This window comes from Tiliqua scincoides, chromosome 6, assembly GCF_035046505.1.
Source record: "Tiliqua scincoides isolate rTilSci1 chromosome 6, rTilSci1.hap2, whole genome shotgun sequence".
In the NCBI taxonomy this organism is placed as follows: domain Eukaryota; kingdom Metazoa; phylum Chordata; class Lepidosauria; order Squamata; family Scincidae; genus Tiliqua; species Tiliqua scincoides.
The window spans coordinates 52,765,393-52,837,481 of record NC_089826.1 but is presented as its reverse complement, the minus strand read 5'-3'; the positions used below and the strand labels follow the sequence as shown (position 1 = coordinate 52,837,481).

General features: G+C 43.6%; 1 protein-coding gene across 1 annotated transcript; it reads left to right on the top strand.

The window, feature by feature from the left end:
* Positions 1-38,958: 38,958 nt before the first annotated feature.
* LOC136655433 (kynurenine/alpha-aminoadipate aminotransferase, mitochondrial-like) lies at positions 38,959-71,415 on the top strand. Its single transcript, XM_066631878.1, has 14 exons — positions 38,959-39,039; positions 45,868-45,985; positions 47,589-47,757; positions 51,406-51,538; positions 55,451-55,525; positions 59,588-59,797; positions 61,655-61,720; positions 63,331-63,413; positions 64,017-64,113; positions 66,514-66,575; positions 68,092-68,156; positions 69,411-69,517; positions 69,609-69,710; positions 71,050-71,415. The coding sequence occupies exons 2-14, from the start codon at positions 45,919-45,921 to the stop codon at positions 71,104-71,106; spliced, it is 1,293 nt and encodes a 430-aa protein (XP_066487975.1). The 5' UTR covers positions 38,959-39,039; positions 45,868-45,918; the 3' UTR covers positions 71,107-71,415.
* The last annotated feature ends 674 nt before the right edge of the window (positions 71,416-72,089 follow it).

The window sequence follows — 72,089 nt, the reverse complement described above, 5'->3', positions numbered from 1 at the left end:
CGCAGGAGAGAGAAGGACTGATGGATTCTTAGCCTCCTGCCCCCCCTCTCTCTCTCATTAAGGAGGCTGTTGTTAAAGGACTGTTGAGTTTTTAAAACTGATTTTAAAGGGATGCATTTTCCCCCTTCTCCAGGGATCAGCACATTCTTTCTCATTTGCAGGGGCCATTCGTGTTGAGTCAAATCCGTGTATAAAAAATCCGTGTATAAATAGGCTGAACCTGTAGGTGATAATACTGTGAAAGTTTCATTTGCTGGCACCCAGGTTCAGTGCCACACCATTTTTCACCCTATGCAAGGCTAACCATTTACACTCCCCCAATTTTTTTTTTGTAAGATTTGATAATTATATTCCACAGCACTGTTGTGGTATCTATCTTAAAATAAAAAAATATGAATTTTCAGTTGCATTTCTACACGGGTTTAAAAAAACTAATCTGTAATAAACTGTGCTCCTCAAAAGTCTGTCCTGAAGCTTTCTGAGGTCTGCACTCTAGGCGGCTGCCTAGTTGGCCTCATGATAGCACTGGCCCTGCTAGCACCCGAACACCAAGATGCTGTTTATCCCAATCGCCCAATTACAGGGGTGATCGGAGTTTGTTTAGCCTGGCCTGGAACATAAGAGTCTCCTCCCTGTGGGGGGAGTGGAGGTGGGCTGGAACTGAGTGGAGGCAGAGACCTTTTAAGGGACAACACCCAGCCCTCCTCCTCCTTCGCATGTGGGCGCTGCAGCATAGGCAGGGCAGAACCCATTGCAGTCCTCAGGGGCTAGGCGGCATGAGGACATAGACGGGGCCCTGGCCGGGACCGCGGGGTCTGGCTCAGAGGCTCAGCGGCTTGAAGCGGCACAGCCTGCGATCCGGCTGCCTTCCCCTTAAGGGACAGACCTGGATGAGCTACGCCACCTGAGAATGGGGCATGGCTTGGAGTTGGGTGCATGCCCGCCTGGGGGCAGATGTGTTCTGGTACTGCCCAGTGGTCCCGCCCCCGCACCATGGGGGGCTTCGCTCCCTCTGCGGCTGCAGGTCTCAGCCTCCCCTTCGGTTGTAAATGCTAATAAAGTGGCCCTTTCTCCCATATCTGTTGTCTAGAGTGTTCATTGGACGGTGCGCAAACAAAAGAACAAAAGCAGACCAGGTCATTTCTGGCCCATTTCAGTTCTACACAGTGGTAACAAAAGTTGGCAGGTGGAAAATCTGGCATGCCCAAATTTGCTTCCTTTCACTTTCAGTCTTCTCAAGAAGATGGATACAGGTAACAAAATCTGACTGTACAAAACTGCCCAACTATTTCAGAGTGCATGACCTTTCACAGATCTACATTTTAGGCTGCAATCCTAACCACACTTTCCTGAGAGTAAGCCCCATTGAACAAAATAGGACTTACTTCTGAGTAGACCTGGTTAGGATTGTGCCCTTAATCATTTTGCATTAGGTTTAGGTTTGCTTATCAAAGGTATTTAAAAAAAAATATGCCTCTATTGCTCTCTCCCCTTTTTTACACTTTTAAACATTTTTCTCCTCTAATCCCCACATTCATGCAAGTGTTCAACATATAATTTATAACTGTATTTTATTGCATTTCTAGACATTGCTGAAAGCTGTCTTGAGCACTTCCCTGATGGGAAGGGCATGTGCAGGCTATACACTTTCAAAATAAATAAAATATTGACAATATGCATAGCTGTGCTTACTCACGTAACAGGCAGACGTGATCATTCTGTCATCATTACTGTCACCTTCTTCCCCCTTGCATTGACATGACAGAATTCTTCATTCTTGCTAAATCAACAGTACTGTACACAGGCCTTTTAATTGGGAGTGGGGGGCACTTATGCTCTATATAGCACGCTGCTAAGATGCACCACATTTTTAATTTGGGCACAGGGACATAAGCTCAAAATTCCCAATTAACTTTATGCAAAATCTGTGATACTCTGACATCTCAATGCTGCGCCGTGTAGGTGTGAAAAACGGAGGCTTATTTACAATTAAAAACATTGACTGTTTTGGAATCGCAAAGTAATGGAAAATTCTAATTACTATGTCTCAGCAAGTATAATTAAACATAATTTCTTTTATAACAACTTAGTTGTGCATGGAAACCAGAATATAGGAAGCATGAAACTACTAGATGCCACTGAAGGAAGCATTCATGTACATTTAGAAAAAAATAACACCAGACAAATGTACAGATCATTTTGTCTTGACCGGACTGTTCTTGTAATAGTTTTCAGCAATGATAATCTATAACCCAAATCAGCTGGATGAAGAAATCACCAAATGTTCGTAGAAATTATGTAACATTGGCTTACCCATTCCAATAGTATGGTCTGCAGATATTGGATCCCACCACCTTGCTGAAGTGTCGCTGGTAAGGTTCTGTTCAGTATCTGCCTGGACAGAGATTGTCTGGGAAACCAATACAGGTTTCCCCCCTCCCCCATATCCATGAATCCACTATCCATGGTTTCAGTTATCAGTGGTTCTCCACATCCCTTCTGCACCCATTACTTTCCATTTTCTTTATTAACAAGCAGGCATATTTCTTGCTTTTATAGATGCTACAAGAGGAAAGCCACAAGCAGGCAGGCAGCCTGCGTACTCCGGGGACACAGTCAGAATGTTAACAGGAAGCAGGACAGTTCCTGCTTCCCCTCTGGGGCTTCCCCAGGCCTTTAAATGCCCTATAAGGTATTTAAAACTTCACTTCTGGTTTTACGAAAATCTGGAAGTGATGTTTTGTTGCCTCTGAGACTCAGTCTGAGCCTGGCAGTGGCCACGAAAGGATGCCAGCAGCCTGTGCTGGGCTCAGAAGACCCTCTGGAGGCGTGAAGCTTCCCTCACCTCCAGAGGGTAGGGGTAGGTATCTGTGGATTCAAGGTATCAATGGGGGAGGGTTCTAGAGTCCCAAGAGGGGGCTTGCCTGTATTCATATTCAAAATGAAAACTAAGGAGGTCTTTTTCTTTCCAAGAAAAGACTCTAAGGTGAAATACACACTTCACCAAAGTTAAAGGGAACCATTGATTTCTGTGAAGTAAGGATTTTTCCTCAGGCATCTAAAAATGATGTGAACAGAAACTGAGTTACAGCTGAATAAAATAAAAATGGAGCTTACACTATGTTTTTATTCCAAGAGAATTCAGAAGTTTCAAACCATAAGCATTTGGGGTAAACTAAACATGGAGAGAATTGCCTTTAACTGAACTGGGGGCCTGGTAATTTTTTTTTTTTTTTTGTCTTTATAATGGAATGGGAGGAGTACATCACTGGGATTGAGGTACTAAAGCGTCCCTACCCCATCACCTGCTGTGGTTTTACCCTATTTTTAAGGGCCCCTCTTTTGAAAAACACACACATACAAATAACAAACAATGGGTGCAATCCTAAATGCACATTATGCTGGCCCAAGTCCCTTGGGCCGGCCTGGGAGAGTCACAAACGTGCCATAAGGCACATTTGTGCCTCCTTAGGAGGAAGCCAGGCCGGCACTCCCAGAAGCAACTGCCTTTGGAGGCTGACGGAAGCCTCCACACCAGCTCCCTCCCATCTCCTTGCATCGACTCAGATGCGTTGGCAGCTATGCTGGCTACCAACCCCTGTTCCCGGGGAGAACGGAGCAGCTTCAAGCCACTCCGCTCTCCTCGGACTTGTGCCACCTCCAGAAGTGGTGCAAGTCCAAGGAAACCCATTGGGGCCAGCAGCCCTTACCCAGGGGTAAGGGGAAAAGTTTGCCTCTGACTAAGCCGCGGGCGAAGGGGAGTAAGGGGGGAGTCTTGCGGGGGCAGGAGGAGGCAGCGACACGATCCCTGGATGTACTCACCAGTCCCTACAGCAGCCTTCCTGGAGTGCAGGGAGCCCTGAGCAAGGGTCTACAGGACTCCCCAGGTCTTGAAAAGTGAAAACGCAGCAATCTCTCTCTCTCTCTCTCTCTCTCTCTCTCTCACTCACTCACACACACACACACACACGGCTCTATAAGGAAAGTTCTCTAAATTTTATCACTACAACAGTCAGCCCAGAGATCAAATGTCATTTAGGATGAAGTTTAGTATACTGTGCGTGCGATCCTCATAATGTGGTCCTGACATGTGCCTGGCTTCACTTTACTTTCATTATCCAAGGAAAGTGTAGTCTTGATAATCTACTAGTAAATGATTTTTTTTTTCCTCTTTTACTAATGAGGACCTGGGGATAGGGAAGGAAAAAGTGAGACAAAATCAGGGGAATAATTGAACTGGTTCGTAATGCATTCCATTTTTACAAAAATAGCACCTGCTGAATTTCCTGCCAACTGCTTGGTCTAGAGGGAAAGACATAAACAAATTCCTTTGTGTAGTGTTAAGATATTATCACATCTACAAGAAGTAGCACAGCAGCTGCTACTGTCATTGAAGACAGTAGCAAAATTTAATGGTTCCTAATTTGTTCAATGATGAGTCCTGAATAAATTGCTAATTGTCCCACTCCGACTTGCTTTTATATTTTTAGTGCCATTTTTCATTCATTCCTTAATCATTCAGCAGACATACCACACACCAAAGAGTTCAGGTAATTGGTACTCCAGGAAATGGGCATATAGGGCTGAGTAAATTCAGGCTGTTTTATTTTTAGGTTTTATGAAAGCAACCTCTCTAAAGTATCGTTTTGGCTCCCTAATGCATTTAGTGTTTCCAATCTTATATAGCAGTTCTTGTTTATAAGATATTTTTTCTCTTTGCAAGGTCTGTATTTTGCTTTCTAATGTGGTTTGGATGAGAGGGACAGCTGAGTTCTTAGTTCCACTGCATGTATTTATCAGGAAAATCTACAGGCTTGCTTATTTAAAATATAAGGCATTTGATCGGCTATTGTTTCTTTAAAAAAAAAAAGATGAGTAAATTTAATCATATGCAAGAAGGGTCAGCAGTCTCATCTAGCACTTCCAGAGACTGATCCAACTTGCTGCACCAGCAACTATGTGCTAGGAATGGTATATGATGATGTACAATAAATGCTATGTCACTCCAGCTTCATAAGCCATTATGATGGTATTCATTGACATGGCAGGGATGTTACTCCAGCATTGCAGACAGGACACAAACATTTAGGATCAAGGTGCCAGCTGGAGGCAAAATGCATTACAGTCTTCATCTCATTCATTGCCACAGTAACCCTTTGAAGTAGAGCACTGTCCCGTCCCCCGTCCCCCATTTAACAGATGGAGAACTCAGAAGTAGCTGACCTGCCAGAAACTATCAAGCTGAGCAGATTGGGATATGAATCCAAGTCTTTGAAATGCATCCCTCTGTCCAATGGATTGCCATTCCACTCCTGGTGTGGACTCTATAGGGAGCAAACTTCAACAAACTGCTACTATAAAGAACCATTGGATAGGGTAAAGCAGTGGTTCTTACACATTTAGCATCAGGACCCACTTTTTAGAATGAGCATCTCTCAGGACCCACTGGAAGTGATGTCATGACCAGAAGTGACGTCATCAAGCAGGAACATTTTGAACAATCCTAGGCTGCAATCCTACTCACACTTACCCATGAGTAAGTCCCATTTACTATCATTGTGAAAAGAATATACATAGTAGCTTGTTCAAAGTGCAGGTCTGTAACATTTCCCCAAACGCAGTCACATACCATGGGAGCATCAAGTCTAATATATTAAAAATAAAATATTGAAATGAATGGGGACCCATCTGAAATTGGCTTGCAACCCACAGTTTGAGAAACACTAGGGTAAAGGATTTGTTCTGGACCCAGAAAATCTTGATTCCAGTCCCAGCTCCACTGAAAGCGAACTGGGGGCCCAATCCTACCCAACTTTCCAGCACTGATGCAACTGTGCCAATGGGGCATGTGCTGCATCCTGCAGTGTGGGGGAGGGCAGTCACAGAACATTTGTTCCCTTACCTTGAGGCTGCACTGAAGCTGCGTCAGTGTTGGAAAGCTGGATATGATTGGGCCCTGGGTGGCCTTGAGCAAACTACTATGGTCCCAGTTCAAGGATCTGGAGAAACAGAGATTCATGTGGCATTTCCTCCATTCCCACCAAGCAACTGGTGGTCAAATAAAATGTCTGCTCTTTCCCAACTGGTCCCAACACAGTGGATGGGAGGGTGCGCTCTGTGAATGAGTGCACAAACATGAATCTATCACTGCACTGAGGCCAGAACCAAGCACACAACTCCAAGCTTCTGGATGTGTGGGCCTCTCCTCTAGTATGCAGCAGCTCCTTGTGCATATGGGAGCTGAGGGCAGGAGCAGCTACAGTACCAATGGGACTGGGTTGATCCCTGAACTTTCAGTATATGTGGCAGTAGTAGTGCCCAATGCACCATCAGGGTGGGGGTGACTTGGGGTATTGTGTGTAAGCATTTTCCCTGGGGCCCCCCAGCACTCTGGCACCAGCACTATTTACACACTTTCCTGGGTATTAATCCCCATTAAACACAATGAGCCCTACTTCTGAATAATTATGTCTAGAACTGCCATGCAAACAAGGACTAAGTAAAAAATAGGAATTTGCCTTACCTGGGGTAAGTCTTGTTCCTGGTGGAAGTAGGGGGCATTCCACACCAATGAGATTGTCCCTCACTGCTGCAGGAGGCAGGGCCAACAAAAAGGCAGGTGGAGCTCCACGAGTTCAGGGATCCAGTTCCCAGACACTACTTGCCAAGCTGTGGCAGGATCCTCATACACACTACTGTGACTGGTTGCATTTGCATTGGTTGGCAACCTTCAGTCTCGAAAGACTATGGTATAAGCCTACAGTACCCGGTATTCCCAGGCGGTCTCCCATCCAAGTACTAACCAGGTCTGACCCTGCTTAGCTTCCAACATCAGACAAGATTGGGCATGTGCAGGGTAACAGTTGCTTGCATCACAACTGTACACTGTCTGGAAAACTGTTTTGCACGTAAATTGGTATAATACCCCAGAAACAGAAGGGTTTGAACAAGGGAAATAGGTCATAGAAACCCTACCACCTTGCACCTAAGTTTTTTCAGCAGAGGGAGTGATCCCCTGAAGTTTGGTGGGCAGAATGCCCCATCTCTACCAGGAATAAGACTTACACCAGGTAAGGCTTACACATAGGTAAGGTAACCTATTTTCCCTGGTGGACGCGGGGGCATTCCTCACCAATGGGATCTATCAGAGCCGTTTGGGGACTGGATATCTGTGCTCGTGGAACTCTGCCTGCCTTTTTGTTGGCCCTGCCTCCAGCAGCAGCAAGGGACTTGGTGAAGAATGCCTCCAGCTCCACCAGGGAACATGAACAAAGGAAAGAAAGATTGATCTGGTTTTCAGTATATTTTCTTTCTGCAACAAAGAAAAAGGGGGTGATGAGGCATGTCTGTTTGCAACGCTCTCAGGTGCAGCCTTGCATAAATGATGCCGCATATTGTTAGGATGTGTAACAGTTAATGGCTTGTAATATACTTAAGGAAGCCATGTGGCACCTGCAAGCTGTCTGTGCCATCTTAATGAATGAAGAACAAAACCTCTCGCTTTGGGAAGAGGGAAGGAGTCTTTTGGGGTTGGTGGTAAAGGCAACCACTGTGTAAATAATAGTTTAAGCTTATAAAGAAAATGTATTCTCTCTTTAAAAAGAAAAACAAGTCAACAATGAAATTGTTCCCTCTGCATCCATTAAACCAGTGTTTCTCAACCAGTGGTACTCAAGGTGGTATCCGAAGGTACAGGTGGGACCCCCCCAGACCCCTGCTGGTAGTGCAGTGATTTTCAACCCTTTTCATCTCACGGCACACCAACAAGGTACTAAAATTGTCACGCACTCCATCAGTTTTTTGACAACTGATAAGGCACATCGTGCTGTTGGTGTTGTGCTCACATCCCCATTGGCCCTATTTACAAGTGACCCTCCCCCAGACTCTCAACACACATCTGCAGACCATTCATGGCACACTGGTTGAAAATGGCTGTGGTAGTGAGACCAGCAGTGCAACACAACAAGCAACAGTAAGAGGCTTGGTGAGCAGAACTCTAGCATGCGCTTTTCGCATGCTCAAAAAAAGCCCTCCTGTCTGCCTTGAGCCACTTACCAGTGTTTGTCACATTGCATCTGGTCTCCCAGTTCAGAAGTAAGTGGCAATGACATAATCACCAGTTACTTCCATGCAAAGTGGTACGGCATGGGATAAATATTGAGAAATTAAACCATATCAGCAATAGTATCATTGTACCATTTGCAAACTTGAATGGCCCAACTAGCTGGTCCAACACCATTTTCAAAGACAGAAAACCATACAACTCAGTGTCCCAAACCAGAGCAAAAGAGTCATTCTTAAGTTCCATTGAAATGAGTGTCATTGAATGCAGTCAGAATTTGCTAGCCACAGTGATCCTAGAGGACATAAATTCACCTAGTCTTTAAATGGTTATTTATATCTGTCACTCAGGCCATGCCCTACTGACACGGGTCTACTTGGGAGCAGGGTTCTTCTCAGGAGCAGGGAAGCGGAAAGAGTACTACTCAGATCCGGCACCTGGGCAGGGGGTCTCCCTGGGGGTAGGACCTGGACCAGTCACATGGCTGGAAGGGGTGGGGCAGGCTGGGCCAGCTGCTGGGCTCACAAGGAGCCTGGCAGCCATAGGAAGAGGTCACTCCTCCCTGGGCTCCTTCCTGGGGCTGGGGGAAGGTTTGCTAACTCTGCACCCTCACCAAGGCCTGTCCCTGGCCTAGAAGAGGCTTCCAGAGCCCCTTGGGAGGATGGAGGGTCCTACTGATCAGGGACAACACACCCCAGACAGGGCATAATGGCTGCTTCCCCCCAGCCACTGGAGGTTCCTCAGTCCCTGGACTTGGGAGGACCGGGAGCCAGCCCTTGGGAAACACCAGAGTGACAGCTGCTTCCCAGCCAACCACCAAGCAATTGCCATCAGCACTACCTAGCCCCAGCATCAGCTAGGGGCTTTTCCCAGACTAGTGGGGACCCTGGAGACAACCTACTGCCAGCAGGACCTGAAAGATAGCAAACCCCAGTGCCTGTGAGGTGGAACAGGCACGGATCTTGGTGAAAGGACATTACACTGGCTCCTGTGACATAACAGGGGCCAGGTGAAATGTAAAGAACCTAATGAGAATAAACCGTTGGTGCAGACCACTTCCTAAGCCTCCACGACTTCTGGAACACCCCCAATTCTCCCTGGCAGTAACTCCTCCCCCTGAGCCCTCCAAGCGGGGGTCTGCCATGGACGCAATAATGGTGGAGAATGAGGGCAGTGGCCCCACAGACCCCACTGCGTCTGGGGGAGCTGCGCCCCCAGAGTGGATGCACTGGTTGCTTACCCAGCAGCAGACAAAAGTGGAACGCCAGCAAAGACTCTTGGCTGCACTGGCAGATCAACAGACTGCACTGCTTCAGAGAATGGCTGCCCTGGTCACCATCCCAGCTCCACAGATCCTGGCTCTGCCTACCCCAGCTGAGCAGGCACCAGTAGCACCCACAGCTATGCTCCCTAGCAGAGACCAAGGTCCTCCCATATAGATGACTAAGATGGGTCCGGAGGATGATCCAGAAGCATATTTAAATACATTTGAGTGGATCACAGTAGCCACAGCTTGGCCCCCAGCTCAATGGGCAGCCATACTGACCCCATGTCTCAAGGGGATTGCCCAGGAGACCGTGAACACTCTGACCCATGCAGAAGCTCCTTCCTACAACACTGTTAAGTCCACAATTCTGGGAACCCTTATTGTATCAGAAGAGACATATCACCAGCAACTGCGGGAAATTGACCTGCCCAAGGGGACTAGTGTCTGGCTGGTGGGAAACTGGATCAGGTGCAATAGGCTGAGATGGCTGAAGCCAGCCACCCAATCTGCCTCTGAGGTAGCTGAGTTGGTGATGCTGGAGCACTTCATCTCCATCCTGTCCCAGGTGGCATGCAACTGGGTCCTGTGCAACAAGCCAGCCACCCTGGAGGCTGCAGTGACCCTCATGGAAACTTAGAAGGCTTCCACCAGCCCACATTTTGCCACTGATGTCCAGGCCTTCGGAAGATGTCCAGAAGCACATCCACCAGCCTCTCACTCCTAGGGCCCGGGTGGTGGCCCCCCTGGGCATCCCCTAACCATGAAGCAGTTTTCCTAGACAATGTGCACCACTCCCAATCCTCCCGACCCCACGCCCAATGGGTCTCAGCAGCCAAGGTGAGTGGAACAACCCAAGAAGAACCCAAATGCCACCATCAACCCGACCGAGTTCTCTCATGTGCTTCACCTTTGGGCAGCCCAGGCACATTCACCATGACTGCCCCGTGATGGACTGCTCACATGCTGACACCTAGACATCAGCACAGGTCATACTGTCTCTTTTGGTATATGGAGGTGCTGAGGGGACTGGCAACAAGTCTTCTACCCTCTGAAGCAGATGCACAGCAGGTCCATCCAGTGCTCCAGGGGGATGGGTTAGGACCTGAGCAAACCCCTTAGATAAGGGCATACCCGATGCCAGGAGTCCCATTATCTGTCCAAGTTAGATTTAAAGAAGGGATACTGACAGATCCCCCTCACACCCACCTGCCTGGAAAAGACAGCATTTGCCACCACCCCCCAAGACCTGTTCCAGTTCCGGGGCATGCCATTCGGATAGGTGGGGGCTGCTGCCACCGTCCAGAGACTAATGGACAGAGTCCTTCAATCCCACCAGAACCTGGGATCATTAAAAAAGGTATTGAGAATAAGAAGGCTAATATTATAATGCCATTGTACAAATCGATGGTCACACCTGGAGTATTGCGTCCGGTTGTGGTCGCCACATCTCAAAAAGGATATAGTGGAAATGGAAAAAGTGTAGAAGAGAGCAACCAAAATGATTATTGGGCTGGGACACCTCCCTTATGAGGAAAGGCTACAGCGTTTGGGGCTCTTCAGTCTAGAAAAGAAGCGCCTGAGGGGGGACATAATAGAGACATACAAAATTATGCAGGGGATGGATAGAGAGACACTCTTTTCCCTCTCACATAACACCACAACTGGGGACATCCAAAAACTGAGTGTTGGGAGAGTTAAGACAGACAAAAGAAAATATTTCTTTACCCAGTATGTTCGTCTGTGGAACTCCTTGCCACAGGAAGTAGTGATGGCATCTTGCCTAGATGCCTTTAAGAGGGGATTGGACAAATTTCTGGAGGAAAAGTTCATCACAGGCTACAAGTCATGGTAGGTATGTGCAAGCTCCTGGTTATAGAGGTAGGCTATCTCAGATTGCCAGATGCAAAGGAAGGCAACAGGATGCAGGTTGTGTCTTATTGTCATGTCTCGAATCATTTGGCGGGCCACTGTGAGATACAGGAAGCTGGACTAGACGGGCCTTTTGCCTGATCCAGCAGGGCTCTTCTTATGTTCTTATGCTGCCGCATACATCGATGATATCATCATCTATAGTCCAACCTGTGAGCAACACCTGAAAGACCTGGCAGCCGTCCTGGAGGTCTTCCACCAGGCCGGATTGACTGCCAGCCCGGCCAACTATGCCATAGAACTCACGCAGACCCAATACTTGGGGCATATAGTGGGGGTGAGAGTGTGTGGCCAGTAATGAACAAAGTGTGGGTGTTGCACACCCAGGTGTGCCCACGCACCCGTCAAAAAGTCCAAAGGTTCTTGGGCCTGTCCAGGTACTACCGGCAATTCATTCAGGGTTATGCCACCCTGGCAGCCCCACTCACAGAACTCACTAGAAAGGGGCAGGGCAACCCCCATAATCTGGTTAGATGCCTGCGAAAGCGCTCACCCGCATATAGTGGGTGTCTTTTTCAAGGATTCGTTGTCTTGTTACAACACCAGGCCTTGCCTTATGACAGCACCAGCCTCCCTGTCTCAACAGCTGTAGGCCCAGACTGTGTCAATGAATACTGATGGGCAAAAACCATGACAAAATCCGTCTTGTGGCCTCTTTGTTCTCTTCTTGTCTAATATTAATCACATGACAGCCAGGATGGTACAGTGGTTCGCAGGTTGGACTTAGACCTGGAAAATTCAGGTTTAAACCCCTGCTCAGCCATGAACCGTCCTGGGTGACCTTAGGCCAGTCACTATCTCTCAACCTCAACCTCATCCTCATCCACCTGACAGGGTTGTTGTGAAAACAAAAGGAGGGAACTAGGTACACCACCCTGAGCTCCTTAGAGGAAGAATGGTATAAAAAAAAGTGAAAACAGAGGGATAAAACTCATAATTGTAATCATGTTATGAACCATTTAGAACAGACTAGTGCTGTAATGTTATCATACCAACTTGGTATGGTCTGGTCTTGGGCAGGAGGTCTGGTCTAGAGGGTAGAGCCTCCGTCTGCCTGAAGATAACATCCACAAGGTCGCCAGTTCGAGGCCACCGGCACCGTGCGACCTTGGAGCAGCTGACAAGCTGAAGCCGAGCAATTCCATCTGCTCTGAGCGTGGGAGGATGGAGGCCAGAATGTGAAGCCAGATCAGAATGAAACACCTTGAATGTAGTCGTTCTTGAAAGAAAGAACCTTCTTTGAAATTGTAAAAATCCCTATTTAAATAGGGATTTAGATAAAGCCTGCCTATGTAAACCGCCTTGAATAAAGTCTTGAATAAAGACCAAGAAAGGCGGTATATAAATACCTGTTATTATTATTATTATTATTATTATTATTATTATTATTATTATTATTATTATTATTAACTTGAAGGAACTCTTTTTGAAGTCAGTGGCCTAAACAAAGATGAATATGATCAGTCTTCACCAGTGCCATGCCAGGGGATGTTGCGCAGCGAATCAGGGCTCAAGAACAAACTCAGCAGACTGAAGTTGTGGTGGTTTCCAAGCTTTTATTCATTGCCAGCAATGGGCTTCTCTTGATGTTCAAAATGGGAGACACAGAGTGCTGTGGTAACTCTCAGTGCCTCCAGAGAATAGCAGCCTCCCATAGGTGTCCATTGTTTAAATACCCCTAAGGTCCTTTGTTTGAAAATATCACACTCTCATTGGCTATAAATTATGACATGAGAGTTAGCTCATTTTACAGACATCTGGTTGGCTAGGTTTAATTGACCAATAAGAAAAATAGAAATTTGCATTAAAACATGTCCAGAGGCGGCACTGTTCACCCAATTATTACTGTCTTTGCCTATCTCTGCTTATTCTTCTATTGGCCTGACCTTGACTTCATCTCTTTAACATTCTTAGTACCAGGCTTCATAGGGCTGTATGCCAGCATTGTTTAGACTAAGTTTTCTCTTATATGTGTACTTTAGGAGATGTTAGTAAGGTATAGTAGTAAACATATATTTATTATGTACAGGGAAACTAACTTTTAAATAAAGATTTCCTTTTTAGAACTCTTTTCCTATTTATTTTAATTAAACTTAACTTTTTCTGTCAGCTTTTAGAGGCTTCTTTAATGTTTTGCTGACCAGTGGACTTTCAAGAATGTTGGCCAATTAGACAACTTCACAGACAATTTATTACCTCATTATTTTGTTCTTATGCTGGTGTTTCTTTTATCTTAGAGACACAATGTTAGTTAGCTGGACTTGATTTACAAGTGTCCTCATTAGAGAGCCTATGTCCAGTCTTGTTAGACAAGATTAATGGCTGCTTAGCTCAGACTTTCTTAAAATGATTTAAGTTATGTCTCTTTATTTTATGCATCGTGGTGCTAAGAGATAAGTTCTTTAATTATCTCATTTCCTGGCCAGGTGCATCTTTGACTTCTCATTATTTTCAAATCTCCTTATGAGTTATGTTTCAGTTAAAACATCAAACAAGACTTTGAATCTTACAGAATTGGAAAGTATTCCAACTAACTTTTATTCTTACAATTAACCTATTAAGTTTCACTTAAACTACCATACTTGTATCAACTATACTTTAAAGAATAGCTTCAATAATTATTAAAGCTATTTTCCTGGTTTAATTATGTCCTTTTGTCCAGCATGAATTTCAAGCTTTTGGGGGTGTAATTTCTGTTCAGCCTGGCTCCATTTATCAATCCAATTAACTTCCTGACAGCTAGATATTCTGAACTCATCATTCTGGCAGGCTGCCAAGAGCAACACCCTTCAGGACTGCCTGACCAGCTTCCACTCTCTGAAGTTTTCTGAGCTTCCCCCTAAATTTGCCTTTGTTTATTTGTGAAATGCTTAAACACTCAGGCTTCTAGCATTTGAAATGTTCTAAGCACGACTGTATACTTTATTTGTTTATCTGGCTAAAAAGGGAAAACTTGTTGAATCACATTCTAACATTCAACTTAGCTTTTCCTATTGCATCCTTTTAAAACTGTACAAAATACAACTTTTGCTAATTAGCTACTCATCTTGACATATCAGTTCATTTGGCAGTTTGCCTGGACATTCCTTAAAACTGGACATTCCTTAGGCAGTGCCTGCTTGAAGCTGGGACCTAGCATTTGATTTTTTCCCTATCATATTACCAATAATTAATCCATTGGTGTATTTAATCCTAGAGAAGCCTAAATGAATTTTATTTCAAACCTTTTCTTCTCCCTGGGTAACTTATTTAAAAGTGGAATTTTCCTGCATTTTAGCTGGGGTCCTCTCTAATTCCTTCAAAAGAACATTTGCTAGCTGTCAAATAACACTTTAATTGGGCTTAATTATGCCTATCTGTATCTTTGGCCTACTTCAAACTGTCTCAAACTGAGAGAGGGCAGAAATGAATCCTTGCAAGTTTGTCTTACGGGAACATATATATAAGCCTAACTAATTTACTCATAACATTGCATGAACAAGCATTTGCATAAATGATTAGTTTCAGCATGAGTAAACATGAGTAAACACTTAGCGTTAAGTTGCTTACAGTTGCACAAACAGACCCTCTCAGAAAGAAAGAGAGAGCAAAGTTGCTTTTCTGGGCCTGCTTGAGCAACCAAACAGAAGGCTGCTTCTGAGCAAACATACATTTTGGCTTACTTTGGGTATGCTGGTCTCTTTTAACATACATCTTCTCCTTACATAACATAACATTTGGTTCATAAGCACTATTCAGCATTGATACATCTTGGCATCATACATACATTTGAACAAAACATCATGACATTTTACTGTATTTCCTTCTGGCCTTGCCTTAGGGAGGCAGGGCCTCACCAGACCCTACAAGGAAAAACAAATCAAAACACAAACACTCAACAAGTTAAAAAAAAATTCCTTGTCTTTCCACACTGCTCCTTTCTTCTCAAGCATAGTCAGTGAGATTCAGCAGCACACACACCCATTACAATACCCAGTGAAGTAGCCAACAGCTGATTCACTGTAATTGTAGCTGGCTTCCAATGGGGGGGGGAACAGCAGGGTGCCTGTGTCAGCAGTCTCTGGGGAGGCAGCAGGAAGACTTGCCTCCAGCAGGTTAGGCTGTAATCATGGGTGTATTCCAATTTAAAAATATCAGGACCCCCTTATTAGCAAACTCTGAGGAGACACCGGGAAGAGTTGCCTCAGCTCTATTTCTATAAGAAAACAATGAAAAAGCAGGGAGGGTGAGCAAGTGACCACTTGGTATAGCACCAGGAAAGGCAGCTTTTTGGTTGCTGATCTCCCACTAGCTCCAAGTGGGAGAAAATGAGGTGTGTTTTTTTAAAAAATTTATTTCTGGAGTGGGCAAAGAGTGAGTGTGTTTCAGTGACTCAGCTTTATTTATTCACAGGGAGGGAGGGAAAGTGTGTATTTCAGAGATGAAGCTTTATTTATTTATTTCCGGTGGGGGGGGGGAGGATAAAGTTTGTTTCAGAGACTGAGCTTAAGGGAGGGGGGAGAGTGAGTGTGTATTCCCTCACAGAACCTGAACCTGACCACATGTCACTGGTCTTCACATACTGATATGACAGCTACATCCAGTAACTTAACTTCTATATCACTCAGAAACTACCTCTTCCAAGTACAGGGATGGTCATTTGTTTCTAAACCTGCACTTCTTTTCTTCAGCATGGTGTCAAAATATCTCCAGACAAGAACCTGCTTGATTTTTTTTCCCCTTCCATGTGTTATTCAGAAAGCTAATAAGGCATTTTAGGTAAGAACTGTTGCCTTCCTGTGCTGCAAGTTTCCTTGAGGGATCAGTTATTAGGATGCTAAAAAGAATGACTCTACCTTGACTGTTATCAAAACCCCTGGAGGTGAGAGAGAAAATTCTGTTAGCTGTTGGCTTATACCTTCAGAGACTTCAAAAGCCACTCTTTGATGTTCAGGCAAGGTCTTTGAAGTGACCAAACACACAAAAATGAGATAAACGACTAAGGAGCATGGGATACTGAATCCCATTAAGTATTTCCCAAGTTACAGAGCTACTGTACTGATTTAGTGTCTGAAAATGACATACAATTTGCAAAAGAGGAGTTTCCCCTTGTCACAGAGGCCACATAATTACTATCGAGCGGTTCAGGGTTTACAAGGCTGGAGAGACACTGGGCCTTCCAGAAATGCAAACCATCTGATCTAAATAGTTTTTCCCATGTCTCTAAACACTGTATCTGGATCAGTTCACATCCATGTTTCCAAAAGTGATATGCATGCAAAAATAACTTCTTGGTGGCATAAAAGTGGCAGAAATAGCAGTGAATTCAAGTTGATCTAAACATAAGACTGATCTCATTAAGCAATGCTTGACAACTGTCAATGACATGTAAACCACACATCCTGCTCTTAATTATCACTCAAAGAAAAGCAGCCAATTTCTCTTTAAAGTCCTGACACCACACAGCATGCGAAGATCAGTTAACACAAAATGTCATTACCCAAACAATCTAAAGAACGGAGGAGAGAGAAATAAAAATGAATAACAGTTTCAAGCCAGGGTTGGCAGAAACATTCTCTTTGGACAATAAATTTCCATATTTGTGGTAATCTCCAAAACAGAACATTCTTTGGGACCAAGTTGCTACATATTTGTATGACAAGCCAGCAGTTGGTATTATCTCCTTTATATGCCCTTCTGGGCTTGGGTGAGGGTAATAAGCTGAAATCCCATCAATAAATCTAGCATTTAATGCTTGCAGCCGGAATAGTTACAGCAGCATAATGGCAACACCCAGATTTACTGTTGCTGAACAGATTGATTACAAAAGGCTAGATGCTCTTGCAATGGAAAAAGCTAATGAATTCCAGAAGCGACTCATATGGCAGCCATTTAGCCACCTGGTTACTTTTCATTAATTCCTTAGACCAGCAACCAAAAGTGACTATTAAAAAAATAGAAAATAAAGAAAGCTCTTCACACTATTGATCTTTGAGAACAAAGCATTTTGTAAAGCGGTGGCATAGGGTTTCATCCAAAATTCAGTACAATGCAATAGTGGGTGTTTTGTCTCTGTTTGTTTGGGGGTTCTTTAATCAAAATGTCTCGCATATTTTCTTGTCCTTTGCTTAAGTTCCAAATCCTGTCTCTTTTTTGAGATATACTTTTAGATTTTTAGATACTTGAGATATACTTTGAGATACTTTATATTTTTGGGGAACTCATAATGCTTTCTTGATCAGATTATGCTCTACCTGCAATAGTTTCCTTCAAGGATTCAGAGGTCAGCAAAGTTGGCTGTGCCCAAGGGTTCATATCTGTCAGAGGGCCCAGTCAACCAGGACAACCCTCACCCAGACAATCAGTGGTAGTGGCAGCACCCAAGGACCCATCAAGGGGCAAGCAGGCACACCATGAAGGGGGGTCCACTGCAACAAGGTTTTGCCCGGGGCCACCAGGTGACAGCATTGTTCAGGACGCATCTTCTGCATGGAATTATCTACCAAGAAATCCCAGAGCATGTGTCATGAATTTGCATACTGCAAAAGATTCTGAAGGCAAAATGAGGGGGCAGAGTTCTGCATAGAGAGAGTGTGGACTGAGCCTTGGCAGGTGATTCAAAAATCACCATTTTCGATTCTTCCTTTTGTAAAAATGTCTTTGCAAGTCAAAAACTAGCACCAAAGAGCAGAGGCGTAGCTAGGTCATTTGACACCTGCGGCCCATAAACTTTTGTCACCCCACATGACATAATTAATTAATTATTTAATTATGTATTAATTATTTATTATAATATTATTATGAATTATATTATTAATTAATTGATTGATTCACATTTTTATACCACCCTTCCTCTAAGCAGCTCAGGGTGGTGTACATGGTTCCTCCCCTTATTTTTTCCTCACAACAACCCTGTGAGGTAGGTGAGACTGAGCGATAGTAACAGTCATGACATGAAATGAATAATAATAATGGCCAGAAAATGAATGCAGTGAATATTTCCCCACAAGCAATGGATGAAATTCTGCATCAAATGGTATATAACATGATGGTATTATTCCTAAAAGCCAAATGGTATATAACATGATGGTATTATTCCTAAAAGCCATGAAGGGAATGTTTGTTCCCTTACCTCAGAGCTGCACTGCCCTTATGTCAGTGCTGGGAAGCACTGACATAAGGGGTTAAGATTGCGCCCATACTTAGATAACAAAATATGTGGATTCTTAAAGCATGTATGTTAGTGTACATCGGTATGTGGGAGATGTATATATATACAGCTTGTGCTGCCCCAGTTGTTTCCTCCCCCCACCTATCCTGTCTAATTGCAGTGGACGGGGGGAGGGGTGATTAATGAATCAAGGCGTCCTGGTTTATATGATATGATATCAGTGGAATAGGGGGACATGTTAAGGTGGCTGCCTGTCACTGCAAGAGGATAAACAGAGCTGCTTGTACATGCTCATTGGAGGAAGGCCGCCTCTTGACTTTTGCAGGGCAAAACAAATCAGAATCAGAAAAAACTTAGTATGAATGTTGCAAAAGTCCTATCAGTTCCCCTCTGTATATTATTTCTGACTTGTCATTTATGGGGAGAGCCCTGCCCGAGAATAAAAATTAGGATATATTTTGAATCTTGAAACCAGAAAGCCTGAAGGGCAGTGGATATGGGTTTGGACTGGATCTCGAAGATCTGGGTTCAGCCCCGTGCTTAGCCATGACACTTTCTGAGTGGTTTTGGCCACTCATTATCCTCAGGCTAACCTAACTCATACTGTTGTTGTAGGGACAAGGGAGAGAAAGAATCATGGACACTACCCAGTTCCTTGGAGGACGGGTGGTATAGCATCTGCTAAATAAATGTGGTCCCTTGGCATGGCACTGATTGATTGGAGAGTGACTTGTCTGTCACTCCTTTGACCCAGAATAGTAATCAGTACCATCATATGCAGTACAGGTGGATAGGATTATAGCCTATGCCTTTATAAAATACTCTACAATGCCATTTAAACTCAGTCAAAACATTCCTAGCTCAGAACTCTCATCGGAAGCTGTGCAGGTTACTCCTTAACTACACAGGCCTACAAAATTGAGGGTCAGAAAAGTTTTTCCCAAACTTTATAGTGGTTGGATATGAATTTGGGGTGCCGATTCCAAAAATGGCATCCATTTTGCCCTATCACGTCTAGTTTTGGAGATATAGTATAGCCTCATTAGTAAATGGTTCAAGCAGCTTCCTCATGAGGAAGCCTACACCATGGCTTCCTCATGAGGAAGCCTACACCATGGCTTCCTCATGAGGAAGCTGCTTGAACCATTCACTAAAGAGGCTATGCTGTGTCTCCAAAACTACAGCCAGGAATCCTCTGACAACACTTGTCCGGGTTTGTGAGGCTGGCTGGCAAGCTCCCTAGCTGGTTAAGCAAGGGTCAACTCTCAGCTTAGTCTGTGCGGGTCAGTGCTGGCCAGCTGCCTTGATCCCTTGGGCTTGGCAAGGATAGGCTAACCCGGTCTCTGACAGGGTGCCGCCTGGAGTCAGGATGGCATGTCCATGGGGTCTTGGAAAAGGTAAATGGCTAGTACCATTTTCTCCCAAGCTCTTAGTGGCCAGCATGCTTTGGGGTTTTTACTAGCTTAATTTTTCTCTGCTGCAGGTTACTGTTATTAATTCAATAAATTATAATCATCCCAAGCCTCTATCTCTTGTCCTTCTTGGGGGGTGCCTGGGTAAATGCAGAAGACACCCCTGCATCAGCCACCAAACAAGACTCCAGGCTGGGGTGGACAGTTGCTATCCTCTCGCTAAATATAAGGGGACACCACTTTAAAATATGCCTCTTTGCCCAGTCACCACGCAAAGCAAGGGATAAAATGCTGTATTTAACATGTAGTTAAAAGAATTTGCATTTGCAAATAGCTGTTTCTTTCTGAGGGAAATTGTCACTTCAGCAGAGCTCAGAAAGATCTTTGACTTCCTGTTGCTTGCTGAGTGAAATGGTCAGGAAAATGTTAGCTGAGTGATTTTCAAGCTTCCTCCCTTCAAGGTGATGCTTTCAGGTCACTGAAAACATTTCTGGGTCACCCCCATTCAGGTATCTATCACAGTTATTGCATAGTAATTATGTACATTAAAACAGTATCGTAAATATGGATTATCATTGAGTTGTTAGCTCTCGAATCAATAGCACACATGAAATCACAATTAAGTCTTTGATGCACAATGAACAACAGTAAGCAACATCTGTTAATTTAACATGTAGACCTGTACCTATCTATAGGCTTAGGTTTATTGTCCAACATATAATTACACATTGTCATAATTCTCTTTCTTCTCTGTCCAATTAGAGAAGGCAATGTGGTCTTTTCACATGATGTACAATTAATGCAGGCACTTTTGTCCCACATTTTGCAACTAATGTCTGGATCTGCATAAGGACAGATAATGCTCCCGTTGAAAAGGAAGAGATGGATGAATAACAGTCCTTGAACTAAACCATGATCATCAAATATTTTAACATGTCTTTTCCAAATTATTTAGAGGACGCAGCTAGGGAGACCTTTTAGTGCTTTGTAAAAATCTGTGTATTCGTGTTCAAGATCAGAAGGAATGACACCTTGGCTTAGCAGGCAAGGTGTGTTTATTCCAAAGCAACATCAGCAAGTTCTAATTGTGGGTGATGTAACTGGTCAATAGTTTTTCCTAGGAACAAAGACATAACCAAATCAGCCATTCTTTTCAGAGATAGAGAAATGCTGCACCTGCATTCAATGTAAGTTTCCTTACATTGAAGAGAACAGAAGCAGCTTCTGCAGGCACTGAGCAACCGGTGCACCTCAGTACCCTTGTGTGCACTGCAAAACCAAAAGATAAGAGTGATTGTTGGCCAAACGACACATTGCATAAGTACATGCTCGGCCCTGGCATGTTTGTTTTTTAATTCCCTAAACATTCGCTGCAAGAAGGGAAAAGTCAGAATGCGACCACAATGGAAGGCTCTAACCCAGAGGTTCTCAAAAAAGTGAGCTGTGACCCTGTTTTTAGTGGGTTGCAGGACCAGTGCTACCTGGATGCTGCAGGGCATTCTGGGCCATGTTGCCCTCCAGAACGCCTCGCAGCCTCTAAGTAGCACCGGCATGCAACCCACTTTGTTGGCTGTGTCACACCCCAGAATGCTTTGTGGCCTTGCATTCTGGGGTGTGATCTGGAAGCCACAAGGCATTCTGGGAGGCAACACAACTGCTGTGGTCAACGAAGTGGGTCACAGCAGTTAAAGTTGGAAAAACTCTGCTCTAGCTCTTTGTTCATGCTATGGGCCCAATCTGGATCACAGACCTGTCCACAGCTGCTGTTGGCCCCATGACAAGAGCTATGCCCATATTATGTTCTTTAAGAGAGCCTCCTCGCTTTCTGTCATTTTGTAAGACAGCTTCATCTCCCTTCCAACTGACTCTGGGATGATTCCATGATTGCCGTGCACTTAGTATTTTACCAGCCAGGATGCTCATCTGTTTTCTCTCCTGCTTTGTCTGGATGAGATTCAAAATCCTCAGTCAAATGCACAGCCTTGGCCAAGTTCATTTTTATGACGCTGCTTTATGAAGCACCCTCGCATTCTGTATTTTATATATATATATACACATCAGTAAATTTGAAACATGATAAATAGTCCTCAAGCTGCAATAACCTATGGGCTTGTGCCAGTCTGTCAACATAGTCAAAGAAAGCAATTGCTCCAGCCTTAAGAATGATGAAACCAACTGCATCCCACAGCTTATGAGCAGCATTGTATGGGGAGATTAGCATTCATCAAAACCTCCACATAACACACTTGCTTTTCTTCCACCTTCTTTCTTTGAATCCAGATTGCAAAAAGCAATGCATTTCAAACAAGGGAAGAAAGAACCCATTTTAAAGGCTGTATGGTCCATCACCCCTTGGTACTTTGTTAGTAGGACAGTGGACCAGGGAAATGCAGTGTGGGTGTGGTAGGTGAGACAGAACCACCCATCTTAGTCTATGGAAAAGCACCACAGCTGCCCTGCCTACTTACACCTGAGGAGGCTGTCCTTACACCTGAGAAAGCTGGTGTAAGGAGAGCCTCCTCAGATGTATGGAGAGCCTCCTCGGGTGTAAGCAGGCAGGGCAGCTGTGGTGCTTTTCCATGGACTATGATGGGGTGATTCTGCCTCACCTGCACTGCATGTCCCTGTAATGGACCTTCCTTATTCACAGATTTCACTATCCATGGCATCTACAGATATTGGAGTCCCCCTTTTAAAATGTTTTAAAAAGTAAAAATCAGTAAGAAAATGGGCTGCCCTAAAATCACATCATATGCAGGGCTCAAGACACCTCAAGACATGAGGGATGCAAACATCATCACGCTGTACAAGAACAAAGGCGACAGGGGTGACTGCAACAACTACTGTGGCATCTCTCTCTAGAGAAAACAGATCACACTTTAGAGGCTAAATCATTACCACTGAAGTCAAGGAAAGTGTAGGAAAGTTGTTTGCCCGAGTTGCACTAAAGAGGCTCCAGGTACTTGCAGAGAGCATTTATCCAGAATCACAGTGCGGATTCCGAGCCAACAGGTCCATCACTGATATGGTATTCTCCCTTAGACAACTGCAGGAGAAATGCAGGGAACAGAACCATCTTTCAGAGCGCGATACCATAGTCTTTCGAGACTGAAGGTTGTCAACATGCAGGGCCGCAGGGCAGTTTTCTGCACTCCCAGAAGCCACTTCCAGGTTGCACAACCCCCTCTCTTGGCCCTAGCTCACCCCAGAATGGCTTCCAGGAGCACAGAAGACTGCGCTGCAGTCCTGTAAACTGTGCAATTTTGAGGTGTAAAGATAAGGAAGGTTATTTTCTAACTGATTTTTACTGCTTTAAATGTTTTTGAAATGGAATTCCAATATCCATGGATATCAGCATCTCCAGCAGGGCTGGAACAAAACCCCTGTGGATGCTGAGGGGCTACTGTATACTATTAAGGAACATACACTAGTGAGGGAAAAGGGTAATGATATTTGTTGTGATCCAGCCACATAAAAATGCTACTACTGTATACTGTTGAATATTATTGACCAGCAATGAGCCAGTCACATGGAAGGCTGTGTGTTGCCTGTATGAGGGTACACTCTTATTACACATGGCATATAGATAATCACAAAATTCATTGACGTATCTTGATGGCAGTCCACTGGAAGTTAAGAAGGAAAGGGTAAATTATTTTAAAACATTTATAGCCAACTTTTCCTACCCAGTGGACAGCCCTAGGCAGGAACACAGGGGATGAAAACCTAATAAGCAATCACAATATAAAAAGAATTTATAACATGCCACATAATGAAATAAATACAACTGTTTCAGTCAAGCAAAAAATTAAAGACCAGCAAATCAACAAACACTGCCTTATACCAAGTTAGACCCTTGGACTATCTAGCTCATTATTGACAATGACAGGCAGGGGCTCTTGAGGGCTTCCAGGCAAGCATGTTTACCAGCCTTATCTGGAGATGCCAGTAATTCACTTCTCCTTACATACCACTGACAAGGGACCTTACACCTTCACCCCTCCTATCAGGTAGATCCTATTTGCGGCTCTTGCAAGCAGGAGTGAAGCTGTCCATTCAGGAGGAAATCCTGGCCCGTTAGGGAGTTCTTTGTAATTGACAAATTCCCAGCCACTTCGGGCCAAGCACTCCATTAGGGCAAGGGTTCCCAAACTGTGCATCGCAACATTCTGGGGCATTGTGAGGCACTCCCTAGGCCTAGGGTGTCACAGGCTGCCAGCTGGCTGGCAGCAAGACCACTACAGTTGGTGGTAGGAGACTCAACCCAGTGGGCTAAGCTCCTGTTTGCAGTTTCTGCATGCTGAGAAAAACCCTCCCACTCACCCTGAGCCTCTTACCTCTGTTTGTAGCATCCTGTGCAGTCTCTGAACCTGGAAGTAACTAACCATGTTGTCTTCGCCAGTCACTTCTGGGAGCTGCACACTGCATTTGCAGCACATCGGGGTATTGTGAGACACCAAAGATTGGGAAGCACTACCTTAGGGCAACCTTTTACAATGTTGGATCTCAAGTCCAGTTCAATATATATGATCTCTTTTGGATGTATAGTAAAGTAGACCTTCTTTTAAAAAATTGGAATCCAGGAAAAAATCTGTACCACCAAGATCAAAAGTTTGGGACACACTGTTCAAAGTGTCCCAGTGGGAGAAACACTATGGATTTATTTAAAACTCAAAGTCAATGGAAGAGCAAGCTGCCTGGTTTTAATTTGCTGTTGAAAACCACAGAGCATACAACATTTTGTTCATTAAAGAACAAATGCAATCCAGAATGGGTTATTGGCTAGACAAATGAATACCATCTTTTCCACTGGTTGTCATTTTTCCAGGGTAACAGCAACACATCAGATCAAAATCGCTTTGCAATGCATTTGCTATGCTACAGAGGAGATAGTATTGCAAATCAGTTACCATAGCCAAGCTGATTAGTAATTCCAACTCCCCTAAGTTTACAACTCCCCAGTTTTCATTTTTACTCTTTGGGGCCTGCCCCATTTAAGTTAATGAGAATCATTAATGGGCTCTGCCTCTGGCTTGGTCAGGTTCACTATCATCAGTTCTTTATGTTGGTTCCAAAAGAATTTCATTTGTATGGCTTGGTGATGCTCTCTGCTTGAATATAACTTTTTTTTCTTCTTAATAGCTGCAGCAGCGGTAATGATTTTGCTCTTCGCAATAGCCTTTGGCTTTGAAAACAGATCCCCTGACATTTCTCAGGTACTCTTATACACTTTCTTATTTACTTACTGAAACATTTCCCACTTGTTTCATAGGTGCCAAGAATAGGATGCAATATTTTAAAGCAGGGGTGGGCAAACTTTCAGCTTTAGGGATCCTGGACCTTTTACAATTGTGTAGGAGAGAGAATTTCCGGCGATGCAGCTCCCGGGTAAGAGTAGATAGGATATTTGATTTTGTCGTATGGAAGGATTAAAAATTTTCCTGCTTGGTGATGTCACTTCTGGCCATGACATCACTTCCAGGTTAATTACATCACTTCCAGTGGGTCCCAACATTGTCATTCCACAAGTGGGTCTAGGTGCCAAAAAGTTTTAGAACCACTGCTATAAACAGTCACAAAGCTTCTTAGATGGTCTTACAGGGTGACCAGATACAATGGAGGATAGAGTGCCTATACCTTCAACCAGTGTATGGAAGCAAGGATTTTGGCAGGCTCAGCTTTTTAAACCCTTGCATGCTGAGCTGCACCTGCCAAAATTCCCTCTTCTAAGCTCTGGTTAAAGGTACAGGCACTGTGTCCCCCACTATATCTGATCACCCTGTGGTCTGAGGGTGGGTGTGCGGCAGAAAGAAAAAAAACAGCCCTTGGACCAAATAATAAAGCAAGGACCCTACTTCCAGAGTTCTCTTCTTGAAGCCTGCCTGCCTTGATAATAACTGCCCAGTAATGAATAATAGTTGACCCTAGTGCAGGTGAACACAGCACCTGATGGTGTACACTGTGTAGCAGCAGGGAAAGGAAAGCCTGCCTTGGCCTCAACTTAATAAACGAATGAATGACCCCAATCTCAGCATCCTGAAACCTGCCCTGAGAGAAATTCCTCCTTTGTTCACCTCCTTTCAGAGATATGAGCTAAAGCAACTCAGAAATTCATGGCCTTAGTGGGGGAGGGAGGAACCATTATGAATTGTGCAAGCATTTAAAGCAGCACACAAACTCTTACAGATGCAAATGATAACAGGTAACCCCCTCCTCCATTGTATACATTCCATTACCAGTGATTTATCTAAATTCGTGCTTGCTTGCCCCCCTGGCCTGAAAGCAAGGAACACACAGGAGAGAAGAGGCAATAGGAACCCGTGTTGCTCCTTCTCCTCCAAAATGCAAAGTGCGCCAGAACAGCTGAAGACGTTCCTCCTATATTTCAAAGAACAGCCTCCCTACTCATTTACCCGCCTCCAGTCACCCTTCCCTTGTGCAGAGAAAAAACTAAAGCTGTTTGTTTGTTCCTGTATCGCAAAGAACCCCCTCCTCCATCCTTTGCTCGCTCCTTCTCGTCCATCCCTCCCTCAAGCAAAAAAAAAATTTTAGTTCTTTCTTTAAGATGAATCCCCCTGCACCCAACTTCTGGTCCCTCCTACAGCCTCATGCATTAAAACATCCCCTGAAACATTCCTCCTCCACTCATCATGCAACCCCCCTGCCTGTCCCTACCTCCTGGAACTTACCCACCCACCATGTCTGCTGCCGTCCTTCTAGATCAGGGGTGCCCAAACCCCGGCCCGGGGGCCACTTGTGGCCCTCGGGGGCTCTCAATCAGGACCTCTGGGAGCCTCTAATGAGCCTCTGGCCCTCCAGAGACTTGTTGGAGCCCGTGCTGGCCCGATGAAACTGCTGTCAGCAAGAGTGTCATGCGGGTGTAAACCCCGAGGGGAATAACGCACCCGTGAAGACCCGGCAAGGCAGGAGGAGCTCACCTGACAAGGAAGATTGGGCAGCCTCTTCCGGAGCGATGGGCGGCTGGGGCGGACGCCCAGGGCCCGCAGCCCAGTGGACAACGGCAGCGACGGGGATCGCCACCTCCACCACGACGCGACCCCGATTGGGAACATTGCCGCTGCCGGGAAGGCAGGACACCCCTCCCGACCGCTCAGGTGACGGCGGGAGTTGGGGGTGGCTGGCGACAGAGGCACCTGGCGGTCCGGCATATGGGCACGCCGCGGAGGGGTGGAGATTCCCCGCCGGCTTGAGAGTAGGCGGGGCGGAAACGGAAGGAGAGAGAGGGAAGACCCGGGCTGACCCGACGGAAGGTGGAGGCAAGACCTGGGGAGGAAGGATAAAAGGAGAAGGGAGAGTGGAGGAAGGGAGGAGGGCCCGTGAGAGGAACGAGGCCACCCCCCTCCGCTTCCGAGAGGGGGAAGATAACAAGAAGAGAGCAGGAGAGCCTGGGGGAGAAAGCGACCTGTGGAGCGCACTGGCTCCAGTCCATCTGGCTGGGCGAGGAGGAGGGAGTGGAAAGGGGAGGCCTTATCACCCCGGAGGAAGCTTAGACGGGCCGGGAAAAGACCCGAACACCAGAAGATGGTACCTGGAGTCATCCCGACCTAACTATCCCTTACGTCCAGCCTGGGAAAGACCTGTGAGTAAACAGGGGCAGGCAATGAGGAGAAATTCATGTTAAGGCAAGGGAAAGACACGGACTCATGAATGTCAAAATACTTACCAAATTAAACCGCATAAAAAGAACTTGGACTGCTGCCTCTACTTCATCTCGAATGGCAGGTAAGCGGCGAGGTACCCTGGGGAGGGAGTCAACCCCAGGAATGGATATCACAAAAAGGACGACTGTTTTACTTCTCACTGGAGCTGTGGGACAAGGGCTTCCTCCACTACCTGCTGTTTCACATCTGTGATGTGCTGTTTCATGTCTGTGATGCAGCAGTGGCAGTGAAGGAAAGACTGGCCTTGCTTTGGGCAAGGCCTTTTATAGGCCTTGAGCTATTGCAAGACCTTCATTCATTCATATAAGTTCCATCTCTAATATATTCATTTATGTAAATTTATTCAAATTGTAAATTGTAAATTAATTCTTTTTTTCCCGGCCCCTGACACAGTGTCAGAGAGATGATGTGGCCCTCCTGCCAAAATGTTTGGACACCCCTGTTCTAGATGCCTGCTTCCAGATCACCCACAAGGTCTTCAATGTGACTTAGAAGTGGCAAAGAAAAAAGCAAGCAAGAACACATACACTGTAAAAATAACAACTTGAATGGGCCCAAGTTCCAAGTCAAGTCCTGAGTCCCTAGCTGCAACTCACAAGTGTCTTTGACGGACACAACTTAAGTGCAACTTATGGATGAGTTGCATGAGTCAAGTGCCCATCCCTGCTAATTCGTACTGATCCACACTCATGACCACTACCAAACAGATGTTCTCAGCTGCCTGCAAAGCTCCCATAAAATTCTCTGGGCTTCTGTTTTGCTTCGTTTTTCAGCAACTCCATTTGTTACCTTTACAAGTCATTTTTTCCCTTCCTTACTTTACATGCATCAATCATCCACTAAGGCACTTGCCTTAAAACCATGCTTTATCCAGCCATCTCCCTCATCTCAGTTTGGGTTCACAGTACAGACCAGTAAATCTAAGAAGCAATTGTTACCAGTAACCTAAGATGTTGCCTTCTCATTTTTCAGCCTAGCTGGATTCTTATTCTCATTTTAGTTTCACAGCAGTTTAGATTTCTTAAGTCACCATTGTCTTGACTTCAGTGGTAATGATTTAGCCTCTAAAGTGTGATCTATTTTCTCTAGACTCAGAGGGCTCAACAATAAACAAAAAATACAAAGTCAGTACAGCAAATATATCTTCTCTTTAGTGCTGATTCTCAAGCCCCAAAGCTCTGAAAATTCAAAGGTGTTTTGCTTCCTGCAGAAGTTTTCTGGTGCTACTTATAACATCAGGTTCCCTGAGGGGACAATGGATTCATCACTAATTATCCTCTCCTATGGTGTTGCTAAACAGAATATAAAAGACTAAAGATTTGCATATAATGTTTTTCCTTCATAGTGGTCTGTAAAATACATTTGAATTTGCAGGAGAAGGTGAGGCAAGTGGTCTCTCTCCCAACTGATCTTTTCCCGCAATAAATAGGACCAATACTACCATGCAGAAGAACAGCAAGGTGCTTCAAGCAGCAAATTCCAGAGCAGTCACTATTTTTCTGCCTTTAATTTTGGCTTCTGCAGATCAAATTTAAAATGATCCATAATGCAGAGATGGAGAAAGTTGTTTACTTTCCGCCAGCGCCAGGCAGATGGAAATCTCGGATCAGATGGATAGCTCTCCACCCTGCTCTGCTCCAAGGTGGACTCTCAGTCCTTTTGAGACCATGTGTTAGTCATCCCCACACAACATTTCAGGTACAAATGGGTCTACACATAAAATCCTATGTATATTTTTCTAGGGACTCACTGAAAATTATTTCCAAGAAAACATAGCTGTGATTGAATGGGCACTTCCAAGGTTGGCTGTTTCTGGTCATACTATTTGTGTTTGCACGTATGTGAGATTCAGGCAACATCTTACTCAGTTTCACATGAAAATTCTTAGGCTGATCCTATACATCAGTGGTTCCCAACCCATGGTCTGCAAACCACAGGTGATCCATGAGACCCTTAGAAGTGGTCCACAAGGTGTCAGAGGAAAAAAATGTGATCACCTTCAATCACTTCCAGCATCTTGCCAACGGAGTGTTTCCCCACAGACCACCAGAGAAGGCAGAGAATGGATCATCTGCAGCCACAGTCAATATTTTCAGCATCTTGCCAAGTGACCACTCTCTCACGGACCACCAGAGAGGGTAGAGAATGGACCGCCCACAACAGAGGGCACTTCCTGCATTTCACCGAGCACTACCCCACGGACTAAGAAATTTAATTTTTTATGTGCACCTAAAATGGCCACCACTATTGTGTTCTGCTGTCGGAAAGCCCTCCACGCACTGGCCCAATCCATCATAGGATTTGGCAGATAGTATCATGTGAGGACTATACCACTTCACAAACATACATACATTTTGTAATGCTAAGCAGGCTGTGGGTCCTCAAGAATAAAGGAAATAAACGTATTAAAGACTACTGCTTTCTTGTGGGCTTAGAACACCTCTCATGTAAACTTTCAACAGGAGAAGCCCATAGTCTTAAATGTGACTTGTCTATTGCTGATCAGTATTAACAGATACATTCTCACATATGGGAATCTGTTTAATGTGCCTGAAACCATCTCCGCTATGTTCTACTATCCTTGTTTTCCTGCTATGCATCCCCTGATCTTTCTTGGCTTGAAGCCATTATCTGAACCCAAATACCACATCCCCTTGTATTTTTTTCCCAGACCAAACTACGAGGTTTGGTACGTAGTACTACGTGGTACTACGTAGGCACTATGTGCCTACTACGTGCCTAGTACTATGTGGTACTACGTAGGCAACATTTAGGGTGACAATGTACTGTTGCTACTGCTGACTATATCTTCAGTATTTCTTTGTGCTCTCCCGCACAACTTTGGTAGTTTTGAAATACTCCTCCCTCTCTCCCCCTCCTGCCACCAGACTTTTTTGTTTCATTCTTATATAGTGGCTGTTATGTAGGGGATCAACAGTGATATGGATGATTACAAAATAATTAAAAATACTCATGATTAATAAATGTAGCTAGGTGCATTTTTATGTCCTACAATTACATCTGGTTCAGTAAATACAAATGCTGCCTTTCTTCCTTTGGCTCTGCATGGCCTCATGCTGCAGGACCTACAGCATGAGGTCATGCAGAGCCAAAGGAGGAAAGGCAGCATTTTTATTTACTGAACCAGATGTAATTGTGAAATGCTACCTTTTAAAATTAACTTACTGATGACAATGTAGGCTGCTGTCCTGACACTGCATTATTTCAAAGAAAACGAGGGCCAAATCTTATCCAATTTTCCAGTGCTGGTGCAGCCGTGCCCATGGGGCATGCACTACATCCTGTGATGGGGAGGTAGTCACAGACGCCTCCTTAAGGTATGGGAACATTTGTTCCCTTTCCTTGGAGTTGCATTATGGCTGCACCGGTGCTGGAAAATTGGATAGGATCGGACAATGAGTTACTCTAGTGCTGAAACATCATGGCCTTCTGTGATGGTTTACATAGTATTTCTGGATTCCTAACAAAATAAATCCAAATTGACAGAGTGGTGGGTTTGTGGGACAGTATTTATCTCTTAAGTTGTCAAGAAAAGTAATTTCATTTCTTATGATTCATTTCATTTATATTTTAGTGTATTCGATTGATCTTTGCTCCATCCAATTTTGGATTCACCATAAAAACAAAAATGTGATCTGAAAAAATGCCTGTTCTGGCTTATTCTTTAATAGAAATGCTGATAATAGCTAGAGTTTATGGAGACTCAAATAAAAGTAATTATAGTAAACCAAAAATGCAGGCAAGAAAAGCTCCTTACATAGGAAGCTGCTTTATACAGAGTTCGACCATTGGTCAGTCTAGCTCAGTGTTCTCAATGTTGGCTTTCCAAGTTTCAGACAGGGATTTTTCTCTGCCTTCCTGGAGATACCTGGGATTGAACCAAGGATCTTCTGCATTTAAAACATCAACTGGATTAAAGACCTGCCCTTGAAAATATTTTGAAGAAAACTGAAACTAAGAAATGACTTGAGCTGCACTCCTATACACACTTATCTAGGAAAAAATCTCAGTGAACTCAATGGAACTTAGTTCTGAGTAGACAAGGCTAGGATTGCACAGTTAAAGGCCAGACCTACGGCTTCTGCACAACGTTTTATTATTCAATAGATTTCTGTTGCCAGACACAGCCAAAGTTACCTAAGTTTTATGCAAAACATCAAACATTATTGAATCAAGCACACTAGAAATGCTCATCATCGTTGAAGTATGCAATATAGTTTTCATCTTCACCAGCACCACGAGGATTTAGAAAAACAGAAATGGCAAGCAGAAGCAGTGGTGGGCCTGAAGAAGCAGGGGGCAAAAGCCCCAGGTGTCCTGCTTGTGGGCCTTGTGTGTGCCCATTACACCACCTTTGCCCATCCTCTGGAGCCATTCCAGGGGCAAGCAAAGCCCCATGCGGCATTCAGGACTGCTCCAAAAGCCTTCTGAGGCTTCCGATGTGGTCTTAAGCAGTACTTCCAGGAAACCAAAAGTACTGTTTACTTTTGGTTAGTAAGTAAAGTACTAGAAGCCTCAGAATGCTTTCAGAGCAATCCTGAACACCGGGCAAGGCTCTGTGCAGCAAGGTAAGTATCCCGGGGGGAGCGTGATGTGGGGGAGTTGCACCGTGGATCTGCACCCTGGGGTGCCACAGGGGTCAGGTCTGTAACTGAACAGAAGCAATTCCCTTTGCAGTTTGGACATGGGTTCTCAAAAAAAAAAATCCCATAGCCTTTGCTACCACATCCCCACATGCAGCCACAACCCAGGGAATTATGCAATGTGTGCCCAAAAAGACATTCACCTCTGCTTTTTCAAAACAGTAGTCCACACATAAATCAAGGAATTTCAGCAACATTTTGTGATATTACATAAGAAAGACAACAGTTACGGACCTGGCCCCTGGAGCACAGGTCCGCAATGCTGCCCCCTTGCATCATGCCACCCCCCAGGACACTTACCTAGCCATGTGGAACCTCATGCAGTGTTCAAGACTGCTCCAAAAGCCTTCTGAAGCTTCCAACATGGTCTTAAACCATACTTATGATTTCCCAGAAGTTTCCCAGAAGTACTGCTTAAGACCATGTTGGAAGCTTAAGAAAGCATTTGGAGTAGTCCTGAACACCTCACGGGGCTTCGCCTGCCCCTGGAAGGCTCTGTTTTCTTTCTTTAAGAAAAAAGGCAGCGATCTCACTGAGCACATGGAAGTCCTTGTGTGCTTAACCCTCACCCATATGAGCCTAAAGTCTTGCAGCTCCAGGCCCTGTTTACTGTCCTAAGGCATCCCTGACAAGTGACTTTCCAGCCTCTGCTTGAACAACGACAATGAGGAAGAACCCAGACTGTTGCAGTGCCAGGCAATGCTCAACATGTAGAGGCATGGCACCACAACAGATATTGCATATTTCCAGCAGCTACCAGCAGAAGAACATAGGTGTACCCCCTTCAGATACCCTGCGCTCAAGCCAAGTAAGGCTTAGTTTATGGCAGGGGTGTCCAAAGTTTTTGGCAGGAGGGCCACATAATCTCTCTGACACTGTGTCTGGGGCGGGGGGGGGAGAATTAATTTACATTTACAATTTGAATAAATTTACAAAAGTTTACATAAATGAATATATTAAAGATGGACTTATATGAATGAATGAAGGTCTTGAAATAGCTCAAGGCCTTGCACAAAGCAAGGCTGGCCTTTCCTTTGCTGCACCTACTGCATCACAGACATGAAACAGCAAGAAGCGGAGGAAGCCCTCATCCCACAGCTCACATGAGAGGTTAAATAGTTGCCCTCACGCTGAGAGCATTTGTATTGGGCCAGTGTGGGCTCCAACAAATCTCTGGAGGGCCAGCGGCTCATTGGAGACTGGGGGCTCCCTGAGGGCCACATTGAGAGGCCTCGAGGGCTGCAAGTGGCCCCAGGGCCAGGGTTTGGGCACCCCTGGTTTATGGGATCAAAACCTATTCTTCGAATTGCACTTGGGAAAAAGCTAGAAGCCAATGTAGATATATTCACAGTAACCTCCCTCCTTCACATTCAATGATTACATTGCAGATGAAGTGAAGAGTATAAAAACCATGAGGTAATACAGTATAGAAGTTTGTACTTGCCACCCCCCTCCCCCCCAGCAGCTGCAATTTCTGCTGAACAACCATGATTTTCTGTTACAATCCCCAGGTAAATTCCTGTTCAGTGAAACTCCTCACAGCACATATCACTCTCCATGGCTAAGAAGCCAAGGGAGAAAGACCTACTGCAGTCCACATGTCATTTACTGATTTAAGCCATTCTAGCAGAATTCACTGTTACAGTGTCAGTGTGCTTGGGTTGTAAATGGTTAGACTAGTCTCACTCTGGACTTAACAGCTCCTTGTGCTAAGAAGTCAGGAAGAGAGAGCTGCACCATGAGGAGCAGGCAGTGTGCAGGCAGCACAGGGGAGAACTGCTATATCCAACAATGATGTACAGAATAGACTAAAAAATCAATTTGTCCCATAAGGTTGCACTGAAAGAGAAGGAAAAGCAGACACACATAGTTCTAAGTTAGTGACTAAACATTCCTGTTTTCCTAGTAACCTCTCTGAGGTTTCACAAAGCTGGAATAGTAACTTGGAATGAAATTAAAGTACAAAGTATCCACTGAGGAGAAAAAAAAGCCTTCCATTCAACAAAGCTGAGATGTCAGCCTTGACATGGATGATTATAACTGGATTTATTTCACAGAGATTTTCAGAGGCTACTTGTCTTAGAAGAAAAATATTTGTATAACACAGAAAGTTAGATAATCTACAGACATATACTGTATAAATAAATCCAAAACATAAAGTGACACTGGAAGAACAACTAGTTTATAGCAGCAAACACAGTAGAGTCTTCTGGCATTATCCGTTTGATAGCTTTCAAGGTGCCGCAAGGCTATGAACAGTTATAGAAATTCAAAATATATATGTAAAATTATTTATGGTATTTATATACCTCCTTTCTGGTCATTGGATTGCTACTTTGACTTTATTCAAGGTAGGTTACAGGGGGAGGCTTTCTCTAAACCCCTGAGGGGGTTTTAACAATAAACAAAGAAGTTCTGTCTTTCAGGAACACACTACATTCCAAATGGATCTTTTTCTGCCTGGTCATCACTCTGGTCGTGTCACCTGCCATGTGGACAAACAGCTTCATCTTGTCTCCCACTCAAGAGAGCTCAGCTAAGCTCATCAGCATTAAGGTCTCGCCTCACACAGAAACTTCTGGTGATCTTGAACTGGCAACCTTCAGATGTTGGAAGCTCTCAGTTACTATGCAGTGCTGCAGAACTAAACATGGGGATCCAATGATGAGTAACGGCTGGCAGTACAGGTGCTATCCCATTGAAGGCAAACATCAGCTGGGTGCTGATCAGTGCTAATACTGAATAAATGTTTAGCAGCAGCAGCAGCAGCAGCAGCAACATAATTTCTAGCACAAACTTGACTTTACAGTATGCAAAGTTTTCCTTTTACCATGTTAGTTTCCTTAGATGTCAAAGTGAACCCTACATATGCATGCATTTGTAGTGCCAATCTAATGATATCACTTCCTGCTTTCTCTGTTTAGTTATTTCACTAACCACTAATGGGTCCTGACTGGAATTAACCCTTACAATGAAATTCTGGCTGGTAATAGCTCAGGTGGGACTCATTCCTTCCAGTTTCAGAAACTGCCTGCGGTGAAGCAATTACTATCAAATGGAATAAGCTGACACCATTCTGCTTGAAACTGCCATTTCTGTTCACAGCTCTGAAGTGAAGTGCAGAGGTGACATCTAGTGGTGAAAAACAATTAGTGATTAGGTTACGCATTCCCAGTCCAGAGGTAAGGGAACATTCCTATTTTTTGGAAGGACTGCATCTAAAAAGTTTCCCACAGAATAGCAACAGTTTAGCAAACCATCCAGTGACCTCAATCAGTCCACTTGACACCCTTTGCTGCAGATCATAATAAGTGAAACTTTAAAAAGAGCAAAAATGAAATCTGTTCCTATCACAAGGCTTGACTGAAACTGGGCATACCACTTAAATTATAAAAACTGCCATTGGTAAAATTTTGGTACAGAATATCTTAGAATATTGGCAATTTCCTTTTTGAAATCACTAGAACAAAATTGAGGTGAGCATTCTTAATTTATTGGAATACAGATGCCTATGCACACTAAGGACCCAATCCTATCCAACTTTCCAGCGCCAATGCAGCCTCAATGCAGCCCCAAGGTAAGTGAAACAAATGTTTCCTTACCATGAGGAGCCCTCCATGACTGTCCCCCCATAGCAGGATGCAGCGCACACCCCATTGGTGTAGTTACATCAGGTCTGGAAATTTGGATAGGACATGGCCCTAAGGCTGTAATCCTATACACACTTAACTGAGAGTAAATCAAACACAGCAAGACTTACTTGTGAGTAAACATGCATAGGATTGCACTGTAGGAGTACAGAGGTCTAACTTCATATTCCACTCAAGAGGTCAACTTTGTGAAATATGAGTTGGGTCATGTAATTAAGTCAAACTATTTTGGGCAATGGTGTAGCGGGGTGTTGTGGGGGGGCCACCCTGGGTACCACCCTTGGAGGGGGGTGACACCAATAGTGACCAAAATTGCAGAAACTGTGGTTGTTAGGAATAATACCATCATGCTATATATCATCAAATGCATAATTTAGAGCAGAAAGCAATGTAACAAACTGCATTGAAATATCCATATTCTATCCAAATAACCAGAGAAAGAAAACAACACTGACTTATGTAACAAAGTGGATTTACTTAACTCAAAACTGACCAATGAGTCTGAGTGTTCTGAGAGCTAACGAGGTGTTATTATGACAGCTTGGAACCAATAAGATGTTATTATGAGTCAGCTCCCTTTTTCAGATATCAGAGCTAATGCTTGATCTCCTGTTCAGCTGTGTGAGCATCATCAAGTTAGCCACTGGTGGTTTTTTAAAATTTTTATTTATTTATTTGAGAGGGGTACTGATTGGTTGAGTGCCCTGTATTGTTTGATAGTAAAATAAATAAAGTTAATGGAGATGACTCCGTGCCCCATCCTATGCATGTCTGCTCAGAAGTAAGTCCCATGAGAGTCTATGGGGCTTACTCCCTGGTAAGTGTGGATAGGATTGGGCTGACAATGAGTTGGCAGATTATTATTATTATTATTATTATTATTATTATACTTTATTTTTTTCCCGCCTTTCTCCCCGAAGGGGCTCAAGGCAGCTTACAAAACAAGGTTAAAACAAATTAAAAACATAATTTAAAACAGATAAAAAAACATAAGATATCATAAAAACAGTAGTCAGATAAAAACTAGTCAGACAAGAGCATAGCGCAGCAAATTAGAAAAGGATCAGGCCTGTAAACAGATGGTAAAAAAATATTAAGAGATGTTAAAAAGATGTTAAAAAGGCCAGGAACTCAGAAGTCTTGTCTAAACAGAAGGGTCTAAACCCCCAGACCACCAGATCGAGTGACACCAACCCTAGTGATGCCACTGGTGGGAAGGTTGGGTGTTGCTAGTCACTGGTTTAGATGACTTTTAAAGTACATTCTAAATATTCCTAGTGAACTACAGTTTATCAATGGTTATTAAGCATAATGGCTACATTGAAACTTCAGATACAGAGGCAGTATGTCACTGAATACTATGTGCAGGGGAGCAATAACAGGGGAGGACACTGACATTTATCCACTGCTTATGGGGAAATATTCATTGCATTTATTTTCTGGTCATTATTATTATTATTATTATTATTATTATTAATTCCATGTCATGACTATAACTATCTCTCAGCCTCACCTATTTCACAGGGTTGTTGTGCGGACAAAATAAGGGGAGGAATCATGTACGCCACCCTGAGCTGCGACCCACCAGTTTGAGAACCACTGCCTTAGAGGAAGGCTGATATTAAAATGTGAAAAATATTAATTAATTATTTAATTAACTTGGGCCACTAGTGTCAAATGACTTAGGGCCCAAGCCTATCCAACTTTCCAGCACCGGTGCAGCCGCAACGCAGCCTCAACGTAAGGCAAATGCTCTCATGCCTTGAAGAGGCCTCTGTGACTGCCTCCCCACCACAGGATGCAGTGCATGCCCCATTGGCACAGCTGCACTGGCACTGGAAAATTGGATAGGATTGAACCCTTACCTATGCCACTGATTTGGGGGCTTCATGGGTGATCAGTAAAAGTTATTTTAAAGAGTACAGATATTAACTGTTGAAATTGTATTTGCACAGATAATTTATCTACACCAGTGGTTCTCACACATTTTGCACCGGAACCCACTTTTTAGAAGGAGAATCTGTCAGGACCCACTGAAAGGGAAGTCATGACTGGAAGTGACATAATCAAATAGGAAAATTTTTGACAATCCTAGGCTGAAATCCTACTCACACTTACCCAGGAGTAAGTTCCATTTACTGTCATTGGTAGAAGAATATACATAGTAGCCTGTTAAAATTACAGGTCTGTAACATTTCCCCAAATGCAGTTACATACCATGGTCACATCAAGTCTAATATATTAAAAATGAAATATTGAAATGAATGGGGACCCACCTGAAATTGGCTTGCGACCCATCTAGTGGGTCCCAACCCATAGTTTGAGAAACACTGATCTACACGATCTCATAATAAAAGGATCTGGAATATGTTTGATGAGGTGCTTATTACAAATGGAAGAAACACCAGTTCCCTGCTGGAAACTCTGAATCCAAGCTGTTTTGGAGTATGATAAAAAGTGATGAAAGAAAGGCCACACTCTGCATACGTTCAGAAGCACACCTTCATTTTCATGTCATATGCTTTAGGCTGTCCTTTCTCATTGAAAACATGGGTTTGTAACAGCCCCAATAAACACAGCTTCAGATTAAACCCTGCTTTTCCTGGGCCAAGTGCAGTGTGAAAAGACTATTTCCCGCATGTATTGCACAACATTCCCTGTACCAGGGCCTCCACAGAGCACGTGGGTTGTGGGTGCTTGGGCGCCTCACACAGTGGCAGCGCTTTTCAAAGGATTCCGGTGGGGAGACTCTGAGATGTGGATGCTTGGGCGCCTCACAGGGCGGCAGCGCTTTTCGAAGGACTCCGGTGGGGAGGCACAGCCTCACCTGCTTCCCCACCCTCCGCACGTGCCTGATATTCCCATATCTAGCTGCTGACGGTGTGCAGCTGGGTAGACCTGTGCTCCAAAGACTACTTGGCTCTCCCCTCTCCCCCTCTCGGAAGGAGTCCCCAAGAAACTCTGCGCCCCCCCCCCTCCGCTCCAATTCCTCTCAGAAGCCCTGCCCTGTGCGCCCGTCCCCTGGAATTGCAATGCGAGCACCTTCGCGCGCACATGCTCAGAAGGGAGCCAGAAAGAGCAGGCAGGGAGGCGAGGTGCAGGGGGGAAAGTCTCCGCCCGCCGGGTGCGGAGGGGGGAGCAAGGGAGGGAAGAGAGGCGGCGACAGCGCGGCTGCAGGCTCTGGAGCCTCCTTGCCTGGGTGGCAGCGGCCAAGAGGAGGAAGGTGAGTGCGGAGCTGGGCCCGGGAAGCGCAGTGAGGCTGCGCTGGTGTTGTGTGAGCTCCTTTCGGAGGCCTCTTCCCACGCTAGACAGGAATGAGGACGCGAGAGCGCAACGCTCGCAAGCAGCTGCCTTCCCTACTTCTTCATCCATGCAAGGGGGGCGCTGGAACCCTTTGTCGCATCCAAACGCGCCCCTCCGCCGTGCCTGGAAAGAGCATGACTCTGCGCGTGCTCAAAGGCCCCTTTCTGGGTTGTTTACCAAACAACCCAGAGTTTCTCAAACTGTGGGTCGGGACCCACCAGGTGGGTCCCCATTCATTTCAATATTTTATTTTTAATATATTAGACTTGATGCTATCATGATATGTGACTACATGTGGGGAACTAACCACTTAAATGTTACATTGAAATGTTGAACGATAGAAAACTGGAGCTGAGGTTAGAATGGAGTCCGACAGTCTCTAGATGGGGTGCAAAGCACTAAGGGCCCAATCTGATCCAATTTTCCAGTGCTGGTGCAGTTGTGCCAGTGGGACATGCACTGCATCTTGTGGTGGAGGGGCAGTCACTGGGGCCTTCTCAAGATATGGGAACATGTGGCCCCTTAACACAGGACTGCATTGTGGCTGCACTGGAACTGGAAAATTGGAAAGGATTGGGCCCTAAGAACCCAAACCTATTCATGTCTGCTCAGTGGGGCTTACTTCCAGGAAAACGTGGATAGGATTGCAACCTTAGAGCCCAATCCTATGTATGTCTAATCAGAAGTACGTCCCATTAGAGCAGTCATTTTCAACCACTGTGCCCTGGCACACTGGTGTGCCGCAAATGGTCTGCAGGTGTGCAGCGGGAGTTTGGGGGAGGGCCATTTATTAGTAGGGCCATTGGGGAATGTGAGCCCCCACCAACAGCTTGCTGTGCCTTGTCAATGGTCAAGAAAACAGATAGTGTGCCTTGACAATTTAAGCACCTTGTCAGTGTGCCGTGAGATGAAAAAGGTTGAAAATCACTGCATTAGAGTCAGTGGGGCTTACTCCCAGCAGGTGCCATGCATGCAAGCGGCCCCTCCTCTTCATAGCCATTCTGGGCTTTGGAGTAAATGCCTCCGTTTCGCTCCCTGCACCCAGAATGACTGTGAAGGGGAGGGGCCATTTGCACAGCATTCAGGCACCTGCAAAACTGAGTGCAAAACCCCCTCTAGCTGTCCCACTGGCTGGGGCTGCCCTTCTATACACACTTACTTGGAAGTGCACCCCATTGAATACAGTGGGACTTCTTTCTGAGTTAAACATATAGGATTGTGCTGTGAGTGAGCAAGAGGCAGCAATGAAGGCTAGTGGAATGGGAAAGGGGCAGTGTACCTCAATACAACCACATAAAGGGCAAGCATTGTGGATAAGCCTTGCTCAATAATAGCTTCTGAAAGGAATCATAAATGAACCTTTTCAGGGCTAAGTGTTCCAAGGGGAATTTGGGAAAGATGGGTTTGATTTCATGGCTTCCCAATTTAACCTCCACTGGTCCCTGTTTGGGGATCTCAGAAGATGAATTTTAGTGTTGCTGGCAAATATATTGATGAAGTGGGGGAAGGAATAATAAACGGTATCTCTGAAGTCAGTTTTCTTTTTTTAATAACTTCTACCCTTCCTTGCCATGTTTTAAAATAAAACCCTCCAAAGTGGCTTCCAATAACAATGCATCATTAAAAACAAGAATAATATGAAAAATGTCATAAAACCAGGATAAAAATAGCAGAATATCGTTTGGGGAGGTAAAAATGGAAAATTGAATGGGAAAGGGAATGACAAGCATTGAATAGCACTGTAGCCACTGGGGTCCACATAGATGCAGATCTGCACCTCCAACTCCTTGCACTTTCAAGCACTGCAACCTACAAGGTTATATTTGCATGCAGCAGTGGTTCTCACACATTTAGCGCTGGGACCCACTTTTTAGAATGACAATCTGTCAAGACCCACCGGAAGTGATGTCATGACTGGAAGTGACATCATCAAGCAGGAACATTTTTAACAATCCTAGGCTGCAGTCCTTCCCATACTTACCCAAGAGTAAGTCCCATTTACTGTCATTGTTAAAAGAATGTACATAGTAACTTGTTAAAAGCACAGGTCTGTAACATTTCCCCAAATGCAGTCACATACTATGGTAGCATCAAGTCTAATATATTAAAAGTAAAATATTTAAATGAATGGAGACCCACCTGAAATTGGCTCGCAACACACCTAGTGGGTCCCGACCCACAGTTTGAGAAACACTGGCATGGAGCATTTTTCAGGGAAAAGAGGCATTCTTTCAGCACATCAGAGCTCCACAAGCCAGGCAGTGCATTCCATTCATTCTGCACTAGTTGTTTTCTGCCCTACATGCACTGGAAATACAGTTACAAGGGCAATGTAGGCATCAGAATCTGGACCACCAAAGTTTCTGCACCACTTGCACCATACAACTCCCGCTTTGGATACTTCTTCATTATGCAGTACTTGCATCCGGTTTAATTCTACAGTGGGAGCATGGGAAGCTACCAACAGATACATTTCCAACAGTGAGGGGGATAGGATAGTCCCAGAGGATACTTAGGTGCCAATGCATGTCTGGAGCAAAGTTTTAGTCGAATGGGCTGTCTGAACTGCAAGTTCATCCCTTTTCACTTAAGTAGTTTATATTTGGAGCTTCTCTTGTAGTTTTTTATATTCCCATGCCAACCACACACAAACTTATCTTCTGCTATTTTTGCAGAAGTGTAACTCACTAGTTCATGTCCTTCCATATGATAACAGAAGATTCTGCCCAATTTTCCTTCTTAGAGTAGAGTGGGACTAACCTTTACTCATCTGCACCTGTAATGTTTTTTCCCCAGAGAGTTGGATCCATTTTCTCATTTGCACAATGAAAAAAAAAAAATTCAATTTGCAGGAGGGAACCTTTGCTATAGGTAGCATGTTTTAGCTATGGGGAACATCCTGCAGTCAGTAATGAAAAGAGGGAAAGAGAATGAATAATATACAGAGAAGCCTCATACAAATGTGAAACACAAAAGGAGATGTTCAGCAAAGTGTTTGCATATAAATTGATAGTAATTCATTAAGCAAAATTACAACATAATTGAGCATTATGCACCACTTGCATAGAATTATTTTCTTTGATTTCACTAAGAGACATAACTCTGAGTCCCAACTACAGCTTTTGCTAGCTCCATTGGTGCATACCTGAGTGTGTTCACGCCCCCACACCTCTCTCGCTTAACTAAATGGACTGTAGTTTATTTTTGCAACAGGCAACCTTCTAGGATTAGATAAAATGTTCTTGCAGCTAGAAGATGTGGTTGTTTTATATGCAGAAGGAATCAGGAGATGGAAAAAAATTTTCTTGAAACGTTTTGAAAGACAATTTTCTGTCATTCTTTCAAGAGACAGCATCATTTCCCCTAGTCTGACGTGTTGTGACACACCATGACGGCTTGCATTGGTGGAGCATTTTAAAATATGATACTTAAAACTGCTGAAGGCACAAAGGTGGGTTTTCATTAACAAGAACTGATGAGTGTTACACGTTTGTCACTGTAATATGCCCCCCTGGGTGCTCTGCTTCCTCACTCAGGGATATCTCAGCATCACAGGGGCTGATAAAGGATATGCCTAGGTTATTCTGGGAGGGGCATTCCCTTATGAAAGACTGGACTCGCCATGCTAGGCTTCCACTCTGATGAAGGAATTTGTATGCAATCTTTCTTTGTGTCCATACAAGTCCAAGTACTTCTTTGGGAGCCTATGCTCCTTAGCAGTCACCTGTTTCATGCACTTGGGCTGCTTGCCTGCAGTCCCTTATGGAACTTATTCAGCATGCCAGGCTCAGGTCAGGTCTGGGGCAGCTGTTGTGAACTGGGACCAAGGACTGGGGACCAATTAAGGTTGTTGGTGTCAGGGGGTGAGTTATGGCCCAGTAGCCCCTGCCAGCAGACCCACCATAGCTGGACAAAAAATATACCGTTTCCTTTTCCCCTCAGTCCAGTCCCGATCTTCTTTCTTCACCTTCTTTCCTTCAAAGGGGGTCTCTCCAGTCTCTTCTTCCTGGTCCCTTTTCAGTTTTTCCCCTTCTGCATCTCTCTCTTACTCTTTCTTAGATTTCTTTTTTATGTTCCCCTTTCTGGCTTGTTCCTCCCGCCCCCCCCTTTTTTTTTTTTTTGCAAAAAAACACATGCTTTTTTTGTAAAAGCAAAAACGCTTTTGCTCAATTTCTGTCTCTGTATGTCTCCCTGTCTCCTGCTGCTCATGCTTTCCCATTCTTGTTCCCCTTCCTTCTTGTTCTTCTCTGGCCTCCACTTCTGCCCTCTCTTAGCCCTGCACCCCCCCCCCCAAGGATGCTGGTTGAGTCCACCTAACACAGCCTGTAATTGCTCATGTGAGATGATGCTGTGATCACTAGGTTGCACCACCCAGACACTGTGTAGCCTTTCAGCAGGTCCTGCACAATGGGTCCTTCACAATGGGTCATGGTGGTGGCTGAGGGCTCCAAAATCACAGCTCCCAGACTAATTAGTGCTGTTTCTCCCTAGAAGATGAGTGAAGGAGGAAGATCACAGTACCACAGCTCCTTCCAGAGATAAAACAGAGAGAAATAGAACACTCTGTTTCCCATCACCATCCCTCTGACTTCTAAATTAGCCTATTAAAATTAGCTCTCTTAGGGTGCAATCCTAATCCCTTAAATCAGTGCTTTCCAGCAATGACATAAGGGCAATGCAGCTCTGAGGTAAGGGAACAAACATTCCCTTACTTTGAGGAGGCCTCTGTGAGTGACATCCAATGCACTGCAGGATGCAGCACATGTCCCATTGGCACCACTATGTCAGTGCTGGAAAGCACTGATGTAAGAGGTTAGGATTGTACCCTTAGACTGTTTTTAAAAAATGGTTAGTGGTCTGACAGTGAGGGCTCTGTTAACCAAAACAACTCTGGGTGTGCCGCAGATTTGAAACTATTCTAACTATATTGATTTATAACTATATTGCATTTATTGATTTGTTTTGCTATGTAAACCTCTTTGGGAACTATTCTGTTGAAAAGCAGTATATAAATATTCTTATAGCAAAGCTTTCATTTAATTACTGTGACCCAGATAAATGTTCAGAGTTACCAACTCTAACTGAAGCTATTCTTGGAGATATATTTTCTCCTTAATATAATGTAGTGTCATTTAATCATAGAGACCCTGTGAAAATCTCCAGGATTGTTTTCAGTAGCACCTTGAAGATTGATGCTAGTTTCTGGAGACTTCAGGCAATCCTGGAGGGTGTGGTGAAGCGAACAGCAAAAATATCAGACCCTCCATCACAAATTGAAAATTGTTCTGGCCACAAGGCAAAGCAGTAGACAGCTACTACACTGTTGAAATTTTAATTTTAATTTTTTAATTAATTTTAATTTTTTAATAAAAAAATTTAATTAATTTTTTAATTTTAAATTTTAATTTTTCTAGATGTTCAGGACCAATTTGGGGTTGTGTAGATGAGCCTTAAGGGATTCTAAGTGTTTAGTAATGCATTGGTGTTGACCCCAAGGAATAAATAATTGAAACAGAAGAAAACAAAGATAGTTGTGTTGAGAATAATAGTACGAAGGTCTCTATGTCCCTTGTGCTGAGGAAAGGCCTGTATTTATTGAAGGCCTATCAATTGTGAAGCAGTTGAGAGAATGAAGGATTTAAGAAATCTGTTTTCTTGGATTGCTCCCACCACCTGAAATGGCTCTGATGGCAAAGGGGAGGAACCACTTCCATGGTGCAGAGGCGCCCTGCAAAACTTAACACTGTGCCCCCCCTCTGGGAATGCCACTATATCTTGGAGCAGAAATCGAACAGGTAGACTGTACCCAGATGTGGGTCATGTCAAGAATGCTAGGGGTATGCCGGTTTGCCCCCACTAGTAGAGTAGCAGCACGTAGGAGATGTTTTTGAAGCAAGCAGTCCCAGAAAGATATACACAGCTGTAGGTTCTTTTCAGCAAGTAGACTTGTATTGAAGACAGTTTCAGCAAAACAAAAGGCTTATCAGAAACACAGCAGAAATAATAACAACAAGCAACAGAGTAGAAACGGCACCATAGCACACACCAGCGATGAGTGATGGTACCTCTCCCAGCCACCATCCATGAACAACCCACATAGCTTCCAGTGCTCCTTTATATTTTTGAGCCAGCCAATCACAGACCAGATGACCTCATTGTCTCTTGACTATTATTTCACAGTATTGCATCAGCCGTTGTCCACGGATGCACAATCATGATGACTCCACACTTTTCTTTTGTCTTGGTCACATGGTGCAATCACAGGCAATGTTTACATTCCCCCCCCCCCCCATGTAGGTTTACCAATTAACCTCAGTGCTTCATCATTATCCAGGCTGAACAAATTCCTTTTGTGCCTGATACAGCACAAACCTTGACAGGTCACATCCCAGCCAAAGGTGGGTCGAGCCATAATTTTGTTTTGAGGCTCAGACCTGCACAATTTGAACAACGGCCTGGATTCAACGGCCTAGACCTGCACAATTTGAACAACAGCTGAGATAAGACACATCCCATTGAAGACTTTGGACTGGCTGCCTTGGGCAAGCCTCCCTATTTTCAGTGAGACCGTGCAGTCTCCCATTCATCTGCCTGCTCTCCCCTGCTCTTTCTTTGCCCTCCACCTTTCCACACTTGGTTTCTCTTTCTATGAATTTATGAGTTTGAGGTGAATTTATGTGTATGTGTATATCTTTGAATTGCATATATTTGTGATCTGATATTTTCTGTTTATTTCCTTTTCTTTTAGTCTGAATCCAGTTTTATTTAAAAGTGGAGTTTGGTACTGGGCGCATTAGGCATGAACTATACAAGATTTATTACTGCAGTGAGTGCAGCAAGGCAAACATCTCCAATAAGAGCCCTCAGTAAGTACACACCTTATTGCTGTCTGGAATTGAAGCCTCAGATTTTCAGTATGGGTTTTTGGCAGATAGGCCTACCAAGAGATGACATAGGATCTCAGAGGGAGGGACTGGTGCAGCTGCAAAAGGGACTTCCCCATTATGTGGACATCCCGTTGACTAACTCATCACCAGGAGCAGCTGCCTGATGTCACCTTGGGTCTACTGCCTCTGTGCTGCAAGAAAGAAAAAAAACCCAAACATTTACCAGACTCCTCACAAGACTCCTCACTTCCATGTTTGGTAACAGTGCATGAGGAGCTCAAATTTGCTTCTCATTCATGTGGTTAAGAAGTATATCATTTTCGATTGCATCAGCCGTAGTTTGGAGAGAGGCGGTGGCAGACTAAGGGCACAATCCTAACCCCTTATGTCAGTACTTTCCAGCGGTGCCAATGGGACATGTGCTACATTCTGCAATTGGGTGTCACTCACAGAGGCCTCCTCAAAGAGGCCTCCTCAGAGTAAGGGAATGTTTGTTCCCTCACCTCAGAGCTGCGTTGCCCTTATGTCAGTGCTGGAAAGAACTGACATAAGGGGTTAGGATTGCACCCTTAGTGTGAAAGGCACCCTGAATCTGCCAACCCTTTAGACCTCTCCCAATCTGTTGCTGATGCAACCTGTATCAGGTGGCATCAAGGATAGGCTAGCTATGCTCAACACTGTCATCCCCTGTTACATGTTGATCCTCCTGCAGTTTGAAATCACAGATATGCAGAACCATAAAGATCAAAATGATGCCCCATAGTCACTAAATAATAAGAAACAATGACAATGTAATTAAAAATAACCCCTCAGAAACATTCCCAGTCCACTGTTTGAGACAAAGTAGAAGATCAATCTCACTTGCTTATATAGGTGTCCCCTTGTATCTGCGGGGCATCTGTTTCAGTCCCCCCTGCAAATACAGAAACCACTGATACAGGGGAACCCTATCTCTGCGCACCCCCCATGTCCTCCTTAACTTCCTGCTTCCTGCCTGCCTACCCATCCGTGCTATAAGCTTGCATGCTTATAGCATTCAGTAGAAGGAAGAAGCATTTTCTCTCTGTGCCCGCTGCATGAACCTAAACGAAGTTGGGGGAGGGCAGACAACCAGATCTGTGGATATGGGGGGGATGCCTATACTATTCAAGAGTATAAGCAAATGAAGTTGACTGTCCCTTCCTTCACATGTGCAACACTAAAGGAGAGGTCATGGGTCAGCAGTAGAGCATCTGCTTTGTATGCAGAAAGTCCTGGGTTCAATCCTCAGGCTTCCACCTGTAGTACTGTTCTTTGTATTTTAACAGACTTTGCAATTCATTGTTTCTTTTCAGTGTACACTTCTTTTCAGTGTATCCTGTGTTAATGTCATGAACAGAATGGAGTGGATAAGAAATCTAAGGCTGCAATCCTAACCACACTTTCCTGAGAGTAAGCCCCATTGAACAAAATAGGACTTACTTCTGAGTAGACCTGGTTAGGATTAAATAAAGACATGGGTTGCAGAGAAGTAATAGTTCTTAAAAGTGTTAATGTGTGGTCTAACTACCACTTCTTTCTCCCTCTCTTTTTGTTTCTTTAGCTGAATTGATGCAGAAATCTCCCCCATCTCTAATCTCCCTGGCTGGAGGGGCACCAAATCCGAACACTTTTCCTTTCCAAGCAGCCAGCATTACCATTGGCGATGGAACAACAGTTGAAATTGGGAAAGATTTGATGAAGAGGGCCCTCCAGTATTCTGCCTCAGCAGGGTATTTTTCAGACAGTTGAGACTTATCATATTTCTGATGCAGTAAATTCACGAGAAGGAATATTATGAATAAACATCAGCAAGGGAGTTGTGGTCACCTGCAGGCCTTTGTACTATATGTAGATTGTTTCTACTGCAGCCCTTCTACCCACTGCTAGCAAAAAATCACATTAGCAGAGTTTAATAGAAAGGGAAGAAGGAAACGTTGGCAGTGGGAATGGGAAATAACTATATGGATATACCTACCATAGGATGCTGCTTCCACTGCAGCAACAGAAGCAGCCTCATCCGGTAAGGCTATAATAGCATGAATTGTTTACTGTCTGGGGATGGGAACTTGAGTCAGGTGGCTTAAGTCTGAGTTGCAAAAGCACATTTTTTGCCTGCTCATTTACATTCAAGTCATCTGTGTCGATGACTCAGTCATTGACTTGAGTCTGAGACCACTGACTTGGCACTTGGTCCCCACGCATGCAGACTGTCTGTGTCTGGGTGTGCTTGCTTACTTTTTTTTGCAGTATGAAAGACCTTGTGGGGCTATCATTCAGACCAGGCAAGCAGCAGAAAAGTTCCAGCCAGGAAGCAGGGAAGGGTTAATGTTTTTCTTTTGTATTAAGCAGGGTGGGGGGAAGCAGGTTTGGGCTGTCTTGTCCATCGCTGCAGGAACCGATGATCATTGGAGGAAGGATGATCTGATTTTCTTCTTTTTTCTTCAGATGTAGAAGGAGGAGCCCAAGGGGGTTCTTGCCTTAGAATTGGCTGGAGAAGCCCAGGAAGGCGGTTCATAGCAATCATGCTTTCTAACCTCATGCCTCCTCATGCATCTGTTATTTGGGAGGAGGAAGCCTCATTGAGTCACTTGCGCAAAAGGGGCTACTTCTGAGTAGCCCTTATGCAAAGGATTGGGTCATACTGGTAGATCTCCCAGCTGCTGCACGTGACCCTCCTCCCTTTTACAGCTTCTGTCCCTTGCAGTCCATCCCACCCCTTCATGTCTTGTTTACAGATGGAATGGGGACAGCAAGGGGAGTGTTTAAAGATAACTCACACACACACACTCACCCCAGCAGCAACCCCATTTTTTTCCATGGAGCCTCAGCTGGCTTTTTAAAGGGAAAGACTCATGAGTCAAGTCTTTTTGAGTCACCAATCCACTCTGGGCGACTCAAAAAGTCCGCCTGTTAGTACTTGTTTTTGAGTTGACTTGTAGGGGGGTGGAGACCCGTGACTCAGCCCATGAAGTTGAGCCAAGCTGGAGAATTACAAGGCCCCCAAAACACATGGATTTCCTTATCCACTGGGATTCCTGGAACTCCAGTGGATAATGCGGGAGGCCTTATAGTTCAATAATATGATTGTAAAGGTTAATCTAAATTGTAAAATAATTTTTTGTTCGGTCTGGAGGTAGTGCTATACTTTATAGAGCTCAAAATTCACACCACGGCTTTGATATTAAAACAATGCAGCATCCACTATTCTGGGACAAGTTTATTTCTTTCCATTTCCTGAGGCCAGCATTTTTTGCCCAAGGCTTTTTTCCTTATTTATTTATTTATTTTTAATTAACACACACAGACATACAAACACATAACATACATTTAGGAGTGCTAAATACCATATACCATTACTCATTAATCATACTATATCTCCTAATCTACTACTCATCTACTTCTGCCTCTTATTAGTTTATCCAGTTATTTATATAATATATACTAAATTTTCCTTAATGCCCTGTACTATATTTTCTAAATTTTCACTTTCTATCAAACATAAACTTACTTCAATTACTCATTAATATTAAAACAAAATAATCTAATTACCAAAGTATAACATAAAAAACAATTCTTCCCTCTACTTCTAACTCTTCTACTCATTTATATATTTCTTATATCAAATATAATAGATTTTTCCTAATTCCCTATAATATTTTTTCTAAATATTCACTTTTTATCATCTCAATTAGTTCAATTACTCATTAATATCAAATAATAATAATCTAACTTCCAAATTATAATAAAACCAACAATCTCTTATAATATGTTCTTTACCATTCTCCAATCTAATTCTCCAATCTGATTACATTTTTTTCTTTAACATAATAACCACTTGTAAAACAATTCATCCACATGCTAACATTTCCAGCTATTTTTTCTAATTCATTCTAATTCATATATATCAATTTCATATATATTTATTTTTTAAGTAAATTTAAACCAGTTATTAACTAAATAAAATCCTCCAATTTTCTTTAACCTTCAGGTTTCTTTCTTTCTTTCTTTCTTTCTTTCTTTCTTTCTTTCTTTCTTTCTTTCTTTCTTTCTTTCTTTCTTTCCATTTTTTCCTCCTGTAATATCTTTAATAATTTATCTCCATAACAGAATCCAGTAAGCCCACTCTTTCTTGTATAAGGTATGTTCATTCTTCCAATTAACTGGAATATGTTTTCTTCTTCTTGTTCCGACAAATTTTGTATTTTGCACACCCATGTTACTCTGTCCATCTTCTCCATTTCAGTCTCCATCAGCGTCCCCTCTAGATCCTGTTGATTTTCCACTCTTCTAATTTCTGTATCCACTCTTCTGATGATGATTTCATCCCTCACCATCATCTTTTCCACTTTCTCCTTCTGTTTATCTTCTGTTTTCTTCACATCTTCCAATTGCTCCTTGCACACATCTGTCTGTTGAGAGAGAGTCTTTAAACTGGCTTGAATCTGCAAGGACCAACTCAACTGCTGTCTTCTCATTGTGAGCAAGTTTTCCAAATTTTTGAGAATCATTTGAGTCCAAATATCTGGAACAGGCTCCATCTTGCAATTTCTCTCTAATCCACAAGATGTCCACAGTGTATTATTCTCCTTACTTCCACCGCATGTTTTTTCAGTCAGGCATTTTTCAGATTTTTCTTACAGATAACAGTGTGATTAATGGAGAGAAACAAAATGAAAGAAACAGTCTCAAGGAGACAAAACTCTCTCAAGTCTAATAAAAATTATGTCCACAAGTGATTCTGGATTTTAGTCCACACACCAAATTATATTTATAATTCTAATCCACAACCAATCTATTCCACTACAAAGATAAAGAGCACTTTCAACATCCTTAAAAAGTTTCTCATTAATGCCTTCAGTTTCAGTGTATCCAGGGCTTTTAGCCAAATCAGTCAATCAAAGCAGGGGACAATATTAACACATAGTTATCTTAAATTTCTAACTTAAACTTTACGCTTCGAGCTTTTTCTTCCATATTGTATCTTAACATGGAGCCAGCAGCTTGATTGCAGACACTACACCTCCCCCAATACTGTCCCTGACGGTTAGGTTTCCGAGAAGAAAGCACCACCACCCCCAGCTCGGGCTTTCAAAATCTCTGGTACCTGCACTGTGGAAAGATCTTATCTCTCCTGATAAAGATCTTCAGACCTGCAGTTTTTTGGGGGGAAACAGACTGTCTCTCAGGAGCCCCTGGAGACATGTCTGTTCATCCACTGTTGGTTCCTCCTCCTCCTTGCCCAAGATTTAAAGGTATCTGTTTTGTCTAATAAAAGATAATAGATGAGAATCTTGAAAAGTGACATAGAATTCATTTTTATGAATTTGAAATTTATTAATTTATTAATTTCATAAATTAAAAGATGAATCCATGTTTAGCATTCCAGAGCTGCTGTCCTGGCTGAAAAATTTACAGAAGAGTCTCCACAACCCACCAACAGTTGAATATAAGCCTCATGAAGGACAAATGGAAGTGTGTGTTACCACTGGCAGCCAAGAAGGCTTATGTAAGGTATGATGAAAATTATAATACATTGGGGATGTGTCTTGCCACAGGTTCAGTGGGTCTTTTGGGATATGAAGGCAACGAACAGACCAGTGGGTGAGGAAGAATGTCTATTTATTAAAGGAGGAATTGTTACCAAAAGGGGCTGTTATGTTTTAAGGGGAATTATTATATTACCCTTTTGGAAACTTCAGGCTAGCAGGCTAGATAACAAGACAGTGTAATGCAAAGAAATTCCTTTTTAGCTTGAAAAGTGACTGAGAGAAAGACAACTTTCAGTAAAGGATTATATTTTTATTACAAAGCACACAGGTAAACATAATGCACATGGAAAATTGATAAGTATATGTTTCTAGTATTTGTGTCTAGTGTACCTAGCTTATGGTGGTTACATGTGAGCAGTATTTGGTGCATCCGAGAAGATCAGGAAAAGGGAAATTTGTAGGGGAGGATTTTAGGGGTCCCTGGTCTGCATAACCCAGTTGCTAACTAAAGATAGGGAAAGAAGGGAGGAATAGATGGGGAAGAAGGGAAAGAGTTTCAGAAACGCAGGATAGTTACCGGTCTTGAGGAGCAGATGGATGGGGGGCGGAAGTCCTGGAAGGAGGACCTCTGCCTTGGAAAGGCAGCCAGAGAGAGAGAGAGCTAGCACATGGCAGCCTTCTCTTAAAAGGGTTTTTGCTGACCTGGATGCTGACCTGAATGACCTGGATGTGGCCTAGAGCTGTCCTGGATGCGCATGCTCACTACACACAGTGGGACACATGGAGCATGCAAGAAAAAACAGGATGATTAGGAAGTCAGCTATCAGCCATGGCTGACCTCCTGGGAGGGGGAAAGGCAGTTTGCATAAGGTACTTAAGAGTGATTAAGCTACAACAATAGGAAACATTTAAACAATGATTTACAGTGATTGAGACAACAATTTGCTCTTTAGACTTTGCTGCTAAAGTCTTTGTTGCTGTGTGCATGGAGAGGTAGAGGTTGTGTAAACTTGTGACTTTTACCAGGGTTTTTGGAAAAGTGTGCTGGGGGAAGTGTGTCCTGTGTTTTGAGGCTTGGCCTGCATGAGTTTTAGTCCATAATACATAACCAGATATAAAAATCACAACTTAAAAGGAAAAAAGGGGATTTTCACGTAACAGAATAACCCGAAGAACTTCAGGTTATCAAAGCAAACTATCAATAGAATACAGGGAAGATTAGTGATGTCTGCGTTAGTTCCATTGCCCCAAGACACCCTTCTGCTCCCTTCCGCTCTGGCAAAGGATGCTCTCTAATGTGTGTAAAACCTGTCCTACAGGCCAGTCCTATCAGGCTTACACCAATGTGTTCACCTGATAAAGCTCTCAGAGGGTTTTAAGTACCCTGAAACTACTGTTTTCTGCTAATTAGGTAACTACATTTAATGATGTTTATAATTTAATTTATTAGCTGGAAAAGGTATACTTATTTAGTTCTCAGGCACTCATGCCTCCCATAACCAGGTGCCTGGCCTTGAAAGGGTGACCAGTGCTTCCAAAATGAGATTGAAAAGGGGCAGACATTTCCAGCTGCCCAATCCTATCCTTGGAAGACTAAGGGCGTAATCCTAACCCACATTCCAGCACTGGCATAGCTGTGCCAGTGGGACCTGTGCTGCATCCTGCAGTTGGGTGACACTCACAGAGGCCTCCTCAGAGTAAGGGAATGTTTGTTCCCTTACCTTAGCTGCATTGCCCTTATGTCAGTGCTGGAAAATGGGTTAGGATTGCAGCCTAAGGGCCCAATCCTATCCAACTTTTCTGCACCAATGCAGTTCCAACATAAGGGAACAAATCTTCCCTTACCTTGAGAAGGCCTCCATGACTTTCCTCCCCACCACAGGATGCAGTACATGCCCCATTGCACACCTGCATTAGCTCTGGAAAGCTGGGTAGGATTGAGTCCTACATAGCTTAGAAGATGTACCCAGGTAAGGGTTAAATGGTGCTCTTCAAAAGTTTCTACAAATTAATGAGAATAGACTCCAGCAGGCTGTCACAGCAGGCATTTAACCCCTGAAGAATCCAAAAGGGGCATGCTGTACACCACTAACTCCTCGTATCTTCCACAATATGCCAGTGGAGATTGGTATTGAATATTATTATTATTATTAATATGCCAATACAGATTGGTACTGAATATACCTTATATAACAGCCACTAGGTGTCTGCTTTGCTAAATTAAATGTTATCTTGCATGGCAGTGAGACAGTGTTAAATTTTTAAAGGAATGCTTGTATGATTAAGCAATCAAAAGTTCATATGTCCCCTGATTAAACTTTTTTAATTGTTGCAGAACTTCTCTGAGGAAGGAAGGAGGTTATGAAATGAGACCCACTAGCCAGTCAGCACTGACTACAGCCAAAGTGTACACACACACACAGCAGCTTTGATCATGTTTGGTTCCCCCAGCAGCTAAGGGTGCAATCCTAACCACTTTCCAGCACTGGCATAGCTGTGCCAGTGGGGCATGTGCTGCATCCTACAGCTGAGTGGTAGTCATGGAGGCCTCAAGGTATGGTAATATTTGTTTCCTTTCCTCGAAGTTGCATTACTGTTATGTCAGAGCTGGAAAGTGGGTTAGGATTGCGCCCTAAGTCAGGTATTGACAAGAGATATGGCCTTTTCTGTAGTGGCGCCTTGTTCTTGGAAATCTTTCCACAGGGAAGTTCGCATAGTGCCTATATTATCATCATTTTTCAAAGATCTGTTTATTCACTCAGGCTTTTTAAGTGTTGTGTTTTCTACTGCCTTTAATATTATGTGGTTTGCTTACCTTTTAACAATGTGATTTGTGTTGTTTCTGTTGTAAATTACCTTGAAAGCATGTTTTTAAGTGTTGTGTTTTCTACTGCCTTTAATATCATGTGGTTTGTGTACCTTTTAACATTTGTGTTGTTTCTGTTGTAAATTACCTTGAAAGCATGTTTGAAATAGATGCATGTACTGCTCATCCACAAAAGCTTTCTTGTCTTCTGTTAAGTGTAACACCTGCAAACATTCTCTGTTCTTATTACTTCTTAACTTTCTCTCTCTGACAGAATTTTAATTGCTCTTGATACCATAAATTAACTAAAATCAATATATATGAGCCAGACAAGGTAATTGTTCTTTATTAATAGCTTGCTTGTAATTACTAAGTATTTACTATTTGGGCCAATGGTTTCTGAAATAGAAAACAGTTACCATGAAATAAGCCCTTTTTTGCAGTATAAATAAAAGAGCGACTATCAGGCTTTTCAATCTATTTTGTTGCTACTTTTGTTCCAAGAAACATCGAACTGGATTGGGGGTGGTAGTAGGACTTGTATACTGTATACAATATACCTGTATCCTTCTTATACCACTCTACCATCCAAATTAAATTTGTAATATGTAGTGGTAAGCAGGATTTATTTATTTATTATGGCGCGCTCTGTTCTCAAATGCTTAGTGCAATATAGCTCTTTGGAGGTAGGGAGATTCTAGTAGTAATAATAGTAGTTGTAACCATTTGCATAGCACTTTTTGAATGTGCAAAGTGCTTCACGGGCGTTAGCTTCATATACAGTAATATTACTATCTCCGTAATGCAGCTGAAGGCTGAGAAAGAGTGGCTTTCCTAAAGCTACCTATTGAGTTTTCAGCAGAGGCAAGATTCAGTCTAGGGAAGTTTGGATTCTCGGGATAGCTTATGATTCTTTTGTGGATAGTGCTTAATATGGTTAGTAATGCATCTGTGTTCAGTTCTCCAGTTCTTGTGATCTTTGAAAACAATTTTATGGTCCCCAGCAGTTCGAAATTGGTTCAGTGAGTTTGCTAGTGTAAGATGTCTTCTGTTAGATACTGAAGGAAGTACTAACAGCATAAAGACAGTCTTATAAAAATTGGGGTTTTTTTCATTTTCTGTTTGTAGGTGTTTGAGATGCTTATTAATCCTGGTGATACGATTCTTTTGGATGCACCCACCTATCCTGGGACACTAGCAGCTGTGAGTATTCTATAGATCTGTAGAACAAACTGTGCTTGTTTTACATCCTAGTAGTCATTGCATCTTCTTCCCCAGTATTTGTAATTTCCTTTACAGAAAGGAAGCTCCCCCTTTTCAAAAACACTCCCACCCCAGGGAAGATAATCAACATTCAGTGCTTCCCAGGCCAAGCAGGAGGAAAGAAAAGTAATGGACACAGGGAATAATCACCATAACAATGATTTTGTTCATACATGGATCTCAAACCCCCCCCCCCCCAATTGTTCTTGAACTTAAAAAAAACTTGCTTAATCAAGTCCTTCTGTATTCAGCAGGGAATTAATTTAAAAAGTATTGTGCTTGAGTCCCAGTGAGGTCAGATATGTGGAGAAGCACTCACCATGAACCAAAAACATCCCTCCACAGGCAACAACTTGAATTAAAATGGCAAAGATACTTCAGGTATAGAAGTAAGTGGATATTAAGTGGAAAGGACTGGATAATTTCCATCTTCTGTCTTGCAAGAAACCCCAGGAAACCACTCCTCCCCCAAAAGTGCAGATGCTCCATTTGCTCACCACACCAACAAACTTTGCACAGCTATTCTGTTCTAAGGTGTTTTGGACTTTTTGTCATCTCCAAAGCAGCGGATTAGTCAGAGGTAAAATCAGATGCACTTGAACACCCAATATAATATCTAACAAAAAGAATGGCTATTGAAGAATAAACACCTCTTCTGAAACAAATCTGTATCAGTGAAAAGTACTGGTATAATTGATGTCCATACATTTAAGTCTGTGAGATTCAGTATGACAGAATATATGTGTATACATACAGTATGTGTGCAGCTACAGGATTTGTTCCCTTCTCGAATTCAAACACTTCTAAATAATGCAGTAATAAATGATAATCTGGGCTAATCTGGCACATTTGACTGCAATGCTATGTATGTGCTATGTATACCGAACACTCTGCATATGCTGTGTATACTGAAGTAAGTGAAACTTACTTCTGAGTCGGGACTCGCCAAACCACAGCCCACAGGCCAGATCCAGCATTAGGGAAAACCTATCACCATTGTGAGTGGTGCTTACCAATCCACTCCTCCACATTTTATTGTGCCATCCAGTCTCTGCAGCAAGTCACACAGGGCAGCCACTTCTGCTGCCTGTTACCCCTGCATCTGGATTTCTGGGTAGAAGCAGTTGCCCAGAGCAACTTGCTACAGGGATCAGAAGGCATGATAAGATCTGGTGCAGCAGAACGGTAAGTGCAACTCACAATGGGAATAGGTTTTTTGATGCTCAGGGGTCCCGCGGTTCGGAGATCATTGTTTTAAGTAAACTTGCATAGACTTCTGCTGTTTAATCCCTAAATGTTCAGGTTTTTATGATTTTCTTTAGGAGAGGACCAGAAGTCCAAAATGAAATCATATTAGATTATATTTGCACAGTCACCTAAGTAATGCAGTAATAAATGCATCTGGGTCATAAATAAATCTGGGTTTCACATTTCTTTGGTTACAATCCTTTGTATAGGCTATGCTTACCGAACACAGTGGGTCTTACTTTTAAGTAAACATTCATAGAATTGTGCTGTTTAATCCCTAAATGTTCAGGCTTTTTTCCCATTTCTGATTTAGGAAAGAACCAGAAGTCCTTTTCAGGGTGCCCTTCTCCCTGCCAGACCCAGACTTACCTTGCAAGGGGGCCAAGGAGACACAAGGGAAAGGCAGCTTGGCCAGGCAAGAGAGAGAACCGCCTGGCTCAGGCAAGTCTGCCCAACAGCTTCCCCCATCCCCAGCTTGTGGGAAGAGGCCTGCTAACAGGACACCGTTCCCTGACTAGAGCACATGGTGTTGAGGAGAAGGCAGGAGGCCTGAAGGCCCTGACCCAGTAAGAGGTCAGGGAGGAGGGAGAGACAAGGAAGGTAGCACCAAGAAGAAAGGCCCTGGGCGGGTCCCTTTTGTGCCCTTCCCAGTAATGAAGGGGCAGGGCTGGAGGAGGAAGCAGCCTATATAACTGACAGGAGGCCCATGAACAGGGCAGAAAGTCAGGCTGAAGAGGCAGGAGGCTGTGTCTCCAACAGTGCCTGCCTGGGACCCAGCCTCAAGGGCTATGCCAGGGAGGAGGACCAGGGTGATTTAACCCCCTCCCCCTGAGCCAACCGGAGGCCTCTTGAAAGGCCCCAGTCCAGGACCATCCCCAAGCAGAAGCTGCCTTCTCCCTCAGCCTGCCTGACACCCCCACAGTCCTAAATGAAATCATATTAGGTTATATTTGCCCAGGAAGGTCTCTTACTTGTTCCTTAATGCTTTTATGCCATTTCAGAAGGAAAAATCCTCCAGAAGCAAAATCTGGACTGATGCCACATACTGGTGTGAACACTACACCTTCCCTTGCTGTTATCTGCCTGTGCTGTGGAGGGTGGAAATCAACAGGGGTTCACTCCAACACATGTGGCTCGTGAAGATTAGACATTCTAAATGGCCTCACAAGACAATCCTCATATAGGCACTTCCTTAGAAACTCACAGACAGTTATATATAATGATATACCTACACTGCTGAATAACCTTATTTTAAAACGATCTACCTGAATTTCTTTTTCCTGCATTTCCTTTCATTGTTTTCTGTGTGCAGGTTCCTAGAAAAATGTCATTTGGAACAGGATCACAGCCATAATCACAGGCAAGACTGTGTGTAGGTACAGTCTGGTTCATGCCCAGGCTTTTTCACACATCTCTGTGCATGGAAGAGACTCTAGAAATACAAAAGAGGCAGCTTTCCTGGGCAAACCTCTGCTCACTGGCATTTCACGTACACACCCCTTCTCAGTTTAGATGAAATATGCTCATGCATAATAGTCATGGATACAGAGAAATGCCAGAATAAATCTTTTTCCTGTCAATATTACATAATAATAGTTCAGCATTTCCAAGTTCTGCAAATCACAGTGAGTGTCAGAATAATTTATTGCGCGACTTAGTGCATTATTGGCAATATTTTTTCATTATGAATTCCACAGGGGGTAATATAAAACTTGAATGCATCTGCTTTTCATTTATGGCCTAATAAATGAAGGGCTAGTTAGTGCAGAAAAAGAAATTGCAGACTTGTTATTTTAAATTTCTGCTATAATTGCCACATACTATTATCTCTGGCCACTCCATTATTGAAATATTAGTCCTATTGCAGAATGCCTTGTTATTGAAGCAATTATCTTTTCTTTGTTGAGCCGGAGTAATTTAGGGTTCTGGAAGTTTCGCTTAATCAGTGATGATAGATAGGTGATTGACCATTCTTCACATTACATGGCAGTGAACCCAACATAGCTACCAGTGAATAGAATTGAGAAGGAGCTGTGTTGAGTCCTGACTCTCCCTTACATCTTGTACAATAAATGTGCTTTCCTCATTCACACAATGCATGCTTAGATGTGTACTTAATGTGTTACATGTACCTAAAAGTGTAATGTGTAAAGCAGCCATAAGAACCTATTCATATATTAAGAGCCCAATCCTATCCTCCCGCCTCCACCCACTGGTGCAGCCATGTTGAAAAGGCACATGCTGTATCTAGTGGGGGAGGGCAGATTGTGAGGCTTTGGAAGGGAAAGCGGATTTAAATAATTCCTCCATAAGCCTCCCACTCCACAGTGGGTCTCCTTGAACCTACACTAGCTCTTTAACTGGTGCAAGTCTCAGAAGAGAAAGGGGGTGGAGAGGCTGTGCCTGCCATTGCCATCAGATCCACCCCTTCCCCATCCCCTCTTCATCTCCCTCCCCACCCTGTTTCACCTCCTCCCCATCACTGCCTTGTCTGCTCTGGTGGGTCCAGGCAGGTCCACTTTACACTGTTCCATTTGGTGGCTGTTACGACATTCTGTTTGTGTGCAGTGGGTCAGAAACACAACTACAAACATGTAAACTGCATAAGATAAAAATTGTTGATTTACAGTCATCTTATACTTGAAGCAGGGAAAATGAGCAGCATTGAACTAATGTACTAAGTACAGAGAACTGATTTGTGAAGTACAAAATGAATGCTCTTCTTGTATTTTTTTTTAATTCTTATTCAAACAGCTGAGACCATTGGGTTGTAACATCATCAATGTTCCCAGTGACCAACATGGTATTGTACCAAAAGGCCTGAAAGAAATTCTTTCAAGGTGGAGCCCAGAAGAAGCCAAAAAACCCAACAGCAACCTCCCCAAATTTCTCTACACTATTCCTAATGGTGGCAATCCTACTGGAACCTCATTGACTGTAGACCGCAAGAGGGAGATCTATCAGGTATATCAGTCAGATGTGCACGTCACAGCTTTGGCCCAAAAATGTAACGGTTTCAGATTAGGTGAATATGCTCAATATAAGGTCCTAGCTAAGTACCCATTCTTATGGTTAATAAGGTAAAAAAGATGACTTACAGACCCATATTTTTCAAGGACCATTGGGAGGAGGAATCTCTTTGCATTCTGTACAGAGGATGCATCTGTGTAGAGATCAGATCCTATAGTAAAATAGATATTACCCTTGTACGTGTAAGAATTCCATGTGATTCCTTACTGTCCAATCCATGGTAACTCCCCACGTAGCAATGCAGTGACACCACCATGATGCCCACTGCATCCTGTGGGGGAATTTTGACCTCTGGAGGCCTCCCTGGGGCATAAGAACATTTGTTCCTTTGCACCAGATTACACCCCTGCTGGCCAGGTGGGACTACTCAGATCTGCGCCAGTGATATCACTGGAGCACATCTATGTGGTCCCAAGAAAGTGGATCAAAACCAGGAAGGCGGTTAAGTTTTGGCATGCACCGCTGTTACAGAAACTGCCGCCTTCCCAGTCCGGATCCATCCTTCTCTGCTGCCCTATGCTGCCCACCCCATCTGTGCAGACTTATTGGGGCTGGTGGGTGTGCATCATCTGCTGGTACATTAAGCTGGTCACTTGTCACTTGCAGCAGCAACCACATCATGTGCTCTGGCATGTCACATTTTACAGCAGCTGGAAAGCACCAGCCCTACCAGAATGTTTGTTGTGATGGCACTAGGCGCCTTGAGGATTGGGCTATCAGAAAGCTAAAATTGATAGTGCTATAGTTCTGTCCTGCCAGTTTGCCTTGATTTTAAACACATAACATGGTTACTGTAGCTGAGTCAAATAATGTATGCCCCAATACTGGGGCGTATCTGGGGAGGCAAGGGGGGGCAAATGCCGTGGACACCATGCCCGCAGGGGCGGCTCTGCATTGTGCTGGGAGTTGAGGCCACTCCTGGCACAATTCTGTGCCATTCTGGACCACATTTACAAAAAAAAAAAAAAAAAGGAGGAGGAGGAGGAAAGGAAAGAGCATGTCGTCCAGAGTGCTGCAGAATTGTGCTGGGAGTGGCTGCAACTTCCAGCACGGTTCTGGAAGTAATAGCAGTGATGAGGTGACATCACTGCAATTTCTTTCAGGTCAGGAGGCGGGGGTTGCAAAGTGGATGGTGGACCCAGGTTGAAAAAGCCCCAGGACTGCCTCTGTGTAGTACTGATGTGGCTGGGATGCCAAAACATTTTTCTCCATTTGAGTTCCATATTCCTTTACTTGAGCAAATGTAATTTTTATCCTAGAAGAAGGAATGTGTTGCAAATAGTTAATGAGTTGACCTATTAACCACTATGCTTTTAAAATATGTGATAAAAGCACTGGTTAATTAAAGATATTCAATTAAAGCATGTAGCACTGATCACTCAAACTGCTACTAGGCAATGTGTGCAGGGTGTGCATAGAATTCATCTGTTCAGACCAATTTTTGCATTGATTTCCATGGAAGAACCTGACCTACAGACTTGCTATTATGCATGCCCAGACTGATGCTTTCCAATGAAATTAATATCACAGTAGAGATCGGGTTGTATATAGGACTGCACACAGATCTCAAAATCAGGACGTCTGTCTCTAGTGATGATACATTAGTACACCTGGTACACTTATGTGTTATTGATATCACATGATTCATAAATTTAAATTTTCTTGGCACATTTGAAGGCCTCTTGACAGCATTGAATTGTGGAATGAAACAAAGATACTTGAGTAATCAGAGTCATTATTCTGATTTGATGAAATGCTTTTGTATATGAACGTGGTTTTCTTTTCATTCAGCTGGCAAGGGAGTATGATTTCCTCATAATAGAAGATGATCCGTATTACTTTCTTCAGTTTAATAAGGTGAGATCTTATTTAGGTGCATTGATATTTATGTTCCTACTGCATTAGATGAGAAAACAAGCTTTGTACCAACTTGCATACTTCTGATCAGATTGCTGATTGTCTTGCAAAGATGTCACCTGACCTTACTCTTACGCTATTCAGTAGAATTTTTTGTACTAGCCATGACGCTGTAGGAACATCAGGGGCAGAACTGAAAGAACATCATGACCTTTAGATAGTGTTGTAGCGATCAGACCCTCCACCCAGGTGCCCAGCCCTTACAGGGTATTCTACCCCTGGCACCACTGTACCAAGAAGCTGCCGGCTTCTTTCTCTTAAAAGAATAAAAATAAAAAACATACAGCGGCGTGGGGACCAAGGCTAGTGGTACCACCCCCGCAGGCATGGAATCTGGGACATTTGCCCCTAGGTATGCAACTACTTCAACAAGCCTTCCAGAGACCTTTCATCATCACTAGGGTGGTGAAGGTTCAGCTGAAGTCCCCATGGTGGTGCTTAAGATGGTGGGGCAAGTCTCGAAGTGAGTACAAATGTTTCTGACAATTCACTGACCAGTACCATTGCTCGTTAAATGTGGAAAATTGACTCAATCCATACAGCTTTCTAAAAAATGAGGAGTACAATTGGCTGGACACAGTTACCACAACTGCCTCCCCTATCTGCTGTATACATCTCTTCCTTTCACACTTGTACAGCACCAGTTCTGCCTTCTGTTTGTGAAGAGGCCACTGTTGTTTCTCCTCCCACAACCTCTCTAGTGCTCATCTGTCTCCTTGTAGCTGTGCCAAGTGCCCACCTCAACCCAAGTGCACCTGCACAGTATTGGAAAACAAGAAAAGAATCGCAGATAACATGAGATAGGTGGCAGTTCCGCTTCTCACAGATAAGTGAGCGCACAGATCGCAAATTCGCATATAAAGAGAACTGACTGTAACACATTCCTCTCACCTATTAATTAGCTCCTTTTCCACCAGTGACAGAGAGGCAGTTGTAAGTTCCAAGATGGGCACAGACTTGGGCCTAGATTTTACCTGTTTATGACAGATAGAAATTCATTTTTGGCAATTCAGGTATAACCTAATTATCCACGGATTTTTTACCTGCGGTTTTATCTCAACGCAATGAGAAGGGCCCTTTAAATTAAAAGGAAAAAGTTGTTTAACAATAGTCTCAAGAGGGCAGCTGGCTGACAATCCATCAATCATTTTATCTCCAGGCACTTAGAACAACTTCACTCCCATGCAAGCAACCACTCCCTTCCCCCTGAGCATGTGAAGGAATGCAAGTCATTATCACCTACTCCATTCTTTCAGAGAAGGGAGGGGTTGCTGCCAGTGAAGCCTTTCTAAGTGCCTGGAGAGAGAGACTGATTGCCTCTGTGTGTATTACAAAAGGCCAGCAAGGCTTCTTCTTTTTAAATCACTGAGCAAAAGGACATTGTTTTTTAAATGGATTCGCTTTAATGCCATTTTTTCCACCCATGTGAGTTCTGGGAATGGAACCCTTGTGAATAACGAGACTCAACCTTTAGCTGTATCACTTGACATCTTACCTCTGAAATTCTTATATTAGCTTTTAATAATGAACTTTTGCATTCTGTCCTCAAGCCTTGGGCACCAACCTTTCTTTCAATGGACATTGATGGCCGGGTTATCAGAACTGACTCTTTCTCTAAGATCCTCTCTTCTGGGTAAGGTTACTTTCCCATGCTGGACCTGTCATTAGGGCGCAGCACCGGAAATGCAATTCTGAGTGTTCTGAGCTTTGACTTGCCAGTCTCACATTTATGAAATCCCCTTAAGCTATTGGCATAATCGTAACATAGAAGTACTGATTGCGGTCTGCTGTGGCAAATTTATGACATGGTTTATAACTGTTTTAGTCTTTTCACTTGCCACTCCATCCTTCTCTCCTATTAGTGACTGAAAACTAGATTCTACCCCTTTTCTGAAAGAACCTCATAGCTTGTTATCTATTTTTCTTACCTGCACTTGCCAGAGTTCTATGGCTGTCATATTAAATGTTGATGCTATATTAAATGAGCCATTGTGGCCTCATGATTTGACTAGGAAACTAGGGATCAAATCCCTGCTCTGCCATTAAATGCATTGGGTGACTTTGGACCTGTCACTCAGTCTGACCTTCCCACACAGAGCCATTGTCAAGATATGGTGGGAGGGATAGTATTCCATGTACACTGCCGTGAGCTCCTTGGAAGAAGGGTAGGATATGTGAGAGTATTGATCTGAACGGAATCTATACTTCAGAAGAAATTATTATCTTTTTTACATAGGTTAAGAATAGGCTTTCTAACTGGTCCGAAGCCTCTTATTGACAGAGTTATTCTACATATACAGGTCTCCACTATGCACACCAGCACTTTCACTCAGGTAAGTGCCATTGGGATTTCCAGAAATATGTACAGGTATATAGCCCACACTTTAGGTGTTAGCTGCAGGAGACACCATTTTAGCAACTGTATTTGCCTCATGAAGTTAGCTGGTGTAGCATTGTGACTAAGAACGCAATTAAGAGTCGGAATGACCAAGTTGAGAACACACACCAGCCTCACTGTGCCATGTTCCCATCAGGCAGGGGTAAGTTCATGCTGACCTGGATAGGCCAGTGCAGGGGTTTGGGAAGGGCAGGGGAAGGGCAGAACAGAGGTTTTTTGAGGGGAAGGACAAGGGGTGGGCCAGTGAGTGGGAGTGCCGGCAGGCCGGTTGACCTGCACTAAGGCTGGATCCTAACCCCCCTCCCAAGCAGTTTGGCATTACACCAGGCTACTTGGATCTGCACTAGTAATTTAACTGGTACAGATTTTAGTAACCGCATTGAGGTGGCTGCCACACAGCACAGGGTAAGGGAAAATAAATCCCCTTACTCCAAGTTGCACTGGATCCACTTCCTACTCTGAGCTGGATACAGCACAGTGCAGGGTAGGATAGGGCTGTGAGAGACTGAGCTGCAAATTAAGACTTGCTCAGTTCAAATCTCAGCTCTGCCTTGAATTCACTTGAATTAGGCAAGTAGACAAGCCTCAGCTCTCCATCTGCAACACAGGAGTAATAATAATAGTTCCTCAGCTTACAGATTTGTGTAAGGACAACGCAAAAATATACAGGAAAACAAGGCAATATATGCATGAAGTGCTTTGCACACTCAAAAAGTGCTGTATGTGCTACTTATTATTGTCAATAATCAAGAACACTAAGCATGTGCTTAGTGCCTTTCCTTGGTTGCCAACCACTGCAGTCTGCCTACATGCACTTAGGATTGAAATGCAGGAATTGGAAGGCAAGTTTTAGAAAAAGAAGGAAATCCAGACCTAAATTCTCTTTGTTCTACTTTCACCATAATTTCCACAAGGGTTAAAGATTATGCTAAAGGAAGAAAAGGCACTATGAAAATGTAAATACTGGCTAACGATGTAATATTCACACATTTCCGCTACATTCATTTAATCATTTATTACTTTTATTTAATTAAACATGGTTGATGAATTATTCATGGTGATTAAATTTTTGAAATTTTTTTTAGCATTTGGAAATCTTTGATAGTAATTAGCAACACAGCAACATATATATGCAGCTTGATGCAGCTGTTGCTCATCTGTTTATGTTAGCAAGATAATTAAGGGCACAATCCAGAGCTGGTGCTGGGCCAGCACAAGTCCCTTGCGCCGGCCTGGAAGTGACACAAACATGCCATAAGGCACGTTTGTGCCACTTCTTGTGATGGATGGGTTGGCACAAGAACATGCACCAGCCCACAAGGTTCAAATTCAGCACCAACGCCAACACAGGCAGGTAGGTTTGCACCAGCCTCCCAAGGCCAGCGTGGAGGTCTGGTAAGGGTGGGTGGAGGATGTAATGGGGGCATTCCAGGGCAGGGGGAGGGCAAGCAGTGTGGGAGCCCATGGGCAGCCAAGGGCTGGGCAAGTGGTGTGAATCTGGTTCTGGCACTTGGGCCAAGTCCTAACCCCATTCCTTGGTGACGCCTCTTTAAGTGGCACAGATCCAAGTAGCCCCTTTGAGGCTGCTGCTGCATTACCCTTGATAAGGAGAATTAATTCCCCTTACCCTGGGCTGAGCTGCAACCAGCCCCAACCCTGCGCTGGATACAGTGCAGGCCTACCAGCCTGTCTGTTCCAGCGTAGGTTAGGATTGGGCTGTAGGAGTGGTAGAATGGTAGACTGCAACATGCTTGGACTCTGTGTATGCAGTCTCTGCTTTGGGACCTGTCAACATCACCCACATTTTTTGTAGTGGCCCTTATATTTCAACAAGGCTTGTGCCAGAATCTTGAGAACATTGCATTTGGGCTGGTAGAGATGTGTGCTTTTTGAAACATTGACATTGCAAGAGAACATACAGATAGGAGAGCATGATCAAACTGCAGGAGGAGGATAGGGGTGTGTGTGTGTCAGCATTTAGCCCGTGGCGCTGTTGGTATCCCAGTTGTACCTGTCTCTCTACCACAACCACCACAACTGAAGCCAATTGAAACTTTTTGAAAACTATAAATAGTGTGGCAGAGGTGCCTGATAAGGTACTGACTATGGCAGGGGTTGAGTGCTAACACCCCCTACCCTTTTGCAGCAGTTTTGGGCTATTTTTCACATCCCCTACAATGCTATTAGTAAAAAAGTTTATGCATCAAAAGCACATATTTAATTTGTCTCTAAAAGGAATTTCAGCAAAAGGGCTCCTTACCCTTATGCCATTCTTGACTGTTTATAACTATTGGACAAACAAGCATCATAATTATTGTAAAATTTATTTCTATAGATTATGATTGCCCAACTTCTTCAGCAGTGGGGACAAAAAGGTTTCCTGGAACATGTAGACAGGTAATAAATATGCTTTTGACACACTACATTACCAACATTTTGTTTTTAATTTTCCATGCACTGTACTGATTTAATGAAGAGTTTTAGCTACCTTTAGAGTCTAGCTACCTTTACAGTAATTTGCTCTGCTACATTTAGCACCATAGTACTGAACATGGACACAATCCAACACAGAGTTATATCCTAATCCTAACTAACTTTCCAGCCCCAATGCAGCCATGCCAATGGGGTGCTCTCTGTATGCTGCTTTGGGGGGGGGGAGTTAATCACAGAGGCCTCCTCAAGGCAAGGGGCTGCATTATGACTGCATCAGTGCTGGAAAGTGGGTTGGGATTGGGCTAAGTGTTCTCTGAAATCATGGGCTCAAGTCTTCTTCTGTGTTGAATTTTGGCCAAGTTCGACATCCAGCCATTTAGAACAGGGGTCTCCAAACTTTATGGCCAGAGGGTCGCATCAAATATCTGGCGTGGTGTGAAGGGCCGGAAAAAAAATTAAAATATAAATAAATAAATTAGAGATGGAACTTAGATGAGTGAATAAATGAATGAATGGGCTTGTTCATTCAATCTCTCTGTCCCTCAGAACACCCTCCACATACAATCAGAGCACAGTTCTGGTCATGTTCAGTTGCGTGGGCCAGAGGCTTTCAGGGGACAAGAGGTTGGCCGCGGGTCGGAAAGAGGCTTGCTGCGAGCCGTATCTGTCCCCTGGGCCGGGGTTTGGAGACCCCTGACTTAGAACATTTATCATATAAATCTGAGCTATTTACAGCACCATCTTATGCATGTCTATTCAGAAGTGAGCCCCATTGTTTTCAGTGGGGCTCAGATTGTCATGTGAAAATGTAGGTCTGCTAAGTGGTACATTAAAATGGCTTGGGGTTCATCATGCCTGAAAAATTTCCTCTTCTGTGTTTCCTCTTCTTCTGTATTTAATATTGAATCATTCAGTTCAATTATCTGTTGACAATGAAAGGTCATCCCCACCTAAAATAAGATGATTATAGGCTTTAAGCTTGCAAACATTGCACATGATCTTGTGGGGAATCCAAAACAATGTCATTAATTGTTAGGCTGACCTTGTCAAGCAGTGTATGATTCCTTTTCCTTAGGAAAAGTTGCAAAGTTAAGCATACTTATCAGGAAGTCAGCACGGCGGAAGATAGTGGTGGTTAGGATTGGGCTTGTGAGTGTGTCAATGCTCACAAAACAGTAGCCAGATGGGAAAGCCACTTGAAATTCCTCCCTGATATATTGTCTCCATACCACTGGCATTGGGGGAATACTATAAACCTCCAGAAAGGAGTTGGTTGTGGCATGGAGGTCATCTCTTCATGTGTGTGCAGGACATTTCACATGACTGGTGGCTAGCCTTTCCAAGGCAGTAATGCTATGCACAGCATAATACTTGTGTTTCCATTATAAATTCTGACGTAGGCAGCCATATTTTGATTCTATCATTAGGGTTTAATGTTGCAGAATCTTCTCATTGAGATAACCTTTCTTTTGTCTTCCAGTGTGATTGAGTTCTATAGGAAACAGCGGGATGTAATGCTTAATGCAGCAGACAAGTGGCTCAAAGGTCAGTAGTAGTAATGACTATCAAGAGGTTATTTTGATTCCTATATATCCTTAAAATACGTGGCATGATAGATGCATGTTATCTGTAAGAAACTAACATATGAACCAGACTAGGGGACTATACTGTACATCTAGGGTCCTCCTGACTCTTCCAACTCTGACTGTTGTGCAACAGGCGAGTATGAAAGAGGGACCTTTCTGATGGTAATATCAGATATAGAATGGCCTCCCCCTGACAGATATGCTTTGCCTGATTGTTACTTGATTTTAGGCAAGCTTCAAAAACTATATTTTCTAAGGGGCATTTTTAAACTTGGACATTTATGACCCATTCCTATCTAACTCCCTGCATGGTGAATCAGCAGCACCGGTGTGGCTTCCACTGCATCTCATTGGGGAGTTTTGGCTGTTGCAGGTCTCCTCAGGGTAAGGGGACATAAGCTTCAGCAGCCATTATGTTTCAACTCAGGCCTGCAGACTAACTCAATCACTGATGCAGGACAGAGTTGATCCATGCAGGTGGATCAGGCCTGGGAAGATGGTCGGAATTCGCTGTGCACTGCCACCACTTACTCCCCCTTGCTGGCATTCCGGCAGCACCCACTTTAGGAATGTGCTTCACAGCTGCTTTGCAACTGATTGTACCAGAGGAACAGGCATTCTGCCACTGAAGCAGCCCAATAGGCTTGAGCTGCCCATGTGTTTACAGGTGATTGCTGCCATTTTTATCTAATTCCTGCTTTATATATAATTATTTGACTGCCATTGATGTTTTATTTTAGCAAACACATAGTTTCACATTTTACATTGCTGTAAACTGCTCTGTGTATATATTTACTATATAAGTGGTGTGTGACTAGAAAGAGAGAGGAAGTCTATAAGTTTCCTCATTTAAACAGGGAAATGTGTGATGGGATCCACATGAGTCTCATCTCAGGAGATGATCATGGGAAGAGCAACGCATCATTAGTATGAAAAACTCACAAAAGTAGAAAATAAAGAAATCATATCTTGTATTAAAAAGGGAAGTGGCAGGTTCCCATGCCAGCAATCATTCAAAACCGCTTCTGTGAACACACTGTAGGTGTCTCCCGAAGTGCTCAAATCGATTCTCATGTTGCAAAATGGAAGACCGAAGGAGGGAACACTCAGTTTAATTTTAAACATCGGTTTGTAATCAGTGTGATTCACTCCTTAAACAGATCTTCTGCGGTGATTAAACTTTTCTTTCTCTTCTCTTTTTGTCTCTTCCCAGGCCTTGCAGACTGGTATATCCCTTCTGCTGGAATGTTTCTGTGGATTAAAATTGAAGGAGTTTCTGATACACATGAGCTAATTATGAAAAAGGCTTTGGAGAAAGAAGTATGAAAAATATCTAGTGGACCTAAAATAACAGAATAGGGGAAAGGGAGGGCTGATAATAGGTTACTGAATGAGATGAATTTCTGTTTAGGTTCTGCTAGTTCCTGGAAGTGCATTTAACATTAATAGTTTCAGTCCCAGCTCTTACGTCAGAGCTTCCTTTTCACTGTCTTCTCCGAGCCAAATTGATCAGGTGAGTTCAGATTTACTGTGCTTCCTTGCAAATTGATTTGTCAGGCTGCAGACATTAAACCACCTAATTTTTCTTTTTCCAATGCGCATGGCAACGGTATAACATTTACAGTGCCTTAAGAGGAATTACGGCAGTGATTCGGGAATTCCACTTGCCATAGGCCCATTGTAGCAGGGGTGTCAAACTCATTTCATACAGCAGGCCAAATTTCATTCATGGTGCCTGCTGAGAGCTGGAAGTGATGTCACTGAGCAGGTCATGACCAGAAATAAGCACTTCATTTTCACGCAGAAACTCATTAGCTGGAAATGATAGAAGAAGAAATGTGCAAATCTTGATCATATTTTCAAGATATGGGAAATCCCAGTTATCACATGGCCCTCCCTTTCAGCAGTGCCCCTTCTGCCAAGGTGTCACTCACAGCTCAGAAGCTAAGAAATGGTCTGCAGCAAGACATCTCAAAAGAAGGAGCGCTGCTCAAAGGGTGGCCCATGTGATAACTAGCACTTCGAGAGCATCTTCATCTCTCCTTCTTTATCTCCATCCCAAAGCCTTGGCAGAATTGGCATTATTGATAGGGCAGTGCTGGGAGAGCCCAGTTATCACATGGGCTGAACAGAGAGCTTCCCCAGGCCGTATCTGGCCCATGGGGCTTATGTTTGATACTCTTGCTCTATAGGTGTGGGCTGTCAGTTCTTCAAATGAGATAAAGCATTAAGGAATCAATCAAGCCAAGCACAGGTGCAGTACCAGTAGGTGGAGGAGACCCAAATAGCTCTTCTGAGACTTGTTTCCAATCCCAGTTCGCCTCTTTTGTGCATAAGCAGGCACACAGTGCATGTACACAAGGGCATTGTAAGAAATGAATGTCTGTGTACACTTTTCCAGCAAAGGCTGCCTCACACTGTAGGGGGCTATCTGGCAAAACAAGACTCTACTAAGTGTTGTTTGATTCCTTCACAAGGTGGATCCCATGCCTGCACATCATTGGTTCAAGCCCTAACAAAGCAGGGCTTTTTCTGTGGTGGTTCTAGCATGATGGAATGTTTTTTTCAGTTGGAGTCTCACAGTCCAACCCCCAACTCCCCACTCTCCTTCACAGTTTGATGAAGATCTGATGTTTTTTCAGGGCATTGGTTTGGGGTTGAGGTATACCTGATGCTTGCTTACTCTATGACTATGGTTCTAATAGTTGAGATGCCGTTTTGCTTGGCGATTGTCAGTTCTTTTATGATATATTGGTTTGAGTTTTATTAATATAAGCTGCTTTGAGCCACATTTTATAGGAAAAATGCAATTGAAACATCTTGAAATTAAATAACTGGTATAATGATTACAGGGTTTTCAGAGATTGGCTGAGCTTATTAAAGAAAGTGTAAGAGTGGAGAAGTTCTAAGAAAGCTAGAAGATCTTCAGGAGGAGCTTCTGGTTTTCAACATTGCTGCAGTTCCAGCTGCCTACAGAGTATAATGTGATAATACAATCATATGTTATTACTCAACATGGTGCTGCTCTTTTGAGATTGAATGTAAATACTTTGGGAAATTACATTGTAATATATGCAGAAATGTATAGATTACTACTCTCATTTGCTGTTTGCCCTGTGAGGGAGAGACCATCCACAGTAAATACATTTCTGGTGATACAGAGCTGTTGTACCTTTGTCTGTTTTTATCTTGTTCAGTGATAAACTCTATGATTATCAGTGTCTTGTTACCTTCTTAAAAAATTATTAGTACAAAAATACAAAAGTGATATATGAAATGAAAAGAATAAACCATAATTACTATACAACAGTGTTTCTCAAACTGTGGGTCAAGGCCCACTAGGAGCCAATTTCAGGTGGGTCCCCATTCATTTCAAAGTGTATTTATTTTTAATATACTAGACAATATATAAATATATATATAAATATATTTTTAATATAATAGACTTTCGTCCCCTTACCCCGAGTAAGGTAAGCAGCCCCGCAGTGGGCCCCTTTACTCACTTTAAAGGTAAAGGCACTGATGTAGGGCGCGCAGCCGTACACGAGTGCCCTGGATCCTGCGGAGCAGAGTTCCACTGATCCACTTCCCTCCCTCCTCCAGTCACACCTCCAGCCCACCCCTTCCCACGTCACACCTCTCTGTCACACCTCCCTCCCACCCTCTCTCCGCCCCCGCCTGCCTCCCCCCTCCCCAGAACACCTCCTCCCCACCCCCGCCTACCGTTCCGCAGCTCAGCGGTCCGGGAGAGCGCCAAGCCGCAGAAGCTGGGCAACCACCCCGTGCTAGCCCAGCACCGGCGGTGAGGCTGGCAAATGTGCCTTACAGCACTCAGTAGCACAGAGCCATGCGCTGAGCACAGGATTGGGCCCTAAGTTACTTAATTGATGTT

Coding starts and splice junctions, on each gene's coding strand:
- LOC136655433 (XM_066631878.1), top strand. CDS start 45,919: ATGAACTATACAAGATTTATTACTGCAGTGAGTGCAGCAAGGCAAACA. Junction 69,518..69,608: donor AAAAGGCTTTGGAGAAAGAA/GTATGAAAAATA, acceptor ATTTCTGTTTAG/GTTCTGCTAGTTCCTGGAAG. Junction 69,711..71,049: donor CTCCGAGCCAAATTGATCAG/GTGAGTTCAGAT, acceptor TAATGATTACAG/GGTTTTCAGAGATTGGCTGA.